The sequence below is a fragment of the Anastrepha ludens genome, chromosome 5, assembly GCF_028408465.1.
Source record: "Anastrepha ludens isolate Willacy chromosome 5, idAnaLude1.1, whole genome shotgun sequence".
NCBI classification, from domain to species: Eukaryota; Metazoa; Arthropoda; class Insecta; order Diptera; family Tephritidae; genus Anastrepha; species Anastrepha ludens.
This window is the reverse complement of record NC_071501.1, coordinates 22,326,393-22,398,481: the sequence shown is the minus strand read 5'-3', so window position 1 is coordinate 22,398,481 and position 72,089 is coordinate 22,326,393. Positions and strand designations below refer to the sequence as shown.

The 72,089-nt window shown below is 36.9% G+C and overlaps 1 protein-coding gene and 1 pseudogene across 1 annotated transcript; both read left to right on the top strand.

Annotated features, from left to right (window-relative positions):
- The first annotated feature begins 31,029 nt into the window (after positions 1–31,029).
- LOC128864531 (zinc finger protein 235-like) lies at positions 31,030–60,553 on the top strand. Its single transcript, XM_054104234.1, has 7 exons — positions 31,030–31,787; positions 48,794–49,076; positions 49,156–49,455; positions 49,727–49,896; positions 54,181–54,346; positions 58,529–58,612; positions 58,864–60,553. The coding sequence occupies exons 1-7, from the start codon at positions 31,602–31,604 to the stop codon at positions 59,049–59,051; spliced, it is 1,377 nt and encodes a 458-aa protein (XP_053960209.1). The 5' UTR covers positions 31,030–31,601; the 3' UTR covers positions 59,052–60,553.
- Positions 60,554–65,171: 4,618 nt separating this feature from the next.
- Positions 65,172–66,083, top strand: LOC128863704 (pancreatic triacylglycerol lipase-like; annotated as a pseudogene).
- Positions 66,084–72,089: the final 6,006 nt, after the last annotated feature.

Genomic DNA, 72,089 nt, shown 5'->3' with positions numbered 1-72,089 from the left:
TAAGGAGAGGCTATTTTTGATATTTGCAAAACAATCGACCAAAAAGCATTTGGTGTTTTAATTTTACACTGCTTCCTGATAGGAGAAAATACTGTTCAAGCGAATCAATGGCTTGAAAAGAGTTATGGGGACTCCGATCCATCACGAACAACAATAAAACGATGGTTTGCTGACTTCAAACGTGGTCGTAGAGACTCGTAGAGACACCTTTGACGGACAACGCAGTGGACGTCCAAATGAGGTGGTAACACAAGAAAACATCAAAAAAATCCACAAAATCGTTTTGAATGAACGAAAGGTGAAGTTGCGAGAGTCAGCAGACATCGTAAAGATATCAAAAGAAAGTGTTGGCTTGATATTGCAAGAGCATTTGACTATGAGAAAGCTATGTTCAAAGTGAGTGCCGCGTTTGCTCACTGTTGACCAAAAGCAAGAACGTGTTGATGATTCTGAGCAATGGCAAAACTTCATGAATTGAACTTCGAATTGCTCTCACATCCACTGTATTCGCCAGATTTAGCTCTCAGCCACTACTGGCTGTTCGCAGACCTAAAAAACTGCACGCCGCTAAGAAATTTCGCTCGAATTAAGAGGTTATCGCTAAAACTGAGGCCTATTTTGAGGCAAAAGGTGGTATTGAAATGTTAGAGCGACGCTGGAATGATTACGTTGTTCTTGATGGAAATTACGTTGATGAATAAAGCTAATTTTTAACAAAACATAAACAAAAAAACGTATTTTGTTTTTTAGGCCCGGAACTTTTCCGGCCATGTGTTATACCAGTTTTATGAGGTAGCCAGCTAATATTGCTCAATGCCTTTGTTGTTGTTTTCACATGCAAATTTTTCGTCAAGTTAGCCGAGTAGACAGATAGCGAGCAGAGAAGTGGCGAATAAAAGAGTCCTTAAAACTAAAGCCGAAATTTTCCCGAACATTTACTGATTTTTTATCCTTAGAAAAATTTAAGGCAGCCTTTGGGATTTGCAATACGTGGTGAAGTAAGTTTAGACGATACAAAAAATTGATGTGGTGCTAAAACTAATCGAAAGATTCATTAACATTTTTTGATTCCATATCAAGTTTTGAGCAGTTGGGTGTCTCGTTAAGTGTATAGGCGCCTTTTTCCTCAAAGCAACGAACTTCTTAAGCAATCATTTTTGAAACTAGTATGAAAGTGGGTCAACAAAATTGTATCTGTGCTTATGAACTCCCTAATATTTTTCAAAAGAAAGCATCCTAGTTTTCTGACTGATTCTTTTCATTTCAAATTTTCGCGAGTTCATTCCATCTTTTGGGCAAAAAGAATTTTTCAACTCACTGAAAGAAGAACAAATAAAGCTCGTAAATGAAAACGTTACAGGTAAGTTTACGCTAAAAAATACCAAACTTTTCAATATAAATATAAAACTACAACTTATCACCCGTAGTGTGGCAAAAGCGAAAAATATTCAAGACCACCCTTGTATTATGACAATAAATAAGCTTTTTCCATTAAAATTAGTTCACAGAAAAGAGATATCTTAAATTTACTTTTCAGTAAAAAGATCATGCGTGAAAATATGTCAGTATCGAAACAACCTTTGCATCAAAAAGAAATTTGTACTTGGATCACCCTGTATAGCGATAGCAGCAAACATGGGCGCATGTATGTATGTTCCGTACATACCGTCAAATTCTTTCCGACTTGATCTCTACTTCGTTTAAGCTTGAAGTGGTGGATTTATGCGTTTGGTGCCATGGACTTGCAGGAAGCGCCTCTTTTCCCTTGCATTGATGACATGTAACCCAGAGCTCGAATTAAATGAAAGGCCTGAACAGAGCAGCACCTTAATAATAATCATGAAAATACCAAAACATAATAAAAAGCCATATTCGATCTCAATCGTCAGGATCGATAAATAAGTGTAGTATTTCGCGCACACTCATATTTATTCCTACACACAAAGATACGTATATATGTACATACATACATATGTGCTCGTATTTGTATGACGCAGTGTAATAAATCACCTGCTTCAAGAAGTTATATTCATTGCTACTGTATAAGTTCGCTATTCCAGTTTTTAATCAAAGTGGTTTCAAAACTAAAAAAACAAAAATTGCAAAGAATTCAAAGACTCATAACGAGTGGTTCTGCATAGACATTATGGTTTACGATGTTAAATGTGCATATGTGGGTATACTTGTGCATGTGTGTATGCATGCAAATCACTAGTTAATAATGCGTTTGTAAATTAATATGATGCAAATATAACTATATGAATATTCGCAAATGCTTGTTTTAATTCTAGAATTATTTCGTTCAAATAATATATAACTGAGTGGAAAATTATTTATTATTTTTCTTGTTATGGCAAGTTAGTTGCTGTGCGCATATGCAATTAAGGTCTATTAAATGTATAAGTATACGTGTGTATGTATGTAGGCACATAAGCTGCTGTAAAAATATGTAAAAGCCACAACACTCGGCACAGGCGAGCTTTTCAGGTTGGGTGTAATGGAGTGTAGTTAGTACCTCAGGTTATGCAGCTATAGTCGTTTTACTTATACAAGGTGGCGCAAAATTGATCACCTTACCGGAAGATTTATAAATTTTACAAACGGCGTCGTACTGCTGAATACAAAGAGATAAGCAATAGAGCGCCAGAAATTTCAAAATAAATATTCGCATCATTCAACATAATTTTTTGTTAATTCAGTAAAAGAGTTATTCAAAAACCAAATTGGAGGACTAATTTTTCGCTTTCGTACTACGCGCAATTCCGACTGTTATGTCATCGTTCGTGAAGAGATATTTATTAAAGTACATACAGCTATGGACAGAGAAATAGCGCAATTCCCGACAACAACATTAATGATGATTATTTTTTAATTGGATGGCCTAGTAAAACAGTTATTTTTGAGCAAATCCATTCTTTTATTTTAGTATTATCAAAAACAAAAAAAAAAAAAAACACAAAGTAGATAAATGAACAATTTAATATCCACAATTATAAGGAGCACGAAAAATCGGAATTTGTCATATTTTGGACTGAATACTGAAATAGGGCACTTTAATCGAACTGCAAGAAAAACAGAAATTAGTTATTTGATATTTGATTTTAATTTAGTGGCATGGACTCAAAGTAATATGACTCCATCGTATTTTTGAGAATTTCAAGATAAGAAAACTTATCCATATTGCCATTTATTTTCACTATTGGTCCAACTCCATTCCAAGAAAATTATCCTCAAACATTCAAGTTACCTCCACCGTGCTTGAAGGTCTTTGTTGTGTACTTGGGACTGATCTTTTGGATTTTTTCACGATGAACAAAAGTCTTCCCATCAGAGTCAATCATATTAAGTTTCGTCCATGAAAACTATTCTTTTCCACAAATTCACGTCTTTGCTTCTATGGACATTTGCGAAACACAATCGTGCCTTGATATTTTTTTTCGACATTAATAGTTTTTTCTGCTTACACACCCATACAATATAATTTCATGAAGGTGTCTTCGCACAAGTCTGCTTTATATACGTATTCGGGCTATATTACTCATTATTTCCAGCGTTATCACTCAAGGGTCCCGCTTACTTTTCTTAACGATTGTCTTGTCCTGCTGAATCGTAGTCTTTCGCACAGGCGCCTTCTGAACTTTCTTACTCTTAAGCGTATTTTTATTTATACTAATACATTTGATGACTTTGTATACCATTTTATGTAGACAACTCATTATTTTTTCAATTTTTGTGCGATTTGTACCTTTTTCGTAAAGCTCCCAATTAATATTCTTTTTTTCTAGTGAGCAGTAAGTTCCTCTTCCCATTTTTGTGCCCAATAATGATTTTAAGGGGAAAAATTATATTTACAAATAGAGTAAGCCTGAATTTACAGAAAATATTAGCTTTAATGGCAAAATAAAAAATATTAAGAAAGTTAGCCAGTAAGTCCCGGCCGATATTAGATAGTAGTATGAATCAATTTCACTTATAACATTGACATAAAAATACCTACGAATATCAATTAATCTTCTAGGAAATAACAATTCGTATAACCATAGCAGTATGAACAATTTATTACCCGAAAATAATTATTTCATATTTTGAAATATTTTAGTTGATGTAACTCCCCATAATTGACTGCAAAAATGGACGTAAATCGTTTTATTTTCAATACATTTCAAAGATTGAATTTCCTTATTCTTTTCTCATATGAATTATGCACGTTGCTATATAACAATATGACATTTTTTTCTAGGAAAGAATTATTTCGTGAAGACAACCGAACGATAACTGATTTACGGTGGTGTTAGCCTCTTCGTACTACTGATGAACTTCATCGGGGTTTCAATATCAATGCCTGCCATATCATCAGGCGTAGCAAAGAGATGAGAGCCAATATACTTAAATCTGATACCTGATTTTAATAAAAAAAAAAATTTATTCCACCAATATTTCTGTTTTTTATTGTCGTTTTAAATTCTCAAGCTAATAATAATTCTCAGCCTAATAAAACACCCTTTATATATAAAGTGTTTATATTAACATAAATGAAGGTTCCTAAAAACATTTAATATAAAATAAAAATATGTTTTGTTAGTTGGAATTTTTTTCTCGGATGCACTGAAATTTTAGTCAAATCAACCAAGATGTTGAAGGTATACGAGATTTTTAGGTTTTTAAAAAAAGATAAATAAAAGATATCTAAAATCAATTGTAAAAGTTCAGCGGCCCTTCGCGCTTTGCATTACGGAGGCTATGAAATCAACCCCAACGGCAGCTTTTGAGGCTATCCTCAACCTATGATTGATCTGCTCAAAATCGGGCTGCAAACTCAGCTGTGAGGGTATAAACAATCGGCCAGCTTACCTCTAGCACCTTCGCGCACAGCTCTATTATTGGGAACACCACGGCCAATTTAGACTGTGTTTCAAGCTGAGGACTTTGCTGTAAAGAAAGCAAAACTTCTACGTGGATAGTCAAGCGGCTATAAAAGCGATAAAATCATACTTTCTATCATCCAAAAATAGCCACGAATGCAAAGTATGATAATTAATAAGCCGGTTCCGGGGCATAAAGGCATAGAGATAAAGGTGATAGTAGGCGAAATAGCAAAATAAGACGCGAGACTTACAGGGCATCAAGTCAGGTACTTAAACCTCTGCGCACAATTCAGAACTAGAGGAGCACATGTTGAAAAAGGTTGGCTTGGTTTAACCAATGGTTGCAAAGTTGCTAGGATCATGTGTAAACGCGCTTACGATGATAGGTATACTGAATCGGTTATATCGTTCGATAAACGAAACTGTAGAACTTTACTTGGTGTACTAACAGGACACCCCATATATGTACGGGGAATGCTGCTGAAGTCACAGGCTGTCCGGCTCTCTCGAAAACAATACTATGCTACCTGAGTGCTCTCAGTTTTGAAAGACTAGAATGTATCTTTGAAATGGAGCGTGATCTACTCCGAAAATTCAGGAACAGTACGTGAATCTTGAGCGGTGCATATTTTCGCTAAAAAGGGCTCTAATCTGGTATCGTTATGAACCAAAATGGTCTCTGCTTGGTTTCGGCCAGCCGGTAGAACCTAACCTAACCTAATCTTACATTGATATTATTTACTGGAAAAATCAAAACCTTTCTATAACCATCGATATTTATATTCACGGCCCAAGTTCAGTTCACGGCCCAAATACCATTTCCAGGTGCGAATTTCGTTTGAGAGCAAAACTAGATTGAATTCTTCCAATAAAAAAAATATATGTAAATAAATAATTCTCCAGCATCTTTCGGCCCCCTTTTCAAGCATATCTCCCCCAGCTTTGAATGTAACTAAAAAATTTATTTTTTGACATTAATTTTGAGCGAAATTCGCAAATAATTATTTTTGTTCCCAGAAATTTCGCTGATATTCATAATTCATAATAATAATAATAACGACTCTTGACATTTTTTAGATCTTTCCAAGCTATTCTTTAGTCCCTCATAATTAATGAGCAGTTGTTATGTGCGTGTGCACTTCGCTCGTTTTCATAAGGATCATCCCTGCATTTGCGCAAGTTGTAGTAAATAACAGCTTGACCGGCTATCAATATAGAAACCCCCATGACCAATTCGGATTGAAGAGGGTACTCGTACTGTTAATACTTATTGGTTTTAGTGTATTAACAAATAAAATCATTAATGCAGGATGCACTTATGACTACGATTCGGTAAAGGCATTTGTTGTTGGTGTTGTTCCTTTTCGTGTTTCGTTTTTCGTTTTAAATGGGGAGAATCAAGTAGAGGGATAATAGTAATAACAGCAAGCTGTTTTCCTGCACAATTCCAGAATTCCTTTTCAAACTCTACACACGGCGATTGTACGAAATTATTGCCTTCACTTTAGCGGTGCTACCATACAAGAATAACATTCAGCGGCAGACGCAGCAGCACCAACAGCAGCAGCAGCAGCAGTAGAAGTGTACAGATGTTTTTATTTATCGGGCAATGGAAGAATAACACGTGAACAAAGGGAAGCGCACCTTTACGGCGGCAAAGTCAACGTTTTATTCACCTGTTGGTGTCTTTACGACTGACTCCTTTATAGGATTGAGAGCAAATGCATTCTCTTAAAGCGGATGGGCATATACGAACCTATGCATACATATGTAACTACTTATTAATGTGCATGCATACCCGGCAGGAAAACTATATTGGTTAGCGAAACAATTTTCTAATCTTTAAGTACTACTTCTTCAGCAAAGGGGGGAACCAGGATGGTAATGATTGGAATTTGCACCACTTAAGAAGGAGAAACAAAACTAGATTTACATCAAACGAAGTTGTAGATTAATGACATAAATTATTTCTAATTTATTATTTTATGAACTGTTTTTGACTTCATTTAATGAATTTTATTTCTATGTAGCGAATATTTTTGTGAATGGCAATCAGGGACTTTCCCCACTTGCGTGGACTTCTACACACAGAGCCATCCTCCGAACAAAACTAACACTTTATAAGGCTCTCATCATGTCCATCCAAACGTTATGACGCAGAAGCTAGGACTACAACAACATCCTTTGGAGTGTTTGAGAGAAAGATTCTACTGAATAGAAAGATTCTGCGATGGAACAATGAGCTGTATGAGCTTTTCGGCGATAAAGGCATAGCACAGCGGATAAAGACCCAGTAGCTTCGATGGCTGGGTTACGTCGTCTGAATCGATACAAACGCTTCGGCTTTGAAAGTATTCGATGCGGTACCAGCTGGTGGGAGCGGAGGAAGGTCTCCTCTGCGTTGGAAAGATCAGGTGGAGAAGGACTTGGCTTTACTTGGTGTGTACAACTGGCGCCGATTAGCACGAGAACGAAACGACTGGCGCGCTTTGTTAAACTCGGCCAAAATCTCTTAAGCGGTTATCGCGCCAATCAAGAAGAAGAAGAAAATTGGACTACTGTTTCGTAGTCTCGTGCTACCAACTGAGCCTTCAGACAGGAGTCCAGTTGCCTGCGTGGCTACAGCATTTGCTCTTCGCTAGGTTGTAAGCTTATATTACCTGTGATCGGACGTCAGAGCCTCGATCGCTTTAAACAGGAAATACCACTTGAAGGTGAGGTTGATATTTGAGAGTGATGTGATATGCGTTCCCGCTATCAATCCCATTTGCTGATATTGAGTCGGTAGGTTATTGGTTTAGGTGAGGTATCCTTTTTATCTGAGGACCTTCTTTAAACGATTTGGCCCACTCCGCTGTAGTATATTTTTCAACTCAGCAGCTGAAGAAATCGTATGCTTGTTGCGGCAATTTAGCTCATTTCAATGGGATTGATGTCCGAAGATTGGGCAGAGAGATAGAGCACTTTAGAGCAGTTATGAAGAAGCCATTCTGGAATTAACCGCAATTTATGTAATTATGTTTTACTCGTTACATAATTTTCAACGCATGGGTCAAGTCCGTCCTTCTATACGGCTATACAACGTGGAAGGTCAACGCAACGATCACCAGGCATCTCCAAACGTTTATTAAACGCTGCTTGCGTAGCATAATGCGCAATTTCTGCCCTCGAACTTTATGCAACACCAAATTACTGAGGAAGCCATATAAATCCGACGTGGCGACTGAAATAAGCAAAAGGAAATTACAATAGATCGATCACATCTTGAGGAAGAGTGACGAAAACATCGCCAAACAGGCGTTGCGATGGAACCCCTTAAAATAGACAGGACGAAATGTAGGCAGACCACAAATCTCATGGTGCCGTTTAACGGAGGTGGAGACCAGGTCTTTGAATAAGAATGAACTTAGAGCCCTTGCACGAAACCGTGTTCGATGGCGAAGAGGAGTAGTCGACGCACTATGCACCAACTAGGAGTGAGTTAGAGAATCCTATATATATATATATATTATGTCAATGTACATGGTTTCTCTTAGACAGTGAGCTATGCTGTTGCAAAATGTTTATGTGCTACCATTTTGGCGCAGGGTGTAATTTAGCTATAACCTTTAAACTTTAATAGTCCATTATTGGATTTATATGTACATACCTATATAAACCTGGATTTCTATCGCCTAGAAAAGAACTGTCAGACTACATACATGCATACTTATTAGCCCAGTTTTTATATTCTCCTCAATTTCACAGTGGATGTCAGAACTTAAAAAGAACAACAACGTAAGCGAATTACTTGGAAGTATTTTAAAGATTCCCTGGTCTTTGTCAAACCAGCGCCCTCTGCACCACTCCCACATCAACAGTATGGAAAATATTAAAATATGCTCGATAGAATCAATTGCAAAGAAATTCTTTATTGATTATTAACCATGAAATTGACGGTAACAGGACTATTGATAAAACGATCATTCTGCCGCAGTAAAATACCAGATGTGCCAGGTACCCGAGACAGAAGAAACAAAAGAAGCAGCGGACCGATGAGTTGACATAAGTTGACAAAGTGGCACATCCACCCCTTTCACAGTTATTTTCAAACTGATTTGGCTCTAGTTGAATGAATTAAAACAACGCAAAAACTACTTACTAGTTTTTAGCGTTTACAAGGGTAGATTGTAGGCAAGTATCTAGTTGAGGTAATATGCGGCAAAATTACGACTGCTATTGAGTGAAACTTGCATTGTGTGTAACAAAGGTAATCTAATAGTATCCTGGAGTGTAGTTGACCACAATTTTGCCGAATTTTTTCAAAGCATATCCTAGATCAATCCATAATTTATGGTAATCCATTACCATATGTTTAATGAGAACAAATATTAGGCTGCACTTTCTAGGTTCATTTCGGCGTAAAAATTAATGTTTTTAAGAATTATTTTAGGGCACAGATAGTGTTAGTTTATTCATTCGAATCCTGTGTAATAATGCAAAATTTGAACACCACTTCCGTAAATATTCATACAAGTAACTCGCAACAGAATCTTCTGAAACTAAAAAATGGAAATGCAATGGTTAAAGGAGATGTTTCTCAAGGTGTCTTTGGGGTGATTTTTTTAGATTTTTTTATTTTTCGCAGCACTTGGGGCGGAAAACCGATTTTCGCTAAAAAAAATGAGTTAATTTCTTATCGTGCGCTACTACTACTATATACTAAGCGAAATATCTATGTGGGACAAACCAATTTCATAATTTTTCTTCTAAAATAGCTGCCTAATATTTTTTTGAATTGGCTTATAATAAAAGAGAAATGCTTTCGTTAAGATTTTATTTCTCGTTGTTGTAAATACAAGTAACTTTCACGAGAGGAAAATAATTTTTTAGGATACTATGCCAAAAGGAAGAACGGCCACCGTTGGCTGGGTTGGTGCGTGACTATCATTCGGAAGGGCGTAGGTTCGAATCTCCGTGTAAAAATTATAGAAAATTTTTTTTCAAATAGCGGTCGCTCCTGGGCAGGTAATGGCAAACCTCTTGGTGTATTTCTGCAATGAAAAAGCTCCTCATAAAAAATCATCTGCCGTTCGGGGTTGGCTTAAAACTGTAGGCCTATCCATTTGTGGAAAATATCAAGACGCTCATCTTAAATAGGAGGGGAGCGCGCTAGTATTTTAGCTTATAGTCAAATGGAAGTCTCAATTCGCAAAATAGCGCTAAGAGTAAATCGAAACAAAAATACCATCCACAAATTTTTGAAAATCCCGATGGATATGGAAAAATTATAAGAACTCGTCCGAAGTCTAAGATTGACGGCAGGTGTACGAGAGGGATAAAACGGTTCGGCTGTCAATAAAAACACCAGCTCTAAGCAAATAACATATGAGCTTTCTCCCAATGTTACGAACAAAAAAATACAGCTAAGTTTGACTAAAGATTCGAATTTAAAATATCAAAATGGACTAGCTAAACCGAAGCTTACACCAGGCCACAGAGAACTAGACTTAAATTCGCCTATCGTATGTTCTGGGATGTTAAATGGCAGTCCATTATTTTTAGCGATGAAGTAAAACTGTATATCGATGAGCCTGATAGTTGTCAGAAGCATTGGAGACATATTCGTGAGTTACGACAAACGCGTCCCTCCCGAAACTTCCCCTATGGCTCTCTTATGATTTGGGGGTTTTTAGATACCGTGGCGATATGTTTAATTTTGTAAAAAATGAATGCAGAAAATTGCGTAGAGATCTTGGATAATATTTTATTGAATTTTGCTGAAAAATTTTTTTCTGTGAGTCGTAGACGTCTCAACAGGACAATGCTCCAATCCACAGCGCTAAGCGTACAAAGGAGTTTTCGCATCGAAAAATATTCCTGTGCTGAAGCGGCCCACAGTTAGTCCAGGTTTAACTGAAGCACCTCTGGAGCATTCTTAGGAAGCAAGTTTATAAAGGCGAACGCAGGTTTATTTGCCTATTGAAACTTAAAAAAGCTTGGGCAAAAATCGTTCTTAGTGTCCTTCAATCACTTCTAAATTCGACGTCACGACGACTAGTATTAGTTACAATAAGTAAAGGGGAATATACAAGCTATTAAATATTATTTTATATTATTTTCTTAAGATTTATTATTTTCTTAGGTTTAATATTTCCTTTTAGACTATTGAAAATTATTGCATTTTTACAATAAAAGGCTGAAATAAATGTTTTATTTTTACTTTTGTTTTCTTCCATTATGCCGAAAGGTAAAAAGATTGAGCCTTTGATTTTTGTATGCCAAAAGAATTGTTTGTTCAGTGTTCCGTATAGCTATTTCGCTTAGTGTGGTTAGCGTACAACCTGGTGAATTGTGTGAGGAAGTTCTATGTAAAACTTCAAACTGATTGGTTTTGTAGGCTTTGAGTTATGCTGTAAACGGACTTATAAAATAACACATTCAAACTTTATCAATTTTGCTTTAATGGGCTTGCATTGCTGACGTAATATTCTTGAAATATTCTATATTTATTAAAAAAGCAAAAATAAAAAGTTTAAATACCTTCCTCTTCTTCTTAATTGGCGCGATAACCGCTTACGCGATTTTGGCCGAGTTTAACAAAGCGCACCAGCGCCAATTGGACACACCAAGTGAAGCCAAGTCCTTCTCCAACTGATCTTTCCAACGCAGAGGTACCGCATGGAATACTTTCAGAGCCGAAGCGTTTGTATCCATTCGGACGGCATGAACCAGCGCTGGCCTATGTCTATGTCGTCGTAAAGCTTATACAGCTCATCGTTCCATTGCCTGCGATATTCGCCGTTGCCAACATGCAAAGGTCCAAAAATCTTGCGCAGAATCTTTCTCTCAAACACTCCAAGCGTCGCTTCATTGGATGTTGTCATCGTCCAAGCTTCTGCGCCATACGTTAGGACGGCATGATGAGAGCCTTGTAGAGTGTTAGTTTTGTTCGTCGAGAGAGGACTTTACTGCTCAGTTGCCTACTTAGTCCAAAATAGCACTTGTTGGCAAGAGAGATTCTATGTTATAGGTATATACGAAGTCTTTTACAACCTCGAAATTATAACTGTCAACAGTGACGTGGGTGACGATACGCGACTGCGCTGACTGTTTGTTTCAAGACAGGAGGTACTTCGTTTTGTCCTCGTTCACCACCAGACCCATTCGCTTTGCCTCTTTAGGCAGTTTGGGGAAGGCAGAGCTAACAGCGCGGTTGTTAAGGCCGATGATAGCGATATCATGATAAATACCTTACTCTACTAAACCTTCTACCTTTTCTGGATTATGATTAGTTTCTTTGAAAATTTTTTAGACTTTATTCTTCGATGAAATCGTTTACCCAGCTGAACTGCAATCGGAAGCGATCATCAAAGTGCTGTGAGGTCATTCCTTCTAAAATCTTTAAATATTTTTATTTTATTATACACTAGGTGGTTTAAAATTAATCACCCTATTGGAAGATTTATAGTTTTTGCAAATGGCGTCGTACGTCAATCATTATTATTATTATTCAATATTTGACACTTGTGAATTTAACAGCTGCATATAAGCGATTGAGCGCGTATAGGTCAAAATTAAGTTTTTTTTTATATGAATAGTGAAAAAGTTATTAAAAAAAATTGCTGGAACATTATTGTTGATTCGCCCAACGTGATCTAGCCAGCGCAGCCGTTGAAATTTGATGCACTTCACTACATCGATGTCGGCATACATCTCGTGGTTTCATCTTATTCGATATATCATACATTATTCACTCAAATCGGACCGTAGATCTTGCGAAGAAAGCTCCCCATAACCGCCCATTGGTGTTTTATAGGACTCAGCGCCACGCAGTAAGACCGTGAGGATGTGTGAATCATAGAGCATTTTTTGTGCATCGAGAGAGGGTTCTGCTTTTCAAGTGCCTACTCAGTTCAAAGTAGCACCTGCTGGCAAGAGTTATTCTTCGCTGGATCTCTTGGCTGGCGTTGTTGTTGGTGTTAATGTTGGATCCTAGGTAGGCGAAGTCCTTAACTACGTCGAAATCGTAATTGTCAATGTCCAATACTCGTAGACGCGAAGACTTGTTGGTTGTAGACACAAGATACCTTGTTTACCGCGAAACCCATTTGACAAGAAAAAAAAAGATTTATTATTCTCTCAATCAGAAGACATTTTTTGCGATAAAACGGGAATAAAAAGTCAATGAAAATTTAAAGTAAACATAAAGTAAAAGTAGCAACACCAAAAATCGGTATTTGTCTTGAATTTTCCGAAAATCAGTACATTTCAAAATTCGATATCAAAAACCAGTGCCTCTAGCAGCCCTTAATAAGCGATTTCCCACACTTTCAACTGAATGTTGGACCAAGCACATCGAAGGGTGCCACTAGTCTGGAATCAGTGAATATCTCTGCAGGGTAGGTACGCATGCGTACATATACATACATACATATCGATGTATTATGTAAGTGTGGATGTTCTCGCTCATCATCGCACAATCGGCGATGCACCGGTTGGATAAGTAGTATGTGGCAAGATAGTTAGGATGTATGGGCAAGTGCAAGCGGTCGCACATGCACACCAGCATCTACAAACATATATACTAAATATGCAGATATCTTTAAATGTGTGTATGCATGTGAAAAGGAATATGCTTAAGCGCATACGTTTGGCGGTTGGCGGTTGGCAGTTGTCAGTTGAACCTGTTCCTGTGTGCTACAATATGGTATCGGATGGTTGATTACCCGCATGTTCCTCTTCCTTTAAGGGTTGTTTTAACGTTACATTTGGAGTTATCCTTAATAATTGGTGAACAGGTGTATAATGCAATTGATCGAATTTGGCGGGAAATTTGAAAAAAAAACAGTTGACTTCTCGAAACAATAGAATTTTAAGTACAAGTGCATATGTAAGTGGGTATGTATGTACGTGTGATTGCTTAAACGGAACCTTCTAATAATTATTTAAACCAAACACTGCATATGTACATACATACATACATACATACGTACGTGGGAATTGAAGAGAGTCAACCTTAGCTGGACACAAGAAAAATTGCATGACTTGTAGGGTTTAGCAGCTTGAACTGAAAAATAGTAAGAAGATTTGTTGCACACAGAAATTTATTTCAATTGATAATTTAGTATAAAATTGTGTACATCACTTAATGGAATTCATAATAAATTCATATATTAAAACAGATTTGCGAAGAATTTACATTAAATCTTCAAAGTGAGACCCTAAATACATCTTCCAATTTTTTATTCAAAAGGCAACATTCGCGCCATACTTCTCTCACTTCTTAGTTTTCGAATTCAGTGCAAAAATTTATACCTTTTTCTTAATTCATCCACAATGACAGTTTCCGACCTTTTATTATATAATGAGACCTTCCCACGGAACACCCACTGATGTGTCCCCAGCAACACCTTCACAATGAGGCTTCCTGTGCTCTCGGTACATGGTCACAGTAAAATGCTCAACAAGCAATTCCTATTTGGGTGTTACGGCAGGAATCACCTCTTCAGACATTTGCTGAGCCTGAGCCACCTCCTAAAGCCTGCGAGTCAGAAGGCATCTCTTCGACTACACGGACGAGATCCAGGACCAAATACGATTGCAATTGCTAAATATAAATAAATAAAAATAAAACAATATATAGACAGACATTAAACGACATTCATCGGGAGACTCTCACAAATTTTATAAAATCCTAACCCCCGAATGCAGCTATCAGAGTCCAACCACCACTCATTATAGCCGAAGAGATGCAGCTACATCGTGAGATCCGCATAACTTTCACTTAACTGCGGTGTGGATATTGTAGCAGGTTAAACTCCTACTTATCCAGAATCGACCCCGACATACTCAACATTTGTCCGTTGTCTACAACAACTACTGCAAGACGTTCCTACGACGTTTCCTACATTTCGGAAACGATTTATGTATGTCCCACCAAGGACTTTCTCCTCAGCAGCATTCCCAAACATTTACTGATAATATTTATACTGTTACAAAAACAACAATGAAACCCTTATAAGCTTATAGGTATGCATGCATGTAGTATAACAAAAAATTGGAGTTACGGGAGGGTCTGATTTCCGAAAATCTATCTGTTTGCCCTTGATAATAACAACTACAGAAAAAATGAAGATATCTCTACTTAACTTAGTGCAGATTGCGATTGTAAGAAAACCAGGGCGAAATCGGTTCAGATTCACAATCTCTGCTCGCTCATAAAAGAAAAATTCCAAAAATGCAGTGAAATGTTGAATAGTCAGCAAACCAAAATAAAATAAAACCATTTATGAGTAATTAGTAAAATTATGGCTGTAATGATTTTACGGTTAGGATTTATGATGATTCGAAGAAGAATCACGCATCACGTTGATCATACCTAACCTCCTCTTCGTGACAACGACAAGAACCTGCTGTTACCTTCTGCTCATAATAACCTCAACAATATCATTACAACAAAGCTAAGGTTAAGTTACATGCAAACATGCCTTGTTAACGACAAAAACTGGTCGCACGCGAGTGCTTGTTTTCATGTGAAAAATAACGGAATAAAATCAAATAAATATACGCATCGCTTGTAATATTTATTTTACAGCGATGCTCTTTACGACGAATTCAGATAAGGTGACTACGGTAGAGCCACAAAAATATTTATATGTATTTTGTTTTTGCAATTTGGTGACTTGAATGTCAAAAATTCAATGCGAATGTAAACAAGCAATCAAGGCAATAATAAAGAAACAAGGCGCTTTGAAATTGAAACCATCAAAACGCAAGAAAAAAATAAGCTGCTATGCCGAAGTCACCTTGTGTGGATACGCCTTGTTTTTATTATTTCCGAATTTGCTGCATAGTAGAAAATGAATTAAAGAAAGAAAACTAATCGTGAATTAATTGTGCAAAAAACTAATCTAGAAAAACAAATTTTTGCCATTACAAAATTGATGGAAATTCTGATGTTGAAAAATTGTTCTCATAGATTACACAGGCCGACCAAAATTGTCTGACTTTTGAAGCCAAAAAGCAGGCTACACTTCTTCGATGATTTCTGACGTGCTGAATCCGAATATATATGCATATATGTATATAATTGGCGCGAACACCCTTTTTGGGTGTTTGGCCGAGTTCCTCCTCCTATTTGTGCTGTGTGTCTTGATGTCGTTTCACAAATGGAGGGACCTACAGTAATAAGACGACTCCGAACGGCAAATGGTTTTTATGAGGATTTTTTTTATGGCAAAAATACACTCGGAGGTTTGCCATTGCCTACCGAGGAAAATGTTTTTTTTTTTATTTTTGGTGGTTCACCGAGATTCGAACCTACGTTAATACGAATACGAACACAAAATAGTCCCAGCACGAATATACTGAAAACAGACACTACTGGTAGCAAGCGCTTTAACGATTTGCCAACCCTCAATATCCAGATGTTTAGAAAAGTTAATGAAATAAGTCACTGATTTGTACAAAAAGTTCGCCAGAAGTAAAGCGTGTCATTTAAGATCTCTTGTTTTACTCAACAATATAAACGTAAAGGTTCTTTTAAGGAAACTCTACGACAATATAGTGCACAATCACGGCTGTAGCAACTTTGGTAGCAACTATTTGGTTTGGAAAAATAATTTGTAAATGTGGCCTAAAAAGTATCATTTTCCAAAGATTAGCTTTCCGATACCACAAATAGACTTCATATAGACCAAAATATGTATAAACGTGGCACTTACATTATTTGCTGGGTGTTTCGCCGAGCTCCTCCTCTAATTGGAGGGACCCACAGTTTTATTCCGGCTCCGAACAGACTCCGACAGATGGTTTTTATGAGAAGCTGTTTCATGACCGAAATATGAAGATATTGACAATGTGCTTCTATGCTTCTCCAAAAATTTCGCCTTATAAAATAATAACGCATTTATGTTTGTGCACTCGTTGGCTCCTTCATATTTCTGGTCATTTCACACCCCTATCAATGGGCATTCGAGACGGGTGATTTGATATTTGATGAAGAGAGCAGTTGTGGCGTGAATATAAAAAAAAAATAAATAATTGGCGCGTACACTTCTGTTAGGTGTTTGGCCGAGCTCCTCCTCCTATTTGTGGTGTGCGTCTTGATGTTGTTCCACAAATGTGGCGTGAATATACATATGTATAATATGTACAGGGGTATTATTTTAGGAACCAAATTGGAAGCGATTAAGGGTGTTGTGTTCTTCAAAAACAAAAAGTGTACATACTTGACTAGGGTTAGAGGCTCATAATGTATGTTCTTTCAAGGTACAAATAATTGCTGTAGAGTTTACAAGAAATCACTTGATAATAGATTTGAAGAGTAAGAACACAGATTTGAAAATTTCTTAAGTTTAAGTAGATACAAAAAACCTTACGGACTGCTTTTGTTTTTAATATATTTTTATCTAATACAAGGATAGTATAATTGAAATAGTGAAATAGCTCCATTCTTTTAATTTTACACTTTTTTAAAAGAATTTCACAAAAACGGGCATAGTCACTTATGTCACTTATTGGTTTAAGGGATTTCCAAAATACTTGTTCCGAATTCATAGAAAAAAGGCCTTGATACCATAAAAGAAAGTGAAATCAGGGTTTATTATAATGACAAAAATATATGAATCCCACGAAGAAAAGTCTCGTTTGACGCTAAGCGGATCGGGAAGGTTCTTATCGATTAAGACAGAGTTTTCGCATCGCTCAACCTCATTCTCCATGACTGCTTTTGTTATCATTATTTACACTAAGTTCTCATATAAATAGGTTAGGATAAATGCCTGCCCTTGCGAGGGGTCCCCATGCACAAATACTCATAATTCGTCCGTTGTGATACCATACAAGGAAAGGAGAAGGAAGGGAAGAAGGGGCCTTGGGATTAGAGGATGACGATCATGCACTTACGATGACGACCGACGGTGGCTAATTTATGTTCATAATTAGCCGCTTCAAGCTTCTGATGAACAGAGAGTGGCAAACCTCCGAGTGAATTTCTGCCATGAAAAAAATCCTCATGAAAATTAATTTGCCATTCGGAGTCGTTTTATTACTGTAGGTCCCTCCATTTGTGAAACGACATCAAGACACACCACAAATAGGAGGAGGAGCTCGGTCAAATACCTAGAAGAAGTTTACGCATCAATTCTTTATTTACCTACATATTTTCTATTGTTTCTTATTTATTTTTTTTTTTTTTTGTGTGATTAATGCAACTTTTGAGTGAAACTGTCAATTGCGATGGACATTAAGCAAGACACGCGGTAAAAATGGAAATTTAATTTTAATTAAACTAGAGAACTGAAAAAAAAATATATTAATAATTTCAAAATGTTCTACTATAAGGGTTAAGAGACGATTTACATATCCATTACTACCTCCTCATAGTTATATTGCTAGTACATTGATTGTAATGTCTCCGGGCAAGGGTTTGGGATGTTCAATTTCTCCGTTCCATTTTGTAAACGCTAAATACAACACGATAAATGACCACCCTGTAGAAGAGGTAGGTGGTAACTTTTTGACTCTTGTAATGACAACAGCTCGCTAAGTCGCCATTGCAGAAAGGAAAGGACAAAGTTAAGCTAATGAAAGCATTTTTTTGCATCATGCTAATTCATGTATGTGTGTATATACAACGTTTGCAAATATATATTATATATTAGGGTGGGTATATTTTTTTATTATTATTACTTTATGTTTAATCTTAGGCCAAAAAAAGCAATTAAATGGTGTTTAGTTTTTACCGCGGTTAAATGGGACATGCTGGACTTAAAAACTCTGTATAGGCATGCTTTTTATTCAATAAATTCGCCGTTACCAGTGCAACCCAAAATTTACGAGTGTTTAAACAAATAATTGTTTTATCCAAAATTATTCTAGAGCAACAAAGACGTTGGCTATACATTTAGCTAAGCCTTTTTCTAGCACTAATTTTTTAATTGAACCCATTAATTTACTGCTCCATTATCCTTACCTTCAGCACATACCACAAATTCTTAAGCATTTTTTTAAATTTTTTTCTCTTGAGCGTACAACCTTGTACACTGTACACTGTAAATACAAGAATTTAACTAAAAAAAATAAAAAAATTCACGAAATTTATGTCGTATAGATAATCATAGTTCATGTAATGAACTTCAAAACGGTTCCAGTTTTCCCGGACACATCTTGATGATGGGCGTAATAGGCATCGCAATTTTTATCTGAAACAAGTAAATTAATACTTTTTTAACTTTGATAAACTACCTCAAGAGTGATGAAGCCCTCGTTTAAAAAATTGTTTACGCAAGTAGAAGCACTTTAAATATATTTTCTTTTTGGCTAAAAAAATTAGTTAAACAAATTTATAACACTTTTAAAAACTAACCCACCTACGCTCTTTGCAGAATGCATATCAGAAGATGTGTATTAATTTTTAGGTCAATCGACCGAAAACTGTTTGAGTTATAATGCCCACCGTTCTGAAAAATGGGCATTTCTTTTTCGTACCACTGGCCTGAATATTGTGCCTCACAGACCACTAACTCTGCGGGAGAACATTGACAGAAGTTTCCAGTGGAATTGATAAACAAAGGCGCATATGTATATGATAAATGGGTCTCATATTAAAATGGATGAGATTTAATGTTGAAATAAATCATTTTTTATTAAAATAGATGAAACTTAATGTTGAAATAAATAATTTTTATTCTAAGGAAAAGTATCAAAACAAGTCTTCTTCGACATGAGATCACAGCGGCATGTGTCTTGCCCCCATTTTGGTTAAGATAAGGTCCTAAGAGTCTGTACTAAAAAAATTGAGCAACAGAATTTCTCAAAAATTGCAGGGTGGTTTTATGCCTTACGATTTACCCAAAGGGAAAGAATTTCACAAGCTGGAAACTGAAGGGTTTTCCAATAACAGTTGTTATGGATTGCGCTATCGAGAGATGATTAACGATTTTTTATGGCCGAAATTGGATGGTATTGATCTGGACAACGTTTATTTTCAACAAGACGGCGCTACGTGTCACACAAGCAACGATACCATTGATCTTTTACGGGAAAAGTTTCCGGACCGTGTTATCTCTCGAAGAGGTGATCACAATTGGCCACCGAGATCTTGTGATCTAACACCTTGTGACTTTTTTCTTTGGGGCCATGTGAAACCACGTGAAAGAGAAGATCTATGCCAACAGCCCAGGATTAATTCAAGACCTCTAAGATGGAATTCGTGAGGCTATCGAGGTCATAGGGCAGCCACTTTGCAATTCGGTTATGGAAAATTTCATGAAAATGATATTGTCCTTAAGCGTGGTCGTGGTGGTCCTTTGCCTGATGTTATTTTCCACTATTAACGGCATACCTTCCTCTTTATAATGAAATAAACATCCGATCATTTATATTCAAAATAGCATTTTTCTTTTAATATCAAAATAACACCTCTTATTAAAAACCCTATATTTATCATTTATGATTTCTTGGTCATTTTAACACTCTGTTGCATATAAAAAAAACAGTTTTTTCTATCATACATTTAAATTGATTCGCACTAATGTGGCTGTACGTACGTGCAAATAGTTCATAGACACAGAAAAAGGTGCTCATCTAACACACATTCCTACGTACTTATGTACTATATATACTCGTATATACATACGTACGTACGTATGCAAGTTCATAAAAATATTTTGTTTTTTTCGTGTTGTATCACCATTAAATCACAATTTTCAAGTTCCATCTGCGAGTAGGACAATGTAGGTATGTATTTAGACTGGATTAAGTTCAAAACAACATTTATCAGCCAATATGGCTCTTACCTTTACTAGTAGTATAGGTAAGAGCCATATAATACGTTATGGTTATGGCTTAAATGCAGAAAGCTCGGATTTCATTGGCACAATGTTCAAGCTCAATGTTCAGTCGTGAACTTCTCATTGGCTGAAGACGATGTGATTCAACAAAGTAAATGAGCGGCAAAGAGAAATTTTAACGTTTTTAGACTAGTATGTAAGTGCACATACATACATATACACATATATACTGTGAAATACTATACATTAAGTAGCTAAGATTTTTGAGTATTCAGTTTAGAATGTGCTTTTCTTTTGTAAGAATTGAAAGTTGAGTTAAATATGAATTTGAATGTGGAGCTGGGTGTATGCATGAATGCTTGAGGTATGAGTATGTGTTTGAGGGGCAATTAAAACGAGCTACAAATTAGTCATTTTTGTGAAAAGTATAAACAATTTGAGCTTGAGTGTTGATTAGCTAGATTTTAAACAAACTGATAGAATATAACCGAAGAGTACAATTTGGAATGTTACAAAAGGAGAATAAAGTTTGCAGTCGAATGTTGTTGACTGATCAAATTCATATATAAATTTGCGCAAATAGTTTCAAACTATCTCGTGGCCGCTCTTTAGCTCCTGGGCGATTTAACGACTACTAAGATGTCGGTCAACTTCGATTATTTCTGTGATTTTATCGATATTTTCTTTAACATCAAAGATGCCTGAACGAAATCGACGAACCCAAAAACACAAAAACAAATGGCAAGAGTACCCCAGGTACACTACAAGTAGCACTTACGTGCTGTTTTGATACCAAAATGTGGACCACTACCTGTAATAGGATTTAGGAAGGAGATAATACCGTCTACAGCCATCCAGTGCTGTTGATGTAGCGGAGGAGTGAAAGGGGATCTAGGCTGGAGAATTTCATCAAGTCATCCCCAAAGGGGACGCTGAGGAATCTCAAGCGCCTAGCCGCCAGAGCCGGACATTTGCAGAGAAAGTGTTCCACAGTCTCTTTCTCTGTAGGATCCCCACAGCTTCTGCAATGGGGGTTGTACGGAATTCCAAGCTTCTCCTCGTGAGTGCCGATCACCCAGTGGCCAATGATCACCGCAATGAGTTTGGAAATTGAATGGCGGGGGGTTCCCATCACCTTAAGCGTTCTGTTTATATCGTATTGAGGCCACAGTGCTTTTGAAATGGCACACGATGAGACAGACCTCCATCTGTCTTGCGCTTTCTTTGGAAAGAAGTTGTGTAGTTTCCTTTTAACGACGGCCAAGGGGATACCGATGTCTGAGAGGGGGGCAGCTGGATCCGGTTCTGCCGCCCCCTTCCTGGCAAGCTCATCGGCAATTTCATTTCCCTCTATATGCCTGTGCCCAGGAACCCAGATGAGGGAAATGTTTCCTGCACGTCCGAGACGTTTAAGTTCCTCCTTGAAGAAGAGAGCTGCAATATGGCGACGACAGTGCCTTGATTGCAGCTTGGCTATCGGAAAAAATTTTAATGTCTCCCTCCCGGGAACAAACAAAAAACAGCAAACAATTTTTCTGAAACGAATTGTTTGATCCATATTTCACGAGATATCCATACAGCCATCTACGGAGAAAATAATGAGAATGAGGAGAAAATAATGGATTTCAAATTTAATCGGAAACTCTCAAAATACTTCAAAATAAAAGTAAGGTCTAAAAAAAAACTCTTGAGCATTAAGAAAAGAATATAAAAAAAATGCAATATGTCGTCACTTGAGATCAAATTAAAAGATAACTTTGTTTATAAATTTTACACCCTTTATTTTTTCTACAAGATCTATTTCTTTCCCTTTCTATTTCTTTCCTCCTTCAACAAAATATACTTAAGCCAAAGTTCTTTCCAAATCTGGAAGCGATTGTTCAACTCTTGCATAGACGCATTTCAATTCAAGCGGCGAGTTACACTGAGCGTTTTTTATAGGCTCAAAACTGTACCCCTCCATGTAATATATTTATTTAGTTTATTGAATAACCAGAAATCAAACAAAACTAATGGGTTTTTCAGTAAGAGCGCTTCAACTTTTGAACTTTTTTGAATAAAACACAAACGGTTTGACTTTTTTAACTAATTTTTTTTTATTATCGAGTTTGAACATATACATTTAAGTGTGAAATTCGATTTCTTTTACATGACCACCGCATGCACGTTTTACGAAGTCCAATCGTTGAACCCAATTTTCGACCACTCTTTTGCATAAATCGGCCGAAATTCCAGCAATTTCGCGTTCAATATTGGCTCTGAGCTCACAAATCGTCGCCGGCTTGTTACTGTAGACCAATGACTTCACATAACCCCAAAACGGGACGGCTTGTTAAATGGACCGTAAAATGGCCGTAATGCTCTTAAAGTAGCAGCAACAGAACGATTATTTTCATAAAAAATTTGCACGATTTGCAATCGTTGCTCAAGTGTGTAGCGTTCCATGATGAAATGTATACTAATGAAGTTTACAAATGACAAGCGAAAAATAAAAAATATTGCGTCGTTCGCCCTCCCTATCGGAAAAAAGTTGAAGCGCACCTATTGAACAACCCTATATATCAGTCACACAAAACTAAATGTACATACTTACTTATGTATGTGTATCGAGTTTTTGGCTAGAATTTTTCTATGGAAGAAAAGGCTTAACACTTCGTGAAATTGTTTTTCAAACATCAAACTCGAGTGAACCAAGTATAGTTAAACAGCAACGTTTCGAACTTCATAACGTCCACACAATAGCTGTCAAATTCACCAGACGAGATTCCGCTGGATTATTCGCTTTGGGCCATGTTGGTGAGCAAGGTCCGAACTAGAAGATTCACCAGTCTCTAGGCGCTGAAAAAAGCCATTGTCCGCGACTGGGCCAAAATACCTGCAAGTCACATATAGGCAGCTTAATTTTGTATTATTTTCACAAAATTTTTACTTTGAATTGAATCAAAGTAATTTTCCAAACTAAAGTGTCGGACCCTGTATTTGCCAAATAGATTTGAGAAATAAAGGGTGATGTTTTAAGAGCTGTAGGAAAGTTTTTCAAAAAACACACGTAAAATTCAGAAAAAATCATGAAATTTTCATTTAAATCGATAGTACAGTCCATATAATATAATGTTTGAGGATTATTTCATGCAAATGTTGACCGCGACTGCGCTTCATGGACCATTTGAAGCTCATTTTTGGATCAATGGGTACGTAAATAAGCAGAATTGTCGATTTTGGAGTGAAGATCAGCCAGAAGAATTACAAGAGCTACCAATGTATCCACAAAAGGTCACAGTTTGGTGCGGTTTATGGGCTGGAGGTATCATTGGACCATACTTCTTCAAAGATGCTGCGAATCGTAACGTAACTGTGAATGGTGAATGCTACCGTGAAATGATATCGAATTTTTTTTTGCCCAAAATGCAAGAGCTTGACTTGCATGACATGTGGTTTCAGCAAGACGGTGCCACATGCCACACAGCACGCGTAACAATGGACTTGTTGAGAGGCGAGTTCGGTGAACATTTTATTTCAAGTTCGGGACCTGTCAATTGGTCACCCAGATCGTGCGATATATCGCCTTTAGATTATTTTTTGTGGGGCTATGTTAAAGCTCATGTCTATTCAGTCAAGCCTGCTTCAATTAACGCATTGGAAGACAACATTAAAGCATTTATACGTGAGATACCGGCCGAAGCATTGGAAAGAGTATGCCAAAATTGGACTAAGCCATTTAGACCATTTGAAGCGCAGTCACGGTCAACATTTGCATGAAATAATCTTCAAACATTAAATTATATGGACTGTACTATCGATTTAAATAAAAATTGCATGCATTTTTTTGAATTTTACGTGTGTTTTTTTGAAAACCTTTCCTATAACTCTTAAAAAATCACCCTTTATAACTCTCCTTGAACCAACAATTTATTTTATTTTTTATATATAGGGGTCTTAACTAGGTAGGTAGAAGTGGCAGTCGGTCTCTAAACCAACTGACTTACCCCGCTACCTATCTATTATAGTGTGGTACACAAGCAATTTGGTTGATTGATTGAAGTGGAGATTCACCAAGAATCCAATTACTGCTTTCGCACCATTTTTTCGTGACATCCCCTCTTCATTCCTTCCCCATTACAAGTAAATCCAGTCTGTGCGATTGAGAAAGTTGATAAGGTTGCTTACGTCTATACCGTCTAGCTCTGCGAGGTTTTCAAAAGGTGGTTTGCTAAGGGTTAATATCGTCGCCTCCATAGGGCAGGGCATTCACAGAGATCGTTTCCTTTTTCTCCGATTCAATACAATTTTGACAGTATGTATGTAAGGGATACCCCTTTTGGCTGCCTGCTCTCCTATGGACCGGAAGCCAGTTATCACTGCCGTGAGTCTGCAGGCATCCCAATGTTGACGCTTGTTTGTGGTTGTAGGTGAGCCATAAAGTTCTGCTAACTTTGCATGTTATCTGGTCTCTCCATCTACAATCCGCAGTTCGCAGAGATTTTGAGGAAATTGTATTCTTGATTGCACCCAGTGGTGTGAGCACCAATTCTGCAAGAATGTTATTCATGCCAGATGTTCCAATATCGCGGGACCCAGGATAAGGTGCGTTTATGATCTACACTCAAGGTGGTAAAACTATTTCTCCTTTGTTCCTTAGGTTTAGAGGTTGTTGTAGCCGGATCCAGCAGTAGCAGTTACCTGGTTCTTATTTGAACTTTTTTGTTTATTAAGATACAATTAAGTATTTGACTGTGCTTGAAGGAAGTGCAGAACTCCTCGATGTTCCAATTCCATGAGTGTTTTCATTTAACTTTTGACTACTGAGCGCTTATTATATTGGGTATGGAAATAGGTTTCCGCCCTCGTAAAAGAGGTGTCATTGCTGATACTATTTTTGTGTTCGTTCTAGTAATATACTGCTGATATGTGTATAAGTGAGGCCTCGATTGCAATAGTTGACATTCGTTTAAAGTATAAAAATCCTTTTTTATCTGACGTCAAAAATGTCTACGTTCGTCCCGAAAAAACAGCATTTACGGGAAGTCATGCATCATTGTGTCCTTTTAAAGAAAAGTGCAGCTGAAACGAGTCGCATTTTCATCAATATTTACGGTAATCACGATTCATCAAACACAACTTGTAAAGAGTGGTTTCGACGCTTCCAAAGTGGCAATTTCCACGTGAGTGATAAAGATCGCAAAGGGGCACCGAAAATATTCGAAGATACTCAACTACAACAATTATTGGATGAAGACGCATGTAGAACCCTTGATGAAGTGTCTAAAGTGTTGAATGTTGACAGATCAACCGTCGGTAAACGTTTGCACGCGATGTGAATGGTCCAGAAAGCAGGTAACTGGGTGCCACATCAATTGAGGGATATCGGAGAGGAATATCGAGAGACGTTTGGTGGCTGTGAGATGCTTCTTGGACGGCAGAAAAGAAAAGGTTTTCTGTATCGCAGCGTCACTGGGGATGAAAAATGTATCTATTGTGATAAGCCGAAACGTCGAAAATGTTGGAGCTTGCCAGGTGAACCAAGTCCATCGACAGCGAAAAAAATATTCATGTTTCAAACGTTATGTTGTCATCTGGTGAGATCAGAACTCCTACTATGAACTCCTTAAACCAAGCACTGGCGATCGCTACCGATTGCAGCTAATGCATTTGAATCAAGCTCTCAAAGAAAAGCGGCCGGAATGGGACGGTAGGCATGATTTTGCTGCATGACAACGCAAGGCCACACGTTGCTAAATCGGTTCAGAAATATTTAGAGGGACGGAATTGGGGAATCTTGCCCCCCCCGCCGTATTCCCCAGACATTGCAACTTCGGATTACCATCTGTTCCGATCAATTATTGGAGAGCGGTTCACTTCTTACGAGAGCATCGCAATCTGACTCAATGGATGGATCAAGTCAAAAAAACTTGAATTATTTAATTGTTTAAATAATTCGAAACTTTGGCTAAGAACGAACGGAAACTTATTCCTATACCGAGTACAAGGTGGCTCAAAATTAATCACCTTATCGGAAGACTTATTATTTTTGCAAGTGTAATATTTTACACTTGTGAACTAAACAACCAATGGAGCCTCTAAAAGTGAAAATGAAAATTTAAAACTAATTAAGACCAAGATACAGGGTGGGCCATGTAAAATTTGCTTTTTGAATCGACTATAAAAAAAACTAATCAATATTTTTTCAAACTTTTTTTTTATTTTGAAGATTGAACATTGTCATTTATGAATGAAAAATAATATCGTTCAAATGACTGCCACGACTAGCTTTGCAGTAGGTCATTCGATTAACCCAATTTTTAAGCACACTTTCGATTGTTTGGGCTCCAATTTCATTAATGGCAACTTCGATTTCGTGTTTTAAAGCATCAATCGTCTCTGGATGGTTCGCATAGCATTTGTCCTTAATGGCTCCCCACAAAAAATAGTTAAATTTAATAGCTTAAATCACAGCTCCGAGGCGGCCAATTGATATCGGAATTTCGGCTGATTATTCGGTTTTCAAAAACGGTAGCCAAAAGTTCGAGTGTACCTTTGGCAGTGTGACAAGTTGCACCGTCCTGTTGAAACCAAATGTCGTCCATGTCATCCTCTTCAATTTTTGAAACAACTCGTTGAGCATGTCACGGTAACGCTCGCCATTTACTATACCCGCGGCTCCTCGCTCATTTTCGAAAAAAATGGCCCGATGATGCCGCCAGACCAAAAAACGCACCAAACAGTGACTCGTTGTGGATGCATTTGCTTCTCTACAGTAACGTGTGGATTTTCTGAGCCCCAAATCCGACAATTTTGCTTATTGACGTAGCCACCGATGTGAAAATCAGAAAAGAAGAAGAAGACTCACCACTTTGGAAATAGGTTTTCAATATTTCCCAATTTTGTTCAAGCGTATAGCGTCCCATTTCGTAAATGTCAAACCTTTAAGTAAATTATGAACACATTTGACATGTCATTTGTGCTACCATTCTCAAAAAAATAGCTGGTTCAAAAATCAAACGCTATATGGCCCTACCTTTACATGTCGTTTGAATTTAAAGTTGTAGTCACACGAATGTGCTCGAATTTCTCTTAGGTACAGTGACACATTATTTGTTTGCTAATTCCTTCTTTTCGCCTCTTGCACGAGCAAAACTGTTCTACGCCATGCTTTATTCATTTGTTATGACAAATAAGTGACTACACTGACCTCATGCCATTATTTTTTTTTTTTTAATCAGAATTCGACATTCACAGCTATTTGCTGGAATTCACGCACCTGGCTCCGAAGACCAAAGATTGCGCTCTGTTCTTATTAGTTGTCGTTGTTTCCCCATCATTTAACCATTAAGTTTACTCTCCTATCGTCTCACGTATGATCGATGCCTCATCTGCATCTTCGTGATAATTTCAGGATCTAGGTTTAGTTCACCCATAGCGTTCACTGTGTGTTTGGGTACTGTTCCGGATGAGCTTATTACAATTTGTATTATTTTAACTTCCTGGAGACTATGTTATTGTTACTTTTATTATTATTACTATTTATGAAGCCTACAATAAAGTAAAAGCTGAGTAAAATATACAAGAGCAGAGCTTCAAGGCCTTCAGCGCGTATTTAAAAAGTCTCTTTGCTGATATTTCCGGAATAAGTGCTTTGAGTTTTTGTTTTACTCTCCATATTCGTCCAGTAATGTTGGTGCTCTCATTCATCCTGATGAAATAGTTTTAACTAATAGACCTTCATGACAGTCCGAGGAGAAGTGATAGACTGGGTCTAGAAACCCCTTTGTTGCCCATTTTTTGTTAAGAATATCTACCATTCTACCAAAAAATATCCAACGTGATCTGGTTTCCATAATAAGTATTCCCTCTCCATGAATGCATTGCCTATTAATAGGTGAAGGGACTTTCCACTAGCTTGGAGGTGCCTTCATGTGCTTTCAAGACCAGTAGCACCACTATGTGGTCCGAGTTAGATTTTGAGCTAAAAGTTGCTACACTATTTTTTTTATTTAATGACGCAGTAAAAGCGGGTTGATTGGTGGTTTGTTGTGTCCATTTCGGTGGAGCTTGGAAGCTTAAGCAAATTTTCGAAATAAAGTTCGCCCAAACACCTCTTTCTAGTAGATGCTCTACCATTTCTTTCGCCATTGGCATATTACAATTGCGTCCTGCAGCACCAGTCTGGCTACACAAGCACCCATTGACCTCAGGGAACCGTAGCTAGTTGGGAATATAATTTCTGTCCATTAATTTATATGTTGATTGAAGATTCACCGGCCACTGGGTGATCGCAGCTCATGTGGAGAAGCTTGGACTTCCGCACAACTCCCATTACAGTAGCTGTGGGAATCCGGCAGAGAAAGAGACTGTTGAACACTTTCTATACAAATATCCGGGTCTGGCGGCTAGTCGCTTTAGGCTCCTTAGTGTGTCTTTTGGTAATAGCCTGAGACAGTTATCCAGCCTAGATCCCTTTTCTCTCCTCCACTACATCCAAAGCACTGGATGGTTGTGGAAACCCGACCTTCGATAACACTCAGGGGCACAAAACCATCTTCTGCCGTATTAGCCAGCTCATTAACCTCTTCGTTACCTCGAATGGTTGACAAATTAGGACAAGGCTGTTTCGATGAGTTAAGCCCATAACGCATTTTCTGCGCTGCTTTACCAGCCGAAGTACTACTAAGTATCATATTAAAGAGCCCTAGAGATTCTAGCTTTAGGACGTCCTGCACTTAACAGGATTATGTTAACCTTACTTCCGATTTAAGGATGCTCGTTAAGTCTGATATTCCCGCAAACCGCACGAAAAAAAGGTTCGTTAGTTAAATAAATTCTCGCACCTACTCCACAGTTCATTTTCGAATCGTCCGCGAAGATAAATGATCCGAAGTGTTCAGCACACAATATGTCAATCTTTAGGGGGGAAATAAAATATTAAAAAAGGGTAGGAGGGAGAGCTTCCCCTGTTTATTAGACTCAGAACGATTTCGTTAAAAATTTTCACGCTTGATGTTCAACACATACATATGCAAATTCATATATATACATTTAAGAAAAAGCGCACTGTCAGTCATTGGGTGGTGGAGGGTAGAAATACAATATTCTAAAAAATATATTTATGATACAGCGCAGAAAAAATTTCACTAATAGCATTATAATAAAGAGAAGCTTTTTTGAGTATGTATATACAATACATATGTATGTATGTATGTATGTACATTCACACACAATATTCGTTCCAAGTTTTCTCCTGACTACATCACTTCCTCAAGAATAAGGGCGGAGTTTAAGAAAGAGACGCACTGTATGGGTGACTAGATACAATTTCTTAATATTCTTAACTCACAAGTATGTAGATGCCATTGTTCACCTGTACATACGTCTTATGTATGCTGGTACGTGTGTATGTATGTATGAATATGCAATGCTCTGCTCCGTGCTCTTATCTCCCGTATGCTGCTATCGTACGTTTGCCGTTGAGTTCTCGAAACAACTACATTGTCAATAGTTCTCTCTCCAGAAGTGGAGCCGTTCAAACGGAAATTATGAATGGGATGTTGTAGTAACAACGAGTATTCGTAATAACCTGGCTTTCATGGCCAAAACCGCACTAACTAGCGCGCGCACACACTTAAAGAGTTTTTCATTTCATTTCATTGCTGTGCAGTTCATCTTGACTCGTCTTACCGCTTTCGACTCAATAGTTGTGTATGACTCAAGAGAGCAGGAAAAATGTGCTGGACAAGCACACGTGTATGCATGTATGTATGTATGTATGTATGCAAGTGGCTATAAGCATAATACCTACATACTACGTGTGGGCTTCCTATTTCATTCAAAAAGTTGCTCAGATAAACACTTAACGTCTTCAAGACGAACAACAGAAAAAAACCAAAAATTAAAACAGAAACAAAAGCAGCAACAACAACAAAAAGAAACAAACGAGCCAAACAAGGCAACAGGTGACGGCAGGCAATGCGGCAATACTTAGAGCGCGCTGCTTTCTTAAGCCGCTTTACAAACGTCTTGGCAAAAAGTCAAACCGCCGTTGTTGGTGCTGGTGCTGGTTCTGCTACTGCGACTGTGGCTGTGGCTGCTACCTGTGCTCCAGCCTGCTACTACTCAAGCACACCAACGTACATATGGTACATACATACATATTCCGTTCGCTCCATATGACGGTAGATGCCTACATGCGAATGCACATACATACAGACGTACGTATGTATGAATGTATGCTTGCTTGCTTGCTGGGTTGTTTGTATATGACTCGAGTGTATGCCGCACACTACTCGCATCCATGTGTGTATGTATGTATGTGCGATCAATCGATTAAATTAACGTTGTGTAATGTTGATCTTGTTTTTGGTAACGTATTGGAGCATTGAGCTAAATGAGCTTAGCTGAGTAGCTCTTAATTTTCGGTCTTGCATTTAGTGCGACCGGCCTGTATCAGGTGTGTACGCTGCTATGTATTTCATTCCGAAGGTCATGGCTGGTGCGGACAATCCTGATCGGACAGTATTAGTTTAGTGTTGAAGGAAAAGGGTCCTATACGTTGTTTGTTGTTTGCATTTTAAATCGCGTCCGCTTTGAAAACTCGTTCAATTGTATTTATTTGGCAAAATAAAAGCGAGTCGCGGCGCTTTCGTAATTTACCGATAATAGAACAAATTAGGAAACAAATCCAAAAATTAAAAACGAAAAAAAAACAAAAAACATTTAAGCGCGTACACTACTTTTGAAAAGTAAACAAACGAATTAATAAATAAAAATTAAATATTATTTGATAAACGTTTATACGCATACACATATACACATACATGTACGCATGTACGCATACATATGGCGAACGATAAATAATTAATAATTTTAAGTTAATAAATTTAAGCATTTTTTTCGTTTATTTAATTAAAATATATACCAAAAATATAAACAAATAGTTTTTGTGATTATTGAAAATAAACAAATTAAAATGGAAACGTGTGTTTTAATACCAAAAGAGTTGTCACTCGCTGCAACAACAATAACAGCAAATCATGAAGCCGAAATCACAGTGTGGACAACATCGTACATCGAGCAAGGCACAATTTTTTACCCCTTTCAAGGGACGATACGCTGGGATAAATTGGACGCATTTCAATATCTCGAGGAAAATGATGTGAGTATAATGCAAAACAATAACAAAAAAAAAAACAAGCATGCATATAAATACACATAAAAACATTACCCAATTCCCAGTTACATGCCTGCATAAACAGTACAAATGCACATACGAATGCACACATACATACATACATGAACGCATCTGCTAACTTAATTAGTATGGAATTAATATTAACATAAATTTAGGAGTACATGAAAGTAAAAAAAAAATATGATGAATATGGCGAAATCAGGTTAGTCATAAGCGACGGATTTTCGAGTTAGTTCAATGTATTTAGTTGAGGAAGTTGGCAGGCATACATGCATACATGCAAACATACCCGCCTATAAACAGGTACAATGTGATAGTACGAATTAGGATTTTGGGAAGTGGTGTGATTATTGGAAATCATGTATAGGCATGTATGTATGTATGTATGTATGTAGGTACAAAGAGCCAATGTGTCGTTAATATTTCCCCAAGCATGTCGTTTTTTTCTCTTAGATAGGGGCAACTTTCTTTGTTTTGCTACAGAGACCCGCATATTTTTTGTATGATATGCAATGAAATTAGAAAGATTTTAATTGTACGAGGTGTGTTCAAAAAGAAACATTGACTTTTAAAATTTCACTTGCAATGCCTGTAAATCCCTCTTTTGATTTGTTTATTTTGTTGTATATATTTGTACACATGACCTGAACATCTGTTTACAGTTTGAACGATGTGACATACTTTGCAAATGTCCTGGAATAGGCAGACAACCGTGGTGGCATTGCCGTGCCTCCATATAAATTACGCAATAATAAACTCCAGAATTTGCTAAAAAATTTTAAATAGCCTTAAAATATATAGTATCTTAGCAGCTTATGGGACATTAATCCCCAGAATGTGCTACAATTTTTAAAAAGCCTTACAATCTAGGGTACCTCAGCAGGCTTTGCACAATAGATCTGTGTTGGTCGCACTGCGCAGTAGCCTAATAATAATAAACCTAATAATAAGGTGACATATGTATGTAGTTTATTTTTGACAGATTCTTACTCCTATGAGGGACCTAGCATTGAGACCTATAAATCTATTTGCCTCCTCTTCAGATTCAAAGTATTTCTCTGAAACAACTTCCTCCTTTTTAACCAACACAGGGGTTAGACGTTTTTTGGTGTGCTCGGTGATTTTATGCTATAGAAAAAAATGAAATGCTGTGGCTAAAAATAACATAAAAACACATCGTAATCTTGTCTCGACCATCGCACTCGCCAGAATTGGGCTTTTGCGACTTTTTCTTGTTCCCAAAACAGAAAATATCTATGAAAAAATGGGGGCTTGCCACAAATGTGTTGGAACTCAGATTACACCTAAGGGCCTTTTGGCCAGAAAAGCTTCGAGGATTGGAAACAGCGTTGGCTTAAGTATATTATATCTGAGAAGGATAAGTTTGAAGTGGCCGCAATAGGTATTCGTGAATAAATAAATATTTTTCGAGGAAAATAAAAAGTCACCTTACTTTTTGGATACACCTCGCATTCTTACGAACATACATGTTTCCATATATTTATATATATATTTTTATAATTGGCGCTTACACTCTTTATTGGGTGTTTTGATTGAGCTCCTCCTCCTATTTGTCGTGTGTGTCTTGATGTTGTTCCACATTATGGAGGGGCCAACTGTTTTGAACCGACTCCGATCGGCAAATAGTTTTCGTTTGGCAAAGAACTCTTTCATGGCAAATTGTGGAAATTTACTCTAAAAACAAAATCTGTTCGCGAATTTCATAGAGCGAAGTGTTTAAGAATACAACGAAAGGTCGATAGGTCGATTCGTCGTCGTTCTCAACTTGCTGGTCTTTGCCCTTCATCTATGTGGAAATTTTTACGTAAGGATCTTGGCTTACCTGCCTATAAAATACAGCTCGTGCAGGAATTGAAGCCAAATGCGTGGCATTTTTGCTGATGCCATGAAAGTATCTCCCAGATTATAATAAAACTATAAAATAGACTATAAAAAAATAAATAATTCATTCCAACAATATTTCTGCTTTGTACTATCATTTTAAGATCTCAAGCTCTTAAAAAACACCCTTTACTTCTCACCCTAAGTACGATTAGACTTCACTTGCTTGCATGGGTAGCCCACAAATTAACATACGAGTATATGTATTAGTAAATTGTTTCACACTTTCCTCTAATTGACGTAGTGAAAAGGGGGTGACCAAAACAAATTTACTTGCTGTGCTGACCCCGATGGAATCACGCATACACGCATGCAATCATGTTCAATATTGTTCATATACACAGATTAAACAAAAAAGATTGCAATAAATTTTCTTTACTTATGAGGCGCAGAAAAGCGCATCGGATATAACCCGCTTTATTTCGGTTAATTCAAGTCTCTAGTTTTTACAGACCACTTAGAGCTACTATGAGCTTAAATATCTACAGATAATTGATAAATAAATTAAAACAAAGATTTGAGAAATTTATAAAATTCTTTCTTTTACTCCGAAAAGTAAATCGAAGTAAAACTCGAGATCTCTTTGAATTCTCTTGGAGCGGGGCCAATAGGACCATTACGCACAATTCGTGTTAAGCAATGTAAGATAAAATGCGGGTGTGCTGCTTAGAGATCTAGTAGTGATATGAAAGTGAATTCCCCTTAGTGGGGATGAATAATCAATTTCTCCTTTAGGTACACTAAAAACAAAAGACAGTGAGAGTATAGACCTTCCATGCTCTAGAGACTTTAAATTATGTAAATAAAATCAAAGGGGTTTCTGTGCAAATAACAAGTAAATATTATTTGGAAAATATTATATTTAGAGTTTAGGATTTTTTATTATAACTATATATCTTTGAATAATTATTTTTTGATTTTTTAAAGAAAGTAAATATTTAAAATTAAGCATTGATAGTCAGCTATGAATATAAGATGTCATTTGGTAGCTACGAAGCCTCAGTGGCCCATTAATATTCCCAGGAACAGTGAAACTGAGCCTTTTCGTTTTGCGATTATCTTCAAAAGAAAAAGCAAATATTAAATATTCGAATCAGTTATGTAGCTGTAGCTGCACCAGCAATGCCTTTGAAGTGGTGGTAATTGCCTACGATGAAACGGGCTGATGTACACTGAATTAAATAATTCTATCACTAGGTCCTTTGCTTGTCTGTTTGTATACTGCAGCTGTCTGGTTCAGAAAAGTCAAATATGAATGGTTGGGAACGGAGCTTTACAGTAAATAAATAAATAATTGACATGTACACTTCTGTTAAGGTTTTGCTGGCTCCGAACGGCAAATGGTTTTTTCTGAGGAGGTTTTTCATGGCGGGAGGTTTGCCATTGCCTGCCGAGTGGCGACCGCTATTAGAAATAACTTTTTCTATCATTTGGTGTTTCATGAACGAAGATTCGAACCTACGCACTCCCGAATGATAGCCACGCACCAACCCATTCGTCTACGGCGGTCGCCAGCGTTTTACAGTTCGTTGGCCCTCACCAATATCGCACCGTTTAATAACTTATTGAGGCTTGTGGTTCGAGCGACTCTTATAACGAGTCTCCCCTTCCGCCCATGGGAAAAGCTTGATGAAGTGCTCAGCTACCCCGTCATCGGGGATTTGGCAGCAGAATTCTGCCTGCTCATTTCGCATGCATGAACACACTCGTCCATGCCGTCGCTGCTCAAACGGCACCGAAGTAAATGTGAGGAGGTTACATTGTTTTTATATCACCAACACGATCTCAGTTTTTCGTAAACAAATCGTTGGCGTTACCGCGGTTAAGTCAGCAAATCAGAAAATTCCTTCAAATCGCTGTGAGCCTGTTAACGGTATGATGTTGGCCACACCTCTGCATTCTCCTACCATTTACCATTTTATACCAATTCACTGATTTTTTCAGCAAACAATGCAACTTAATGCATGCTTAGAGGCGAAGAAGAAATTGAATGCAATTCGGGTTAAACTCCGTGCCTCCCTTTCCTGATGCTTTTATATTTAGTTATGGAGAAAGTATGCCCCCGTACAATACACGCAGTACTCAGAAAGTCCTAGGAACTCCGCGCTATTCAATTTCCATACTCGTACTTGTGTTTACCGGTCGTTGGGTGATTGGCACGCACGTGAAAAGCTAGGTTTACCATTTAACCGCCATTGTAGATGCTGTGGCGACCTTTCAGAAATGGAGGCTGTTGAGCACTTTCTCTCAAAATGCCCGGGTTTGGTAGCTAGACGAGTGCTACTGCTGAGTGCTTCTTTCTTCGACAGCCTGTGGCAGTACGCCAACCTACATCCCATCATTCCTACATCCCTTCATTGCATCAACAGCTCTGACTGGCTGTAGATATGTATCTGCCTGTATGAGGTATCATAATGGTATCACACGGCTCTTTAGTGTTACTTGGGGAGCTCCAGAGTGGCAACCATTTCACCTGCCTTCCTAACTCAATGAACGATATCTTCAGTTCCCAAGGGACGTATAAGAAGTACAATTTAAAATAAAACCAATGCAGAAACATCATGTACAGATTTTTATATAAATTTGCAATATTCATAAATAAATATTTAATTAAAATATAAAAACAGTTTAAAATGAAAATCTATGCAATTTAAAACAAAAAACGGAATAATCAATTATTTATGTATGTATGTATGTATGTACATTCAGCGTTAAAAAATGATTTATATAATATACATACATACATGTAGATTAGGGTGCTTCCCCAAAAAAGTAGCACTTCTTCCAGCGAAGTTACATACAAAATTTGTTATATTTCATTTCTGCGGTTAAAATATTTTGGAAAAATTTTAAAATTTACGTGAGCTGGATAAATTTGTAAACTCCTCGAAAATCGAACTTTTTATAATAAAGTTTAATTAAAAAAATTTTCCAAAAATCCCTTCAGATGATAGAAGAGTTTAAAGTCAAAAGGTATGCATTAAAATTTTTACCAACGGGAACAAAATAATGAGATCTGCAAACAAACAACTGTTGGACGTGAATTCCCTTACAAATTAAAAGGATGAGAAAATGGCTTTGGAAATCGGATTTGGATATCGTAAAAGTCAAATTGGGTCAAGATTTGGTTGAGTCATTCAAGTGTTCCCTAAGCCTTTCTTCAAAAACAAACAAAAAAACATTAAAAATGTCATTATTTGGATTCCGCCAATACAAATTTAAAAACTTTTTTTTTTTATAAATAGGATTTTTAGAAATATTTCGGAAAAATGTTAAGCACCCATTCGAAAATATTCCCTGAAATACATTTTTTAAATAAATAAAAATAGTTTTTAAAAATTTTATTTCCAAAACAATCGGATAAAAGCGTTTTGACATACCTAATATAAAAGGACTGCATACAAATTTTTAGAAAATATTAACTACTGATTTGCAAATATTCCCAAAAATTATATTTTGCTCAAAAATCTGCCCAGATGGCGCTCGGATTGAGATGCTTTAAGAATTCATATTTTTTGTCTGTTTTAGCACAAATTCAAATGAAAGGACGCCTAGATGTCGGTAGTGAATAATTCCTAGACGCTCCCTTTTTATGTCATCTTTGACATTTATCAAGTATATATGTAGATGTACATTTTTTCCGATAGAACAACGCTTCAGATTTATTGAAACTTCACATGAAAATGTTCGATCTTTAAGAGAAACATATCGCAAACTTCGTGATTTTTTGGGTGGAAATAATCGTTCGGATGAGTCGACAATACAAAGATTTATGAAAGAATTTCCAGAAACTGGTTCTGTTGAGGACTAAAAAAGGACTGGCAGACCAAACTGAGGTTTTTTGAAAAGTAAAGTCTATGCGAATGGAATTGGATCTACACTTAGAAAACCTGCACAAGATATTAAAATACTAGGCAAACTATCGAATGGAACCCACAGGGAATACGAAGAAGGCAGCGCACACTTGGAGAAGATAATTAGAGAGTAAATAGTATTAAATGAATTGAACTGGAACGTTATACAAATAATGCCATTGGACAGTGATATATTGAAGAGATTTGATGTGGTCCTGTGCCTCACTGTGGAAAGGAAGGAATAAATATAATACATAAGTATATAAAGCCTGTGCGAATAGGCCAACAACGATTCCACAGCTGACAACACAACATTCGGACCGATATTACTGAACTCAACGCGAGTGAGTCCTTTAAAAGCTTAGTTCTCGCACAGCTTCTGAAATGAGGGTTAATTGGTAAACCTAGCTTTTGCGAGTGTGAGCCGATCGACAAACAAACACAGGCACGGGTTCGGAAATTGAAGTGCGTGGAGTCCCCAGGATTTTCTGAGTTCACGTCTATTGTACTGAGGCCACAGGGTTTTCGAAATAGCACATGAAGAAATGGAATTCCATCTTTTCTGCGCTTTCCTTAGAAATTTGCAATTCTATTTAACAACACTCAGAGGGATGCCGATGACCGGGTAGGAGGTCTCTGAGAACAATTTAGTCCACTTTCTGGCAAGCTCGCCAGCAATTTCATTTCTCTCTATGTTCCTATGTCCTAGAAACCAGAATAGATAAATGTTGGCTGCACACTCAAGAGATTTGATCTCCTCCGTACAGGAGTTAACTAGTTTTGAGCTGCATCGTGACGTCGTCGGAGTCTTGGTCGCGATTGGACTATAGAAAAAATTTTAATATATCCCTGGTTCACACGTTCCCTAAGCATTTTGCATGCCTGCAGGATCGCACTTCTGCTTGGAAAACACTAGCAGTATTCAGCAATTTTAAGGAAAGAGAGAAATTCCATAAACTCCATGTTGGAGCCGTTAAAGATCTTCGATGCAGATTTTCCCCTCGTTCCAATAAATAAATATAATAAATTCTACTCAATAATGTAACAAATTTTATAATCCTGATTGAAAGTAGTATCGATATCCTTTTTTTGTGTGAAGAGTGATGCACCCTAATGTATGTACCTGCAAGTATAGGTATCTATCTACATACAATCATTCACATAATTAACCACAAACAAATTCATACAAATACCCATAAATATACCCGCATGCAACAGTTTTAACGCTTTTTTTAATTTTGTACCTGTTGAAAGTCGACAATTTCAATTTATATGCATACAAACATATATAAGTATGTGTAGAGGGGTTCTAACTGCGGAATAACCCACGCACGGAAGCACACCTCTACAAATGTACGTATGTATGTAGGGATGTGTGCAGTTGTAATTCATTAAGTGCCTGTGGGAAAATTCCCACGCTTCCCGATTAAACGGGATGTCTCTCAACTACGAATATGTATATGCATACGTTCATATATGTATGTGTGTGTATGTGTATAAAATATAATATGGCATGCAATTCCGTCAAATGAGCATAATTGTCTTAAACAGAGCGTCTTGAAGACGACGACTCTACGACTCTTACCTGTAAGTAGCGCCATGGGAAAAGTCTAAGTATAACGTCTTTTCTTTTCACGCTTCGTAAGCACCAACGTTATTACAAATACACTAAATACTATACATTCAAGCATACTTAGTTCGTACTTATTAACTATGGCTAGTTGTGCCCACATACAATTTATGCGTTTATAGGCAGGTATGTATGTATGTATGCACATACATATACACGGATGTACGGATCTGAATGTTGCAAACATTACTTGGGGTAATTTAACATCAAAATTCAACTATTAACCCACCCTTTTTCTGTGTGCATCAAGTGTAAAAGTAGCATTTTAAACAATAGCTTTTCGACGTTTCAGCATTAAGAAAACATGGGAACTTCTTAAAGAATGTCTTCTTCGTCGTCGTCGTCGTCTCGTCTTCCCGCCGTTATGGGAGAGTGAATATGGCTGAGAACTTTTTCTAAGACAGTTCATACATAATTGCGGTGGTGGTAAAATTTCTATGAAGTGTAGCGCGCAAGCACACACACATGCACTTAGTACATATGTATGTGTGTATGTGTGCAAAAGCAAACTTTAACTCGCATGTTAAAATATGTAAGTACACACACAGCCACATTTATTAGTATGCATGTCAGCGGCCTAGGTAAGGGATTCCCTTTTGACGCTTCACCACAAACCCGTCGAAATTAATTCAAAGTTTGATCTACCCAAACGATCTAAAGAAAGGAGGGGTTTCTTATGTGGTTCTTTAAGTGATGCGTGGGAAATTCACTCGCCCTCAAAGCACTCGCCCAATGCGCTTTGATCCGACTAACTTCTGCTTTCACACAGTTCTCGAACTTGCTATTTAACGGTCAATGCAGTTAAAAATATTACATATTGCAACGCTTTATAAAAAAATCAAAAAAAAGCATATCCTTATTGTCACCTCAGCTAGGCGTGTCGGTTATGCTACACATATTTGCTCTAAATAAGTCAAGTCAACACTTGCTGTTGCTGTGCTGTCAAAAATCCTCATCCATTTTCAATCAGTGAAAGTGTGATTTTCCGCACAGCTGTACTCGTTTAGTCGCTCTACAAACAATCCTACCGTTACGCTGCTCCTACTTTTATGGCTTAAACCAGCTACATATGTACATACATACACATATACATATTTAGACATTAACGTTGGTTAAGTTCAATGTCCGTAGCCATCAAACTATTGCACAACTAATCAGTCACAACATATTACATATATTGATGTATTATAACAACAAATAAAATGTACGTATGTATGGACGATTTGTTGATTTGGTGTTACTTGATATGAGTAAACAGTTGGTTGATGACAGAATCGCAGAACCCCACAAGTGCGTTGCCAAGCCACATGCGCGTTACATACACGCAGATATATGTACTTGCGAGTGTGCATATGTATGTATGTATGCAGTTGCAGAAACTCACACCAATGACCACCGATCATCACATCAATGATTATGGGATGTAAAGATGTGAAAATCCATTTCCCAACAAATCGTGGGATAAAGGTTTCAGATTTCATTGAGAAGTTATGCAAAATTGAGAAGCCTTTGAGAAACAAATTACTTGCGGCGCGCTTGAGTGCTGAGTGCTTTCTTCAAAGATCAAAAAGTGCGCTGAAATTGTTTATAACTTTTAAAATATTTATCTATTATTCTAAAAGTATTTCATCACCATCAAATTGCTAGCAAACCGGATTCGAGATGATTACCAAACTTTCGGTAAATTGAGTTGAAAAACAGGTCACATTTTTTTTAAAACTTCATTATTTTGTATCTCCTCCACACAACACATATATATATTAGGCCGGGTCGATTTGTGGGGAGGCAAAAAAATCGCCCATTGCTCTGTGAAAATCATATTCTAGGGATCAAAATAAGAAACTTTGCCGAAGGAACCATACCTCTAAAACGAATTCTGATGTCCCCCAATTTGGGTCGAACTTTTTAGTTTCTTTTCTATAACTCACTTAAATTAATTTTTTCATTTACATATGTTCTGACTAAATAAATTTCTTAAGAGAAAAAATAGATATTATTATAAATAAATAATAAATATTATTATAAAAATAAAAATGAAGAAAAAACATAGCCATTTAGCTGATTTTTTCATGTAAAGGCCAAAAATGGTGATATTTTTAAATTGGGAGACATCAGAATTCGTTTTAGAGGTATGGTTCCTTGGGCAAAGTTTCTTATTTTGATCCCTAGAATACGATTTTCATAGAGCAATGAGCGATTTTTAAATCGACCCGCCCTAATATATATATACATACATATATCCTTAAACTCCTATTTGGAGCATAGAACGTTATGTGGAAGAGACACAAAATAAATATATACCTATACACATATATGTATATATTCTCCCCATAATCACCATTAATTTCAATAAATAGTTTTTAATTTGTAAGTCCACTGTTGAGCACAATCCTCAAAATTGCGTTTTTGCAGCTTTTAAGTTCTGCATTTAAACGCCTTTTTTATCACTCCATTGCTACCATAGAGTTTTCCTCTCAATTTTTTCTTAATTTTTGGATGCAAGCAGAAATTACGCGGCACCAGATCCGGAGAATATTGCGATGGACGAATTTATTCAATGCCAAAAAGCGCAATGAAGTTGTTGCTTCTCAGTTCAGCAGCATGAGCTGTCGCATTATCGGGGTGCAAGAAGTAACTACGCAGTCCTTGTTTTTCCTATTTTCAAATTTTAAGCAGTTTTCTGTATATCATTTGGCAGTTACTGGCTGAGAAGAATCGAATGGAACAGCGGCAACTCTGGTCAGATACACCGAAATCATCAGTTTTGTTGCTGCATTTGCTGCCTGGCTTCTATAGGTGGATGTGCTTCTTTCGGACTCCATACAATGGACTGCAATTTAATTTCCGGTTCATTTTTAAAAAATCAAACTTCGTCACGTATTACATTCATATTAAAGTTGCTAGACTCTCTGTTTTTGAATTTTCTTAAAAAATATAGAGCAAAACTTACTGTAGCTTCTTTTTGCCTCTGATTAAAATTTCGGGGAAACAATCGAGCATATTTCTTTATGTATTACAAAGCATTATGTAATATTCGCAATACTGACATAGCATTCAAGCGCAATTCACTCCATATCATTTCCTGTGTCATTCGTGGGTGTCCGCCAATTTTTCGCTTCACCAGGGCCACATTTATCTCGTCGGTCGACGATCTTGGTCAGACTCGCATTTTAATAATGTATTGAGAATTAAGCTCTAATATGAGATAATTTAGTTATATGCTAGTTATAGGCTATTATTAGCATGTGAGCCGTAATGTAAATTGTTATTCAAATTATACCAAGATAATGATCCCAAGCACAAGTCTTACTTATGCACGACTTGGTCTTGCTCAAAAGTGCTAGATACACCTGCCCAAAGGCCAGATATTAAACCGATTGAAAATTTATGGTCGCATATGAAAAAGAAAGTGACAAAAAGGTTTTCTACAAACATCAAAGAGATCTGGTGCATCAAAGAGAAAAAGATTCTACAGGAATATGACCTATAAACGAATTTCATCAATACCCAGGACATTACAATCGATAATAGATTCGGCAGGTGGTCACACCAAATATTAGCTTGGGAAAAAATAAATCCATTATTGTCTCGGTAGATGGCTGTAGCGATCGATATCTCGTAAATTACTGATCCATCAATTTAAAGTTTATGCTCGTTGTCAAGGTGACATTTTATACCAAAAAAATTCGTTTGCTATTCTTTGTTTGTTCCCTTCAGTTGTGAGTTACAGAGGTTAACAATGAGAGTCAACGAAGAGTTGAGCAGTTTTTCTTTGATAAAAGCGAAAATTCAAGCCAGGCCGCTGAAATTGTAAATGGTGTTTATGGCGCCGATACTGTAGCAGTTAATTACGTGCAATTTTGGTTTCGGCGATTCCGAACAGGCATTTTTGATGTTAAAGAAAATGTCGATAATGTCGATTAAATCACAGAAATAATCGAAGTTGACCGGCATGTCAGTAGTCGTAGCATCGCTCAGGAGCTAAATATCGACCATAAAACGAAAGTTTTACACAAAAATAATGGCTTTCGTTCCTGAAAAAGAGTTGGCAGCATTGAATACTCGTATAGTGAGTTATTCAGCTTTATGCGGTATACCAAACTCAGTAGCAGCGAATCTTACTCGATAACTTTGAATGTCGCTTTCACATGTAAGTTTTTCGTCGAGTGAGCAAGGCCCAAAGTTAGCGAACAGAGAAGTGTCAAATCGAAGGCGCCTATTATATAAGTATATGCTATTATATAATATTATATTAACCCTTTGCGGTCGTACTAAATTTGGGCGTACTGGTCGGAATTATTTTTGGTTGAAGGAACAGTGATACATAACATGTGAGTTATGAAAGACTAGCTTTAACCCGCAGCCCCGCTCGCGTAGGAGTAGTTTTGAGGGATTTAGGATAAGTATATAAAAGAATTACAAACAATAATTTCATAGAGAATAATTTTTTATTAATAACCCTAATATTACAATACCCGGCATCCGTTGCTATGCCTCGTTGAATAAAATCAAAACAACCAATCAAAAAATACCAAGCAAAATTATTTTTATTAATTTTCTATTTCAAACCGTTTTTGAACTTTGCATTTGGGTCATAGTTGAACAGGTTATGCGGATTACGAAGTCTAGAGTGTGCTATAAATAGTGGGAAATAGGAAAAACTAAGATTTTTTAGATTCAATTTAAGCAAATATTCGATTATCAGTGACGAAGGAGAGTGGTGGCGCGGCCTGGGGGCTGTGGGAAGGGAGTTCCATCATAAAAACCTATACCTATACCTATACCTATGCCTATAACCTTCATTGGGTGAGAATATGAATGTATAAAAATGTTTACGTCATTTGGTGTTGTCGTTTCGTAGTGATGCGCGAACAACGTACAGACATTCACCTTTATAGTATAGATAAAGAAGATTTATTAATTCTATAAATAAATACAGTATAAAATTTATATACTTCCTTGCTGTGGTGGCTGCGAATAGACATATGACCGGAAAGATAAAAAAAATTTCGTGGCTGAGAGTAGACATACGACCGCAAAGAGTTAAATACCCTATGATCAAAAAGTACCGGGAATGTTTAATTGACTCTTTTCTTCGATTGTCAAAGCGTAGTGCTCCATGAGTACCTTCCATCGGGCTACACAGTCATTAAAAAATATTATTTATGCGTTTTGAAGCGTTTGAGAGATGCTGTACGTCGCAAACGGCCGGAAATGTGGGCAAACAATTATTGGATTTTGCATGATGAAACGCGCCATCGCACCAAGCCCAAATTGTGCTGGATTATTTGACCAAACACCAAGTAAATACCATCGTGCATCACCGTATTCACCTGATATAACCCCGTGCGACTTCTTTTTGTTTCCCAAGTTGAAGTTACCACTTCGTGGAAAGAGATTTCAGTCGATAGAGGAGATCAAAGAGAATGCGGCGAAGGAGTTAAAGGACATCCCTTCGTCGGCCTACCAGGGGTGCATGGAGGACTGAGCTAAACGTTGGCACATGTGCGTTGCTTCAGATGGGTCATATTTTGAAGGAGATAAAATAAATTTGCCTGAAATTTAACTCTGTTTTGTTTTTTTGTTTAGACATTCCCGATACTTTCTGATCATAGGGTATATACATAATTTGTAGAAGTGTTAAATTTTTCTTGTTCTATTCTCATATGAAATATGAAACATTTTCCCAAGGCGTGTGGCAATATTTTTGTAATGAGGTAACATTTTCTTCGAGAAAAGGAATCACTCTACATAAGAAAGGAAACAATTCATTAATAAGTTTAATTTAATACTTTATGTTACTCCAATCACTATGAAGGGATTAAACCAAAGAGGAATTCAATATTGCACTAATCCGTTTAAGCATGAAAGTGCCAAAGATCTCACGCATAAGTGCGCATGTGCATGCATACATACAAACATATGTACCTAACAACAAGTGGAAATTTTGAAATTGAGGCACATAAGGCGCTTCCCACAAAAAGGCAATGTGGCATATGAGGAAAAGTCCTTAGCTAAGCCAACAATTCATGACTTCTGCTTTACGCATGCAAACACTGATCAGTTTCTTTCATTTTTTTTGGTTCCTTTCACCCTTAATTTCTTATTAATTTTTGGTCGATTTGTTGTTGTTGTTTTCTTCGGTAGTTACTTAAATACATGTTAACCTCTCGTCGCTATCCACACTTGCATACATATAAACGAATAGGTTTCGTGATGGATGGTATTTCTGTATTTATGTTCGCTGTTGTTGTTGCAGCTGTTGGTTGTGCTGCTGCTGCTGCTGTTGCTACTTTTGCTTCTGTTGCCCGTTGTTATGATTGAAATGACGTGAAGCCGGCTGCTGTTCTTGATGATGAGTTGATTACAGTTCAAATTATCAAGCGCGTTTTGATATTACTCGTCTTTTATGCGGCGGCGACGGCGGCAACTGAGATCAGCATCAGTTATATAGCTTGAGATGCTGCTTCAGAAGATCATCGCACCTCAGCATAGCGCATACTATGAACTATAGTACGTAACACTGCCACTGACATCAGGACCAGCGCACATCAATACAGCTTCACATTCAGCCTCATTTTCAGCTTAAGCAAAGGCGAATCTCTTTGATGTTTCGTAGAAGTGCTCGTTGTTTACCTTTCGTGCACAAACTCATAAGTTATAGTCATGCAATTTAAATGTTGACTCTTGTGGCTCTTTTGTTTCTGATTTTGACAATGACAGGAAGCGCGCAGGTACCAAAAAAAAACAAAAACGACTATTTTAGTCATTAATGTAAAGACTCTACAACCGAATAACTTTAAATACGCTCAAACACATGCAGGTAAACATGTATGTATACGCATTTATGTAGATGTGGGTACACTTATTGGAAAGCTGGATTTGCACCAAAAATGGAACAGGTAATCATAGCAAAAAAAAAAACAAAACGAATACAAAAAAACAAACTACAAAGCATGTAATTCGGCGTTCAACTAATAGTCAATTCACCTACGAATAGGATTAAGTGGTATACCAGAAATGGCGTGCTTGAGAAGTTTTCTTCAATATGTGTCTCAATAATCGTGATTTCGTATAAGTCGAGATTAAGAAAGCATGCTCAGTCCTTTAATGTGGCCACCAAAAACAAAAGTGATGCCCAGTCAGCCAATTATCGCATTTTTATATAATTCTTTTAATTTTAATATTTTTTGATTGCTCCTGTTCATGCTACTGCAGTCATACCCGGCTCTTCAAGGTTCTAAGCGCTTTAGACATAGCTGCACATCGACCTTTATCTTTAGCGCACTTGCTTCACGGCCATTAAAAATTATGAACCTACGACCCTTAAAATAATAGCCGTATAAAACTTGCTTTTCAATTGTTTGACTCTACCAAAAACGGTGTATTAATCGCCTTTGCAATTTTGGTTTTATTCAACACTTACAATTCTTTCTTTTCTTTTTATTTTAATTATACAAAGAGTTCGGTTAATTTTACTGCGATGACTTAACCCACTCATTCGCCCACAGTCACTAGTAGATTCGTGGCAGCAAACTGCTTTTGGCAACAAAAAGTTACTTCACCGGCAACGAATCATTTCGTAAGACCGAAATGTACTTCTTGAAGACACATCTTGATTGATGGTGTAGAGGACACCGTTGAATCCTGTCGAGTTCCACAAAGATTGAGTTTGCTACAGTTCCACTGTAGCGAGGCGTGTAATGTTATAAATACCCTCCTAATCTAGATCACTGGCGGCCGCCGTAGCCGAATGGGTTGGTGCCTGACTACCATTCGGAATTCAGAGAGAACGTAGGTTAGAATCTCGGTGAAAAACCAAAATGGAGAAAAAGTTTTTTCTAATATCTTTCGCCCCTCGGCAGGAAATGGAAACCTTCGAGTGTATTTCTGCCATGAAAAAGCTCCTCATAAAAAATATCTGCTGTTCGGAGACGGCTTGAAACTGTTGGTCCCTCCATTTGTGGACCAACATCAAGACGCACGGCTCAAATAGGAGGAGGAGGTAGATGTTAAGTAAATACAAGATTTTGTTCCCTTACACCGATTTCACAATGTTCAGTTATGATACCGTACTTCGACAACCTTTTCTCAAATTTTTATGAATTCCCCAGAAAGGTTTCGAAACGCATCTGGCATAAAATCTTTCCATTAGTACTGATCGAAGGGCGTAGTTGTAAGTGAAGAAGGAGGGGGAAGACGTTGAAGAATCTCGGTATGAATAAAGATCACCGAAATTAGAACAGTTTCCCGAAAAGTCCGGCGAAATTTATCTAGAGTAATAAAATCCATTTTGATGCTCATTGCAAAATGTTTACCTCATTGACAATGAACCACATTTCAAAGAGTGTTCTTTATGTCTTCTCGTCTCTCAAGCACGCCAAATGGCATTTGAGAGGCTGTAATGAAAACTCTTCTTCTTTTGTACACCAAATTTGGGAAAGGCGAGGATTTACAATTATCCACACCTAAAAAACAGAACGGAATTACTTTTCGAAGATTTAATGAAAGCAATAACAACAGTTTAGTGATGCTCGCGAATGGGTAAAAGAACTATGGTTGGTGCGTATTTACTACCGCCAAGCCTTTAGTACCATTATTTTCCTTAATAGGAAAGCTTTGTGCTGTCTTATCGAAATCCCAGCTCCAGTGAGTATTCCAAATGGTTAGGATCAAAGACTTCATCACAAATGCCAATTGTGCCCCCAACATCAGTCTTTAACAGTTTCGATCTTTCGCCGAATTTAGTCAGTCTTTCAAACAGTACAATGCCTAGAGAAACTAGGTGCTCACTAAAGGTGTATCTGCGAAAGCTGGTGATATGGCGAGCGGAATTATAGTGTGCTCTTCAGAGCTTGTTCGGGCGTATTCATTTTTATATTATCACTTCTGCGTTAATTTAAAGTCTGGTAAAAGTTCTTGGGGAAAGAGCGCAAAAACTTATACACCCTAATTTTTTTTAATATCATGAGCGTAGAGAAAATTGACAGCACGAAAAGGGAATGCTTTTTAGATCTCGAATATGATTGCTTGGAAAAAGTTTGTTCTGTTAATCTGAGTTCCTTACATTTATTGGAGCAGCTGAGCAGTTCCTTACATTTATTAAAAGTCGGACTCAAATGAAGCGACAACTACAACATGAAAGCAAACCGAAGAAAAATATTTTAGAGCTTAAACCCATCAACACCTGCTGGGCGGCCATCGTTTCGATTACTTGCTTAGGTACGGCAAAAGTCTCAGTGCATTTCTGCCACAGCGTACAACAGTAGTATCCTCCATCTACATACATACATATATAATCAATTCAAGACACACATACATACAAATATTCTAAGATGTATATGTCCAACTAATATTATTATTAATCTGAAAGGGAAAAGTTTGTTATCCCATTGTTTTTTAGTTTGTTATCCTTTTATTCGAAAGAGCTTTTAAACCGCAGGTTCCTTCCATCTTAAGTCTTTAGATACCATTAATTTCAGAAACTATGCTAAGCTTCTCAGATTAAGTTGAAGCTATTATAATGCATATTCTACACTCTCACTCTTGATGCCAAAATATTATATAAATATTTTTACCCTTAGATCCGCTATCGTTTCGGCTTGTATGACGAGATCTCACACGCCTTTCATAAGCCAGTGCGTAGCTGTAATTGGATACGTTTTCTGCGTGTCTCCAGCGTATGTGATTCCAATGTAAATATGATTTGCACGAAAGTGAAAGGTGAACCCATTTATGAGGCGATAAAACCGATAACAGCGCATCAGGAGCTTGTTGTATTCTACCTGCCCGAACGACCCGAAGAGGTGCTATTTATGCGAATGCGAATTTCTATGTATCGTCAAACAATGGATTCCATAATGAAAGGTAACTAATATTACACTAATATTAAATATGTAATTCTCGGAATTAGTACTTATTTCGTACATATTTACCCTTCCAACAGATTCACCAATTGATCTTTCATCTTCCCTGCTGCATCGAGTCTCGCTACCCGTTTCGCCGGTTTCAAGTAGTGAAGATGAACATAAGTCAATATCGAGTGATCTATCCGGTTCAGTGCTGTCTTTAAATGAACCCGCAAGTGATGTTATAAACTCAACAAACTGTGAAAAAGTACGTGAACAGCGAACGCCGCAGCGAACACGAATCGGGCGAAGTGAACGCTGTTTGCTGCCTTGCGATGTCTGCGGGAAGGCATTCGATAGACCTAGTCTACTTAAGCGACACATGCGAACGCATACAGGTAGGCAGTGGAACGTACATACACATGCATATATACATAAATACATATTGTACAATTGCACCTGTTGCATTCCTTGAAATACATACACACATACACATGCATACATTGCATGTGTGTTGATATTTTGAGAGTGCTGATGATGCTGATTTTTTTCGATTTTAGAGTAGGAATAAAAATAATAAAATTTTTAATTGCTATTGCTTTCATCGAAAATATTATTTTTCAACCAAAAACTTGTGTCGTTCATTTCGAACGCATTTTCAAATTGCAGGTGAGAAACCGCATGTGTGTATGGTTTGCGGGAAAGGCTTTAGCACGTCGAGCAGTTTGAATACGCATCGGCGAATACATTCGGGTGAAAAACCACATGAATGTCAGGTGTGTGGCAAGCGGTTTACGGCCAGTTCCAACCTGTACTATCATCGAATGACACACATCAAGGTAAGAGGAAATTTTATACCAATATCTTTGCACATTCATATACATATAAGTAGTATGCAAGTATAGAGATTTCAGCAGGTGTACTACCATATAAAGGGTTAACCATTAAAGATGAATAAATCGTCCTTAATTGAGTGAAAAAAATTGAAAATTTTTTTTAAATTATATTTTATTATATGCAGCGTGCATTTGTTCATAAAACGGTTATTTATAGAGGCCTTACAGAATCGAGATAGCTGGATATGTATGTTACATAGCGCTCGTTTACTGGAGGAAAGTCATAACCTTGAAAATTACAAAATTCGAGAAAAATGGCTTTAAAGTTTACAAAGGGAAAATGTTTTCAAAATGTAGACCCTAATTAAAAGCAAAAACTCATTTTCATCTGCTGAGGAGCTGTTAATAGATATCTTTATGAACTTTTTACACAGCATAAAAAGTGCTGGGGGTCATTTCTGCATACTTCTTAATTCCTAGAGTTCCAGTGTGGAGCATAAGGCCACAATCTTATCTAAAAAAGTGTTTTTTTTTTGACACTCTTGCAGTAAATGAACGATATGTGAACCGAAATGTTCAGATTGGCGAAGCAATGGGTTTAGCAAACCATGCAACCGATACCTGAAAGTAAGAGTAAAAATTGAAATATCTAAACGAAGTTTGTTCCATGTAAATTACCTTTAGGCAACAAGAATGAGCAAGTCACAGGGCACGTTTGGGGAAAATTTGTAGAGCTTGATTTGGAACTGTTGATAAATTATTTTGGGGGTTTGAAAAACTCGTTGAATATACAAATTCTCACGTGCAATACAGGACGAAAATCGCGAATAGACTCAGGTTTTTTTTGTTTTTGCTGTTTTTGTTTTTTTTTTTTTTTGCTGATAAATTTTAAACATTCTATGAGTACAAAATCCCAGAGCTGCCAGATTTATATCGGTGAGGGGTCGCTATCTCAACAAACCAATCAAGTGAACTTGACTAACCGAGCCAACTAACGTTTTCACTACTGTCGGTAAAAGCTATGTTAGCTGTTTCCGGAAGTACATCGAGGCTGGAGTAGAAATCAACTACTTTTCCATACAAATATCCTTCAATAAGCCTTGAAGAGAACAAAAATGTGATTGCCAGCAAGATAAAGTGAGCTGTAATATAAGAGGTTAACGAAGAAAACTGTTATAAAGTTCATTTTTTATACATAAATAATGAAGAACATTTAATTGAGACTAAAAAGCCGAAATAATTAAAATTTGCGTACCCATAATTATATGTATTTTTCAAATAAATGGTGAGCCATCGTACATTTGGAAGATTTATAATTTTTGCAAATGGCGTTGGAAGTCAGTCATGTTTGACAATTAAGAACCAAACAGCAGGAGTATATAAATAGGCAAGCAAAGGGGCACGTAAAGATCAAAATAAAGACTTTCATCACTTAAGGGGGCAGTTCCTACAACATTTTCATATTTTCCATTTTTTTTTGTTTGGCCTTAAAAATTCATTTACAATCTAAAGAATATATTTTCAATGTTTTAAGCTTAATAGAAAGTCTAAAAAGTCCCTATAAATTCAGTGAAATGATGAGCGTCAAACGAAAGCTGAGTAAAAAGGAAAAATTGAATCGCGCCTTTCTCAAAATACGTTTTTTTTCCGCGCTGTCTAATGTAATTCAAAAAGTAATCAAGATATCAGCTTAAAGTTTTATAGAAATATTCTTCAATATATTGGCCTTTGAACGTATCTGAAATTCTATATTAATTATCACTAAGAATATTGTTTTGATCAATTTGTTTATAAAAAAGGTGATTTTTTTTTCTTTTTCCCTTCAAATTTTCAGTTTTCTTTTTTTTGGTTAAAAATAGGTAAATGCAAAGCTGAATAACTTATTTTAATAAAAAAAATTTGTCTGGTTGATTTAAGTTTATTACAAGAGGCTCTACATTTCACGGCGCAAATTAAAGGAGCCACGTTTGAACAGCTGTAGCGGCGCCATTTTTTTTTTTTTTCAAAAATTTTTTTGTATATTCACTTAAGCATGAATATTAACCCCTTGCCGTGTCACTTAGCTCGATGAAACTCGGGCCCAAGTGTTACGCGTCAACGTGTGGTAAACAGATCAGACTGATGCACAAGATGATGTAACAGCAATTATGAGACTCGTGACTACCTCTGGTGGTTTCTATCTACAGATAGAAACTAACATTCAATCACGACCCAGGCTCGTGATCCGACTATCTGTACACGACCTCGGCTTGGTATATTTACGTTTGGCCCGACAATCTATTCACCAGCCTGGCTCGTTATATTTATGTTTGGGCTAAAATTTTCATCACGAGTCAAACTCGTTAAAGCACGGCAAGGGGCTAATATGTAATTTATTTTAAAATAATAAATACTCTCAGTTTTTCGCTAAAAATGATTGAAAAACTCGTTGACTGAAGGAGCTGCCATTTTTTATTAAAAAATGTATTCAAAAACAAAATTCAATGATTAATTTTCCGCCACGCTGTAGTAAAACCGCTCGTTTCGCCTATTTATTGCGATAAAAACTAAACTTATGAGAAGCAAATAAATGTACAAAATATTATAGGGTAAACTTTCCAATGGAAACATAAGGTAGCACCTGACCACAATAGAAGTGTCCAAGGCTTAAGATTTAAATAGCAGCCCTTATTCAAGGCGCGTTTGTTGTTGGTTAGGGGTAGTCAGAGTGATTTTCAATATTTTTTTTTGCTAGTCAGTTGCTTTATTTTATAAAAATAAAAAATAGTATTAATACATCATGCTTCGACTTGACTTTAGCAAAATTTCAAAACAAAAAAAAATTAAAAATTGTAAAAGTTATCGCTGTTTGTGTGGAGCCCGTTTCTCCAGGAGCATCTAAAATCAAACGGACAAGAGAAATTAGTTTTATTAATAGATAATCTTGTGTCTGGTCGAAGCTTTTTTTCAAAATTAACTATAAGGTTATTCAATAGGTGCGCTTCAACTTTTTTCCGATAGGGAGGGCGAACGACGCAATATTTTTTATTTTTCGCTTGTCATTTGTAAACTTCATTAGTATACATTTCATCATGGAACGCTACACACTTGAGCAACGATTGCAAATCGTGCAAATTTTTTATGAAAATAATCGTTCTGTTGCTGCTACTTTAAGAGCATTACGGCCATTTTACGGTCCATTTAACAAGCCGTCCCGTTTTGGGGTTATGTGAAGTCATTGGTCTACAGTAACAAGCCGGCGACGATTTGTGAGCTCAGAGCCAATATTGAACGCGAAATTGCTGGAATTTCGGCCGACTTATGCAAAAGAGTGGTCGAAAATTGGATTCAACGATTGAACTTCGTAAAACGTGCACGCGGTGGTCATGCAAAAGAAATCGAATTTCATACTTAAATGTATATGTTCAAACTCGATAATAAAAAAAAAAATAGTTAAAAAAATCAAACCGTTTGTGTTTTATTCAAAAAAGTTCAAAAGTTGAAGCGCTCTTACTGAAAACCCCTATATATGGCGGACTCAGAAAACATATTTCAGATTTTCGTGAAAAAGAGCGACAATTAATTGTTGAAAATAAATCGAAATTTTTGAAAAAAAAACTTCGATCTGGGCACGAGTTTTTTATGTTTTTCAAGAGCAGTATTAATTTTATTTAAATCAACCAAGCGGTTTTCAAGTTACAGTGATTACCAGTTCAAAAAACTTAGTGTTGGGAAAACGCTTTTAAAATTTAGTTACTCGCTCTCGACTGCTCCGGAGCGCCCGAGCGCCTTTTTTTCATTGTTGAATAACTCGAAAAGTGTTTGTCGGATTCACTTCAAATTTTCAAACCATATTTTTAAGAAAATGCAAAAACAAAAATCCAGTTTCTTGAAAATTCTGACTACCCCTAACTTCTTATCTACCCTGTTATCTCACCTCGTTTGAAATTTCTTTATTTTTAAAATTCACCATGGCGACCTCTTTAGAAGTAGGGCGAGTTACATTTGCTGCTGGGTATTTTTGGAACGCGAAATAGCTGTCAGTGCCAAAATAATACGTAATTTATAGAAAACAAAAAAAAAAAAATACAAAGAATGAATCCAAAAAAGAAACAGCCAATGGCCCACGCTTTACCACATACATACATATTTCACACATATAAAAATACATACATACATCCATCTGTTTGTATGCATGGACTCATACTACGTGTATACATACACACATATCTCTGTGTGTTTATAAAGCCCATTTAAATTTTTGACATTTTTCACTAACATATTTCCCATTGACATTTTTACTTACAGGAGAAACCACATAAATGCAATTTATGCTCAAAGTCATTTCCAACACCCGGCGACTTAAAATCCCACATGTACGTGCATAGTGGCTCGTGGCCTTTTAAGTGCAACATTTGCTTCCGCGGTTTCTCGAAACAGACAAACCTCAAAAATCATCTTTTTCTGCATACAGGTTGGTAATCACGCATTTACACAGATTTGTATAACATACATGCACATACATATTCATACATACATATGTATGTAGGGTACTTATGCACACATAGACAATTACAAAGTGTTTGACGAATTGTTTCAATAGCAATAAGTTGCTGTTGCGCTTAATCTACAAGTACTTATAAGTACTCAATCAGCTTAAAATTTATTTCGTATGTAAAACTGTGCATATATAGTATACCATATACACACATGTGTATGTAGGTATGTACAAGCGAGCGTATGGGTATGTAGGTACATTTGTAATGTATGATACTTTTGTATACAGGTACCTGTATGCCCACACAACCATGCCAGCACTTAAGTAAGTGGCGCGTAGTCCAGTGAAATTAAAATAATTTCTACAATATTTGCTATAAATTAATTGTGCAGCTGCAAATTTGAATTTGAATATATCACTCGTTTTTGCTGGAAGAACATTATAAATAAATACTAAATACATTTTATTCACCTATGTTACATACATACATTAGGATAAATAGCTCCTATTGCGAGGGGCCCACTTGGACAAATATTGAAAAATTTGTCCGTTGTGATACCATAAACGGTGAGGGGAGGGGAAAGGAGAAGAGAAGGAACCAGATAGGTGGAACCAGACAGGAAGAAGGGGCTTTGGATCGTGGGATGACGACCAAAGGCGGCGATTTACGTTCTTATTAACCGCTTCAAGCTACTGATGATGTAGCGAAGAAGTGATAGCCCAGATGTCTAAACCTTTGCCCGACGAGAGCAAGACAGCTGAGAAGAAGGTGCTGAGATGATTCCACATCGACCTCCAGACAGCTTCTGCTGAAAGGACTTGAAGCAATCCCAAGCCATACCGCTTGGATACCTAATGGACAATGTCCGCTAAGAATACCTACCAAATTCGAGAGCTGCAGCTTTGTTAGCCTTAAAAGTGCCCTGGATCTATCCGTGGCCAGAAGGATCTCGGCCTAGCCCAGCACTCGCTAAATTGACGCGAGGCTGATCTTTCCAGGAGCAGACAACAGGTTCTCAATGGAACCCTAATACTGTCATTCAGCCGCTGCGACCGGAATCCCAAATGAGCCTAATATCGAAGTATTCCGATGCAATCGAGAGGGACGTCAGGCATTCCCCAACTAATTTCGAACGCACAAACAACGAGCCCAAAGCCCTAAATGCCGCTTGGCTGTCGGAGTAGATCTGTATTTATATCCTTTACTGTAATTACTGAAGTGAGCAACCAATCCACTGCTTTCTTAATTGCGGCTACCTCTGCTTGGAAAACACTACAGTGGTCCGGAAGCCTTAATTTGAGATTGATGGGGAGCTCCTCGCAGAGTACTCCCCCACCAAATCTTCCGTCCAGCTTCGACCCATTCGTAAACATGTTTGCTATGCCCTACCTCCAAACGTTACACATCGCCCACTCCTCCCTTGGGGTAATATCAATGGAAAAAGTTCCGCTCGGACCTAGCGAGGGTGTACAATGATCCAGCGCCATGGGGATGAACTCAACGTTTTTAAGAATACCAGATAATACATACATACATAAATATGCAGAAATTATCACCAGCTCTTCTTCTATCCATTCAATGAAAAATGTTTATTTTAATTTTTTTTTTTTTTGAGTTATGAAGTTCTTCCAGTAAACGAGCTACTTACATACAGTTTGTCTCCTAAATCTTTTTATATGAAAATATTTGACAAGGAAAAATGTTTGAAGTGGATTTCTAGGGCATTTATTTATTTATTTTTATAACAAAACAAAATTAATCTAATTTTCTTCCATTTATGAAAAAATTGTTTAAAATGGTTTACAAAAAAAGCCGTTAAATAAAGAAGTTATACGACACTGTCTCAAAATTCTTTTCACATATCAACAAAATAAAAACAAGTAAATTTACATGAATATTTTTATGTTAATATCGGCTTGGGGATAAAGAAATCCAGTATTTTTGCACAAAGGGTTTAAAACTGTTTTATAGACGATCTATAGATCCTGCGCGATGCTACGACTTATTACTAACCTGCCAATCAACTTCGATTATTTCTGTGATTTTATCAACATTTTTGACCTTCTTTTTAACATCAAAAATACCTGAACGGAATCGACTAAAACAAAATTGCACGAAATTAACTGTTACAGTATCGGCATCATAAACACCATTCACAATTTCAGCGGCCTGAGTTGCAATTTCGCCTTTATCAAATAAAAACTGTAAAATATATCGAATTTTCTCTTTGTTGACTTCCATTGTCAACACCCTGTAACTCACAATTGAATGGAACACACGAAAAACCGCAAAGGAATTTTTTTAGTGTGAAATGTCATCTTGACAACGAGCATATACAAATGTACTTTGAATTATTTGATCGATGCTTTACGAGATATCGATCACTACAGCCATCTACCACGAAAAGAATGGATTGTTTTTTTCCCAAACTAATATTTGGTGTTCCTATCTGTTTGATTGTAACCTTCTGGGTATTGATGAAATTTGTTTTTTTTTAAGTCATATTCCTGTAGAATCTTTTTCCATTGCCCTTTGATGCAATAGTTTAAGGCTCCACTGCGGTTTTTCGCCAATTTATTTCACTATTGACCTTTCCATCCTTGTGATGGCTTCTTTTTGTCTCCCACTGAGGTGTTTCAACTAAAGGGTGATCAATTTATAGGTACGAACTTGAATTGAAATAAAACAAAGAAAATTCAAATTGATTGGGCAATTTTTATAATGTTTGTGTAAAACCATTAAAGACATTTATTTTTTAAAGATAGTCCCTTTCAAATGTTGACCGCTGCTGCGCTGTAATTCGACCATCCGTAAACTTCAATTTTGAATAACTCGGTGGAGGACTTCGGTCGGTATCTCGTGAATAACTTTAGTAATGCGCTCTGTCAATGCCTCAATCGAAGCTGGTTTATCCGTAAGCCATTTAGAATTTACATACCCGCACAAATAAAAGTCCAAAGGTGTGATATCACTCGATCTTGGTGGCCAATCCACCGGTCCGAGACGAGAGATAAAATGATCACCGAAACGACGACGCAGTAAATCCATCGTTTCACGGGTTGTGTGGCAAGTAGCGTCGATCGCCGTCTTTTTGGAACCAAATGTTGTGGAGATCGCGGGCTTCAGTTTCCGACATCCGGCATCAAAAAGTTGTTTTTCATGTCCCGATAGCGTTCGCCGTTCACATTCACACATTTGCGCCAGCCTCGTGTTTGAAGAAGTCTGCGCCGATGATTCCTCCAGTCCATAGGCCGCACCAAACGGTTATTTTCAATGAATGTACTGGCTGTTCTTAAGTTCCTTCGAGCTTCGGGTTGCTCTTCAGCCCAAACTCGGCGATTTTGCTTATTGACGTAGCCATTAAGCCAAAAATGGGCCTAAGTTGGCCTGAGTGCGCAATGAACACTTTTCACAGAGCGTTAATTTTCGTAATACAATTTTACGATTTGTAAACGTAGCTGAGGCGTAAGGCTTTCCATCATGAAATGTCAATGCATTTTGAAAAAAAATATTGTATTTAGTTTGACGGTAGTCACGAGAGATCTGTCTAAAAACCCCTTATTGGAAATAGTACCTCCAAATAAACACCTTTTATAAATTATTTTCGTTTTGTACGCGATTTTCAATGCTGTACTGTCCTTGCATTAGTAAAAAAACATTTTAGCCATTTGTGTTTTTTTTGCTGATTTACCTTTCGGGTAATTATAATCAGATTTGTTATGACGTATTTTGGTTTTCATTTTTGTTTTTGCATATTGTGCACTCAAATAACAATTTTTGTTTACAGAGTCGAATAGAAGGCGTTACACTTTGCTAACTTCTGCTACAAAAAGGAGCAACAAACAAAAAACAAATTCAAAATAATGAAATTATACAAAATTGCATTGTGAAAATAATTATGAAACAAACTGTATATGCACAATTAGAAAAGCTTTATTTCAGAATAATGTTTATAAAATATGCCTACCAAATTTGGATACCATAGACAAATCGCTGTACTACGCCAATTGACATTAACCCTTTAATTTGTTTTTGTTTTTTTTTTATTTTGTTTTCTTTTTTGTTTTTGTTTTTACAAAAATGTACATTTAAAGTAAACTGAACTTAAATAAACCAACAAAAACATATCATAATAAATTTTTACATTGGCATTACAGGCAATAAGCCCCATGGTTGTGAATTGTGCAACAAGAAGTTCGCATTAGCGTGCAATTTACGAGCTCATATGAAAACACATGAAGGTAAGTTGAACTACCACATTTTTTCATTATACCACACGGCAAACACAAGCGCACACAAAAACAAAAAATATCGCACACACGCACACATATGCACATACCACTGCAAACTTGCAAGCTCATATAAAAATATGCATACGTGTGTGTGCCTGCGATTTATATGATACATACAAACATGGGTGTGTGTGTGTGTGTGTGCATGTGATTGCAGCGCACTTCTAGAGCACAGCATTAATTTCCATTCTTAACTTCAGGTGATCCACAAGATGAATGTGTTCGCTGCGGCAAGGTGTACGTTACACTAATGCAGGGAGTCTGCACAAGGTGCTCCGATTCGAACAATTCAACTGACACTGACAACAAGACTGGTTTTCAATCGGGTGGCGATACAACCACAGAAGATGAAACCTCAAATGGCACAACGGAATGTAGTGACAAGTAAAAAAGAAAAAAAAAACAAAAACAAAAACAACAACTGAAACAAAAAATCTACACAAAAACCATATAAAAACAAAACCGAAAACGATAACGATAACTACATGCATTCGTACATACATACAAACATACATACATACATAAATACATAAAACACAACAAACAAATAATGACTGCTGCTGTAAATATATACATACATACATTCATAAATATACTATGCACATATTAAGTAAGCGAGCGGGACGCGAGGAGGTTATCATACATACATACAAACATATGTACATATGTATGTATGCATAAGTGTACATTTACTCCGCTAAATAGTAGTTATATGTAAGCGCTAGTCTTAAGGATATTTATATTTTTTAAGTGACAATACAAAGCAAGTATAGCACAAGCCAATAAAATAGATACTGAAGATTTTTTGTCCAAGTATATCAGAATGGAAGTGTTTGATGTTAAACCGCATCCTCTACGTCATCGTGGTTGTCGCGCAGTGGCTGTCGCAATTGTCGGCAAATTTGGTTTGTATGTTTTGCAAGATTTTTGTGTCTTATTTTTTTCTTTCTCGCACTCAGCTTCAGTCAATACAATGGAAGGTATGTTTGTACAGCTACAGACAGCTAATTGGATACGCTACTGCTCGCGGGCGACTTTAAAAGTAGTGAAGGTTATCAACTCGTCTGCAATTTTGTTTAGAATTTTTATACCAGCGGTATTATAATTTTGTTCACTTAACTGTTTTTTGTGGCAGCATAAAGGAATCGAGATACTGATCCGATTCGCTTGATTACAGGCGATAATTTTTGTGCGGAAAATGGTTATTAAAGCAACCGTATTTGATCTAGTAGCACAAGGGTTTCTGATAATTCAAGCGAGGACTGTACTTTGCCCGAAAATAAACTTGAATGAAAATACTACTCAATCTAACGGTATTTCGCAGCAGTAAACCTTAATCAGCTGTATTGGTTCACTTGAATAGAAGCTCTCAGTTAGCCAAAATTATTTACGCATTAAATCTATGAAAATGGATCGTTTTTTAAGCATTAATTGTGTTTGGTCGCAAACTTTTTAATTCTAATAAAATGGGAAAGCAAAAAGATTTAACAGATTGCGAAAAAGAACAAATTGATATCTTGACCTCAGAGAGACTTTCACGTTGCCAAATTGCCAAAAAAATTGACCGAAGTCCAAATGTTGTGGATCTTCATGCGAAACAAGGTGCCTCCTATGGTAAGAACGACGAAGGCAGAACTGCGATGGCTTTAACACCGAAGGAAACCCACAAAATCCTTAAGATTGCATCAAATTCCGTCCTGCCTACAGCAAAAATTAAATAAATGGGGAAATGTTGAAGCCAGCAAATCCATCGGATGAAAGGCCAATCTAAAGGTGTCAGATATGAAGCATAAAAAATTGCAAACAAAAAAAACCTTTGAATGAATTCCACAAAGAACCCCGCATCGATTTTGCAATGGACCATGACATGGAGTTCTGTAACAAATAACGATCCGGGTGAATGGAAAAAAGTAGTATTTATTGCCAAAGAGTTCAATCTGGTTTAACCGGATAGATACAATTACTATTACTAGATACAATTACCATGAGGAAAGATTTAAGAAAAGATGAAAGGTACTTGAGTCGACATCACAGCCGTGAGGGTGGTGTTATGGAATCATCTTTTCCTGAGATTCATAAAACATTTGCACCTACCAATTGGATCTTTCAACAGGATAATGCACCTGCATACACTTCAAGTGTGGCTAAAACTTGAATTGAGTCCCAAAATGTGGAAACTTTAGCATGGCCACCGTATCCACCAGTTCTGAACATGATTGAAAATCTATGGGGATGACTGGCTTGTAAGGTTTACGTGAATGGACAACAATTTGAAGACAAAAATGATTTCATTCGAATCATTAAAGTGGCCTGGTCTTCAATTTCCTTAGGCTATATGGAGAATTTGCACAAATCCATTCACCAACGTATTTACGAAGTAATTTATGAACAAGGTGGCAGTACAAACTACTAATTATTATTATTTTTTCTTATTTGGTTAGTGTCTCCATTCAAGTGAACCAATAAATCAAGCACCGTAATACAGTTGCTGAAGTTTTACTGCTGTGAAATTCTGTTAGATGGAATAGTATTTTGATACCTGTTTATTTTCGAGCAAAGTACAGTCTTCACTTGAATTATCAGAAACCCTTGTGTTACTTGATCAAATACCATTTTTTAATAACCATTTTCTTCCATTAAAATTATTGCCTCTAATCAAGTGAACCGGACTGAAGATAGATATAAAAACATAATCGTATATACCAAAATGCTCCGAATGAGTAAAGGAGTCGATTTAGTCATGTACTTATACGTCCGTCCGTCCGAGCGCACAGTGTGAAATTTGGTGCACGTTGGACAATAACCACCCCCACCTCCCAGATAATGGTAATTTGCAAAAAATTAAAAACGAAAACCTCTTCATATATCTGTTATAAATGAAGCAGAATTACTCAAATTTGATACAAGCGAAGAACGAAGAGAAGCAAAGTGAAATCTTGAAAAATTGTCGCTGCAATGCTCACTTTTGAATAAATGTTTTCAACAACGACTTAATAAAATTCCCTCCAAAATGGTACTAATGTTGCTCCTTACCTAATTTAGACCCAACATAAATATTATTATAATCAGATAAAAACCACACCCACTTTTTGCATGTTAAAACTAAATTTCATCTGTCTGTCAAAGTCATAACTCTCATTGTCTATGAGTAAATCTCGGACCCGATCGAATTTAGCCTTCCATATGTATGTATGTATGTATGTATGTACATAAATCAACGTCGATGTATTTGGTAGAACGTGTCAAGTGAAAAGAGTCAGCCGTCTTTGAGGAGTGTGAAGAAGCCGCGGATAAATTGGAATTTCGTTGAAACAAGTGCATTGATGTCCAGGGGGACTATACTGAATAATAAAGTCTATTTCAAACTATAAAATTGTGTTTTTCCTATTGAACTACAAAACTTATTGACTTCCTTCAAAATATTTCGAACAAACTTTAAGTACCGATAATCGAGTTTTTTATAAATTAAAATATAAAAATAATTGTTTTCCAAAAAATCACCTCAGATTAAAATTTTATCAATGTAATCAAAATAATGAGATTATTGATAATATTTCTGTCTTTTTTGGGAAGTTTAAGGAAAACTTGAATGGCTCAAACAAATCTTAACCGACTTTGACTTCTACTTTTTGCTGGCAAGTCTCACATTTTGATGCTGACCTTTCAAGCTTAAAGCTGATTTTGACTTCTAGTTTTTAGAGGTCTTGAAATATAATAAATTTGACAATTCCAGTGGCAAAACTGCATTTTTTTTTTATAAATCATCCTAATGCACAGTGTTTCGAGCCAATAGCGCTATACAGGGTCCTGCAAACTGGAACTTTTCTTTCATCATTGATATGTTTTTACAGCTGTTACAGTTCGCTAGCGCCTCTTTTGCAAGATATTAGATTGTAAATCTACTATATACTAAAATAAATTCGATTTCTTGCGATAACTTTATAAAAATATTTAAAACCGACTATGGAACTGGTAGATCTATGGAAACTACATTTTGCGAAATTGTGAATATTTTCAGTTATTATAAGTCATCTAATAGAGCTTGGAATATAAAAATTGAGGAAACGTCAGTAAAATAGATAGAAAGACCCACGTCTACATACGCCACGACACTGCGGTCTGGTAGTGCCATTTCGATTTTCTTCTTCGAAAATGCCATTGGAAATGTGGTATCGTCAATGGACTACGACATCCGAAAATGTTATTGTAATAACGTTTTTTGGCCTATTATTGATGGTATGAATATTAAGGAAATGTGAATTCAAAAAGACCTACCAAACAATTAATTTGCTGTAAACGAATATCTCGGGAGCAATTATTTCAATATATCTTGACGGTGAAGATCTTTTTATATGGGACATATCCAAAAGATTTTATTTATCTGAATAAACTACAAACAATTGAAGGATAGCATTGCCGAAGTTATGCCTTAATTATTTCTAAATGTCATCAAAAATGCCGTCAAATGAAAATATTGACGAATAAATGTTGGAAAATATCACTTCTCATTAATAAATTGCTAATGGGCACCCTATTACAAATCCTACTACATACCTAAATATACCGAAACTTGAAAGAGGCTGCCTTAACACAAATACAACAATAATATAGCAATAACGAATAGAAAATCACCTGTTCCTAAAATGTTTACACATCAACGGCAAATTATTATCTTTTATTGCTTACGGCATATGGAATGATGAATTTACTGCTTTCAGTAATCAAAAATAAAGTTTCAATTCTATTTCAAGTGCAGTTGTAAATATAATTGCCAATTTTGTGCTTCTTTGTACTTAATCTGGGTTTTCTCGCAAATAATTTATTATATTTACGTATGTTTCTTAGAAACACGTGATTTTCTGTCGTAACATAGAATGAGAGTGAAATGCGCTGGCACATCTCTGCTGCCGAATCACCTATGGCGTGGGAGCCGAAGCGGCTCTCTCAATTTTGCTTCGGATGACCAATAGCAAGGCAAACTGAATACAAAAAATGACAACGGAAGGCTGTATCCTGTGTTATTCTGGAGAAATGTTTGTATGTATTTCGGTTGGTGAGCTTTAGTAAAAGAGACATTTTAATTCTTTTCAGAGGAACCAGAAATCATTAGGTTAGGTTATGGTGGTAGTCGGTCCGTACGACCAACTCACTTAGACCTTACAGGTCCGTTGTGATATCACTGTGCGACACGGGAACATCGCTCTTATGAAGCGCAGGATTGGTCTAATGCTCACGCCAGGCAGTTCTGTAAGAGAATTGAAAAAGTGTTTACCTAGACAACCTGCTCTGATTTTAGCTAAGGCTGGACAATTGCAAAGGAAGTGCTCAACTGTTTCTTCCTCTTCCTCATCTCTACAACTTCTACATTATTCAAGGGAAAATACTTCTAGTCTCAAGGAATGCCTGCCAAATAGCTAATGGCCAATGGCGCAAGCCACGACCTTCGAGATATCATCTCTTGAGAGGCTAAGCAATTCCTTTGTCCTTTTCTTATTCATTTACGGCCATAGTAGCCTAGCTTTTACACATGTATCTTCATTTTTCCATTACCTATTGGCCTCTTGGATAATTTTGATTTTTTATTATTAGTAACCAGAAATCATACTATTACAAAATTGCCCCAAAAATTAAAAACAAATTTATTTGCAAAAATACGAATGCAGGGTGGTTCATATAGTAGTTAATTTTTAAAAACTCAAAAAACAAAAAATAATAAAAATCAATTTTTCGATATACTCGTATTATAGATTTATTTGAAAGAGCAAACATTCTCATGATTTATGAAGTACGATTTCACTCACGTGTTTACTTCGGCTGGTTTCGCAGTAGCGCATTCTGTTAATGCAGTTTTCCAGGACCTCGATGAAGTATTCTGGCTCTAACTCACGAACGGCTTGTTGGATATTCGCTTTAAGTGTCAGAATCGTTAATGGATTGTTCACAAAACATCGGTGCTTCACGGCACCCCTCAAACAAATCTAACAGCCTCCAGTAAACGAATTTGGCATGGCGCACCATCCTGCTGAAATCAAAGATTGTCCAAGATCGTGTATTCAATTACAAACATTTATGTCTCTAGTTATTATGATTGGGCCATAATGCACTGTGGCTTCTGATCCCATCGGTGTGTGTTTTACCGCGAGTCTATAATTGAAAGCTTTTAATGAATATAGCAAGAATAATATTGTAGAAAAACCTCTGTGGTAAATGAGGCAGCTGTGTGGCAGCTCAATATAGCTGCTGAAATAAGGTATACCGACAAGATGATGAAATCATGTTTAGGATTATAGCTACTGCGAGGGATTAACCCAAAATCCCAAAATAAATATTTCAAAGCTTTATTAATTGCGATAAGAATGTTGTGCTTCTAGAGAACCAAACATATTTGTATGTTTCCAGGTGCGTATAGTGGATAGATAAATATTATTTTTATGAATGATAAGCGAACTTACACTACTACTGACCACAATAGGCCTTTCTATAGTCATATATCATATTTATATGTCAAATGCCCGTGCAAATGACAACGTACGAGTATTGGCATGTGCCACAACTGGATGGATCATTGCAGTGGGTGACTGAGGAGGAAGCCGAGGCATTGAGTGAAAGACTAACCGACCGTAGCACTACTCGAGTTTATTACTATTTATACACGAGCGAGAATCCTACCACTGCAGATACGCTGATTACCGATGACACCGAATCCTTACAGAAATCCCACTTCAACAAAGTTAATCCCACAAAAATCATTATTCATGGTTGGAAATCCAACGCAAAATCCGATTTGATAACATTGATCCGTGATGCATATTTGTCCAAGGACGCATACAACATTAATTCATAGACTGGAGCCACAAAGCGAAAGGTCTCAATTACTCTGCTTCGTCGAAACGAGTCGTTGATGTTGGTAAACAAGTAGCTGGATTTATTGACTTTTTGTACCAGGAAGGTGGTTTATCATTTGAGACCATACCTTTAATCGGTCACAGTAGGGTGCTCATATATGCGGTTATGCTGGAAAGAATGTGAAATATGGAACCATTCAGCAAATTACTGGTTTGGATCTTGCTTTACCGTTGTTCAAAATGATACCGAATGGTGCCGTCTATGTTGAGTCCATCCAGACTAACGGTAGTGCATTGGGTTTCTTGAAGCCAATTGGTAAAGCCGCTTTCTATCCCAACAGTGGCAAGAGTCAATCTGGTTGTGGAATCGATCTTGTCGGTTCATGCGCTCACTCACGCTCATATTTATATCCGTATACTATGCTGAGGCACTTGGCAGCGATAATTTCCCATCTATGAAGTGCGGTGGTTATGAAGAGGCTGTTAGCAAGTCTTGTGGTCAAACTTATTCTTCAGCTCGCATGGCCGCCCCCAGTAATTACGTGACTGCCGATGGTCATTCTAAGTACCAGTAAACAAGAAGGCACCCTACGGCAAGGGTGTATAAATCTTTGTATACATTCATAAAAAATATTACATATTTATGTGTACATAGGTGCTTATGAAAAAACTTTAATAAAAGCATTCATTTGTTTATTAAAATTTGGTTTTAATTAAAAAAAAAAGTTTAAATACTATAAACTATACTATAAATTAAAGGACGGTAAGATGTGACGCAAAAAGTTTTACATTTATCTGAATACTAACTTGCACCTTAAAATGTGCTACAATTGCTTTGGTTGTTATGAATACATACTATAGGCTTACAATTAGTTTTTTAAGTTCCATAATCAGTTACTATACTAAATTGGTTAGTAGCAGTGGTAAGAGGGAACATTTATTTAATTATTTTAATTTTAAAAAGCTTACATGATAATAAAATTATTAGGTAAACTGAAGCAAACGCAGCGCTAACAGTGGAGGCTTTCGGCTGGGGAGGGGAAATCATATACATACAATTCTCCAAAAGTAACTCGATTTTCCTTAGCTCAGTTTGCTCAATGTTTTATTTATTTATTTATTTTTTTTTTTTTAATGATTCGAGGCGGTGTACCCTCTTCCCTACTTTGGTGCTTTGTTGGGAACTCTCTTCTTAATTAAAAAATAAATAATTGGCACGTACACTTTTGTTAGGTGTTTGGCCGAACTCCTCCTCGTATTTGTGGTGTGCGTCTACCAACCCATTCGACTACGGCGGCCGCCCGCCGCAGGAAATTGGACACATCCAATCCAACGCGGACGATGTGTACGTATTAATCTCAGGACGATCACTTGAAGCTCTATGCAATAAAATGCAGGTAGCTCTAAATAAGATTGAACATTGGTGCGAATTGCATGGTCTTTCGGTGAATGCTATAAAAAGTACCTTATTACATACGCCTCTGTGGTATGGTGGAAGGCTGCAATGGTTAATTCTAGAGTCTACCTAAACAGACTACAGAGAAGTGTGGGCGACGGTATCGCAGGTGCTATAATTACGACATCAGGGAAGCCCTCAATGCCACTCTGAACTAGTAATCACTAGATCTTGAAATTCGAAAGGAAGCGGTGAAGCCGACGTACAGACTCAAGTCAAACGGAGTCTGGGGAAATGAAGAAAGCACTGGCCACTGTCTGATATACCACCAATTGTCGGAGCTATGCACACTATTCTCGATGCCAGTCGAAAATCGGGTGCCTTGCGTTAGCCCTTTCTACACCGACAGATCCAAAACCAGGCATGGTAGCGGATCTGGATGGGACTTAGGCAAAGACACTAAGTAATCCTATACCACAGGACAGATAGCCTTATGAGTTAGCTGATAAACTGGCTAATGAAGGCTCTTAAAGTATACCCCTAGGCCCTGAACCTTTTCTAGGTATCAATTCAGCATCGATTTAACTATGGATTGACGACTTATGAGGTCTGCGCATAGAGGACGTTGGTCTGGATTGAGCTCGTGCAGAGTAGCCAAGTGCTTTGTGAAAGAAACAAACAGGAAAATAGCGACCTTTCTTCTAAAACTCAGCAGAAAGGACCTGAGAGTACTGGTGGATGTAATAACAGGGCACTACGCCTGTGGTCAGCATATGGCTGCCATGGGGGTCGTCGACAGCCCATCCACTCAGTCAGGAGACCATTGTACCACACCCGAATAGATTTCAGTAGAAAAAGAGAGATATAGGAAAGATAAAATGTGGATGGTAAGACGGAACAATTAGTTTCAGATCACCCTTCCACAAATCTGTTGGATTCATTGATGACAATATTTGACAATGAAGATGGCTCTATCAACAATATACGATTTCTGAATAATACAAATAAATGCAATGAATGCAAAAAACCCAAAAATAGTTAAACAACAACTAATGCGCAGCTTTCCGTTAATGGCCTCTGGATTTCTACACCTAAATTTAGGCAGTATGAGTTGGAGATAAAAATTTTCGTCCATTTCTGTTGTTACCTCTACGCTTTTAAATAATTGTACGAACTTACGCATATTCGCCTCCAAGGTTCTTTTTAATAGGTTGGCATCCTGGAAATCCAAAATAAAACTTTAGTTAGGAAAACACACTTTCTTAAATTAAACTCTTACCGAAAGGCTTGTCCACTCATGTCTTCCAACACTTTTGCATAAGCAAATTTCTTCTTTCTGCTGTGCTTAAGCTCGTCCTTTCTGGCGCTCTACCACTACAGCAAAATAAGATGTTTCTCTCTCTTCCAACTCTTCGTTGATTCCTTTCTGAAAAAAAATTAAATAAATCCGTATAATAAACATAATTTTAATTGAATTTGCAAAATATGTACATTAAAAGCCATAAAAACTTCATAAGGAACCTTCGAAGCACCGATTATATCCGTTACTATTTCCCAAGGGCATATAAAACTGTGCGCTTATTGCTTCATACAGAAAAACAATTAATAATTAGCCGTACTAGTAAACTATTAATTTAATGTAATTAACAATTAATGTACAATAATACTGAACAAATCGCATTTTTTGCAGTAAAAACAATTTGTCACGCATAAAAAATTCTTTGAGTAATTCAATAATAAATTGGTATTTTCTTTTCTTTAAATGAACATTTTTGTATTTTTTTTATATCCAAAACTAGACAACACTGCAGTTGCGATTGAAAGACTTGACTGCTCGATGAAGAAGAGCAATCTTGGAAAACAATGTAAATAAAGCAAAGAAATGCTACACACAAACAAAGCACGCACAAATATAATATTATAACACACCATTGATCACCAACACCAACAATAATCGCAATCGCCGACAATATGACCAAATAATAAATAAAGTAGAGCTAAATAAAACTGAGCGAATTGTTGAACTAATTAAAAAAAACAATTTTACATATTTTACTTTTTTATATTGAAAAAATTATATCTTACATAATCACATTTAACATTTTAATTGATAACATATCACATTTTAATTAGAAGAGGCTAGAAAACTGTCACGAACTAAGAACTAAAACTTCGAGGGTAGAGAACAAAAACAATGCCGAATCAAGTTACGTAAAAGTAATCTGGTCACACTGACCCCCAAGGGTGACGTCACGAAAATCAACTGATATTGTCAAATTCGCTGAGAGCAAAGCAATGGTACCACGAGCGGTTTTTTTTATCAAAAAACCTTTGTATAGTGAAATATTTTATAATAATTTAAAAAAATTAGGGTATTAATTCCATATACACATTAATTCATTTTCATTCTGATGTTCCCGTAACCAACATAATGAACCTGTACATTCATATGGGACAGACAAAATTCATCGAGGTCACATTTTCTCAAATTTAATTCCCAACTGTACATACTGGTATTATCTCAAAAGCTCAAATCATGTAAGTTGTAAGTAAAATCAAGGAACATATTTGGTAAAACTTTGAGGATCAAACACTCAGTTCACAAATAAAATTAGCTGTAAAAAAACAAAGCAAAAATTAAAGCCAAAATAATAATTGTTAATATTACCGAACTAATTAAAATATTATACAAGGTGGCGCAAAATTAATTACTCTTTCTTTCTTTTTTTTTAATAACTTTTTGCTAAATACAAAAATGATTTCGAGTGATGGAAATGTTCATGGTCGCCCTTTTTGTAGGTATACTGCAGCTGTCTAGTTCACAAGTCTCAAATATGATTGGCCGACGACGCCATTTGCAGAAATTATAAAACTTCAGATAGGGAATTTAATTTTCAGCCATCTTGGAACAGCTTGACACTCAAATGTTTTACACTCCATTTACTCCGTATTTCCTCTCATTTCATATCAAAAGCCTTTTTTATTTGCTTTTCTCACAAAAAGAAGCAACAGAACCCACTGTTTTAAATAAAAGAACTTTTCACTTCGGTTTCTTGTTTTTTCCTGAGACAATTTTTTAGAGAAAAATCTCAAAAGATTCTAATCTATTAATAAATCAGATAAGAATCTCTTTTAATATTTTTCAAAATATAATATATCTGGTTTTTATTTATGTATACCCAATATTCTTACAACGTTTACACTGAATATCAGACAAGCTGCGAAGATTTAGTTACCCATGCCGAAAGGAGCCTTCGTGTTCACTGGAACATAGAAATCACCATTAGCACTGACGAAGTTACTGGTGGCGGCCATGCGAATCGAAGAATAAGTTTGACCACAAGACTTGCTAACAGCCGCTTCATAATCACCGCACTTTATAGATGAGAAATTATCGCTGCCAATAGCTTCAGCGTAGTATATATATGAGCGTGAGTGAGCGCACGAACCGAAAAGATCGATTCCACAACCAGGTTGACTCTTGCCACCGTTGGGATAGAAAGCTCCTTTGCCAATTGGTTTCAAGAAACCCAACGCACCACCGTTAGTCTGGATGGACTCAACATAGACGGCATCATTTTGGTTCAAACGCTCTGCGGGCTCATCATAACTGAACAATGGTAAGGCAGGATCCAAACCTGTAATTTGCTGAATGCGTCCATATTTCACATTCTTTCCTGCATAACCGGATATATGAGCACCCAAACTGTGACCGATTAAATGCAAGGACTCGAATGATAAACCACCGTCCGTGAACAAAAAGTCAATCAATCCAGCTACTTGTTTACCAACATCAGGAGCACACAGCACAGAGGCAGCATAACTAAGACTTGCCTTGTCGCTCCAGTCTACTGAAATAATGTTGTAATCACCCTTGGAGAAATACGCATCACGGATCAATGTTGTCAAAGCGGTGTTTCCGTTGGATTGCCAACCATGAATAATGATTATTGTGGGATAATCTTTGTTGAAGTGGGATTTCTGCAAAGATTCGGTGTCATCGGCGTCCAGAGTATCCGCAGTAGTTGGGTTCTCGCGGGTGTACAAATGGAAATAAAGTGTAGCAGAGGCACGGCTGGTTGCTGTTTCACTCAATGCCTCGGCTTCAGCCTCAGTCATCCACTGCAAAGACCCATCCAGTTGTGGCACATACCAACCACCTTCGCCGGATATTCTCTGCTCAGCAATAGGGGTGGCCACAGCTGTGGTGATGCCAAGTAAAGAAAAAAGGAGGATATTTTTGTGTTTAGTATTGGGCGTTAAGTCACATACCTGCCCCAACTGCGAGTAATAAAACGATCGCTGTCTTCATGACTGCTCTTCTGATATTCCAAATTAACAATATAATCGAATGGCTGCTCCACCGATTTTTATACCAAAAATTGTATGTCCAATTTAGTTATGCCCATTTACTTTTTAAATGCATAAATATATGACTTTAGAAATATCTACTGTAGTAAAAAATATGAGGAGTTAAATCTATCTTATCATTTCGTAAAATCATACAGAAATAGAATATCCTTTAACGAATTTAATCCATTTGTGGAGACTGGTACTTTTCTTATCATAATTAATAAATTAAGGACCCATATAACATATTTAACAGCTAGTTGTCAGAAAATATATTATTAGTATGTATGTATGCTTATGCTTTTTATTACGATAATTAATTCATCACTACTGTCTCATTTTTGAGGATTTGTTGATTTCATAATTTGATTTCAAGCGATAAATTGCTTTGAGCCGTTACCCAGCAGTGAAATCTGCAAGTATGATACAAATCTTTTACTATTGTATTGTGCAGAAGCTTGGATGACGACAAGAGAAAAACTCTACCGACCGACTAATACCGACCATCAACCGAACGTCTTTTCCTCCAAGTTTTAGAAGAAAGAATTAGAAAAAAAATATTTTTCTTCATTTTGGTATTTCACCGAGATTCGAACCGACGTTCTCTCTGAATTCCGAATGGTAGTTACGCACCAACCCACTCGGTTACGGTGACCGCCTTATGGCTTCTGACTTATTGCGTGGAAAGGAGGTAGGGAGCCCTCAAACAATGGAGCGATATTTGCTCCGTGATGGGAATAATCGTTTCCCTTTGGTTGCAGGAAAGTTCCAAAACACTATTCCGGTTAACTCCAGACTTTGCTGAGCACCTAACTTCTCAGCTTCACAGTTAACT

Coding starts and splice junctions, on each gene's coding strand:
- LOC128864531 (XM_054104234.1), top strand. CDS start 31,602: ATGGAAACGTGTGTTTTAATACCAAAAGAGTTGTCACTCGCTGCAACA. Junction 31,788..48,793: donor AATATCTCGAGGAAAATGAT/GTGAGTATAATG, acceptor TTTTACCCTTAG/ATCCGCTATCGTTTCGGCTT. Junction 49,897..54,180: donor ATCGAATGACACACATCAAG/GTAAGAGGAAAT, acceptor TTTTACTTACAG/GAGAAACCACATAAATGCAA.